A 60948-nucleotide genomic window follows, 5' to 3' on the forward strand; every position below is an offset into this window, starting at 1 on the left:
AGTTCCATTAAAATATTTTAACTAATAAAGTTAAAAAAAAATTAAAAGTAGAAACCTTTTGACAATTAAAATATAAATTTCAGATAAACTTATTAAATTTGAGAAACTAATTTTTTTTTTACTTATTAATTATACGAACTAAAAGGAATAAATTTAAAAGCTGCAAAAATTATATGAATAATTAAACCAAAATACAATAAATTATTAATTTTTCACTCACTTTAACTATCTTTTTAATGTCATTAATTTTTATATATTAGAAACTGTTGAGATGATTCACTGTTATTAATTAGAAAAGTGGGAAAACATATAGGAAATTGTAGAGTAATTAAATATGATGTAACTATAGATTAAGAGTGGATTTGAAAAAACATATAGATTTATAAATTGACTTTATATAAAAGAACAACAAAACTTACAAAGAGGAATAATTATTTACTCACTTACATAATCTTATTATTCAATATTCTAAAATTAAGTTATATAAATGACTAGTTTTTTTGGAAGAGAGATCGGTTTGCACATCTTCTTACACATTTTTTTTACTTATATTAAAATATGTTTTATATTTATCTAAACATTCAATATTATAATAATGTACTGTCTAGTTATATTGTTTATGTAGAATCTAATAACAAGAATAAAATCAAACTATTATTATTTTAATATACTTTTAAATGTATGTATACTATATTAATCTTAATAACGTATATGAATGAAATTAAAAAGAAACATTCAGCAAAAAATATGAATGAAGTATTAAATAGTTTTAGTTTAATGTGTTATATATATATTAAGATTTTTTTGTGCAACGTTAAGACAGATTCAAGAAAAGAATTGTAAAATAGTATAAAACTGTTTTCTTCCACAAATTTTGGAGGTTGGTCCCAAATAGATTGATTCTGCAAACTTACATCATAAATATTAGTATATTTTAAAATCTTCAAATATATGATTAAATACACCATACAGGAAGAGTATACATACACACATGAAGGAAATAAACTGAAACACCAACACTTGACATTAGACTGATCATGATGATTACAGTGATGGGCAGTAAATGACTGCAATTTAAACACGTCTCAATACTGCAAACCAAAATAATTAATAACATTAATATATAATTAATATTTTTGTACAATAATAATAATAATCATAGCTAGTATCATATTTTTCTGAGAACCAGAACAAAAGAGATTGGTCTAATATCCTCCTTAGCCATTTCTTCATCTACCAATCTCGCATAATTCTCAAACAAACTTTCCAAGATCCCTTCTCCAAAGTGGTGTGAGATCATTGATTCTTGAATGGCCCTAACTGCCACAGCAACCTGTGTGCCATAGCTCTCACTACTTTCTTGCTCATTATTACTCTTGTCCATCTCAAACATCTCTAGCCTCTCCATCTTCAATGACCCTTCTTTCCTCACCTCTTCTTCTATCTCTTCCCTTGATGGTGCATAGAAATGTGCATCATATGAATCAAACTTCTCTTGCTCTATTTCTCCCTAAAAGACAAAACAAAACCAAGAATGAAGAAAAAGAAAAAGAAGAAGGAGGCTAAGAAAAGGTGACAAAAGAATTAATTCATAGTTATCCATACAGCTTTTAGGAGTACCAGGTCTGAATTTGAAGCAGAAAAGAAAGAGTAAAGGTGCATTCATAGTTATCCATTTAGTCTTGTTTTGTCAAAAGCAAAATCCTTGATTGTGTACCTCCAAAAAACATAAATCCTATATATTATCCTAGGTGTATATAGAGTTAATAATATACATAATTTGATTCTTAAAATCGACAATTTATGTTGCTTTTATATTTAAAAGTATATCTTTATGTATGGGTCAAAGTAGTAATTTGTTTACTGAATTATCTTATTAGGTTGGTAGCTCATAAACAATTCTATCTTGCAGGATTAATTCGTATAAAAATGAAATAACACAGATTACCACTTTCAAGACTGAACATCAACTTCAGTTTTATACTATATTCCATGGACTTTTAACTTTCTTCTTCTTTAATTAACATCAAAATGACACGAGAGCTTCGATTAAATTAAGAAACTGACAACTTGATAATGCGAGTTCACCAATAAAAATCCAACCAAAATCCTTACATTGATTTTAATGTCAAGCTAGCTAACTCTGATTAGCTGAAGTTAAGTATTTATTACAAAATATAATAATCAAGAAATGATTGAAAGATCATGTCAATTGTCAAAGACGCTGCTAAAATTAGCAAGGGTAAACATTACAGAACTTCCACATAAGTAGTATCTAAATCATTTTTCACCTATAGAAACTGTAGTCTTGTTCCAGTAATTAAGAAGGAAGTTACATATTTTCAATTTTATCTTGTCCTTGTAAATATGTTGAATTTCAACTTGTCAGTTATAACACAACAACAATAATGATAATGGTGATGGTGTGTCCTCTAATAAGTGTACCTGTGAGACTAGAATAGCAAATGAACGGGAAAGAATCTCCCAGAAGAAAGAGTTGCCTCTGTCAACATGTTCTGGGCCCCTTCTCCCCAAAAATATCAGCACCATTCTTCCACCTACTACTAGTTCTTCTGACCTTGACCTAAGGAATAAGGAAAAATCTTCCTGGAATTGGTGATAGTATGCTTGAGACACCACTTCAGGGCTTGATTCACAAATGTAAACACACCCTTTGTTCAAAGGCCTTTTGTGCTCATCATAGAGTGCTGGAGGAACCTGCATGACACAAACCACCAGTAAACTACACCTAAACTTGTTTCTAGACACAACTCTGATATATGGACACCCCAACAGTGCAGGTATCTCTTTTTTCTCATCTCACCATATCACTTATTATGTTATCAGACACTAGTACTTGGTACTACTAGTGTCTAGAAAACATTATTCTTCTTCTAGATAAGGCTAAAACAGGAGGAAGATGATGATGAGCATGACAAGAAAGGGGGAAAGTGTGTTATACCCTTGAAAGCCAGTGAAGACTGTAGGAGGAGTGGACAAAGTGCAAGTAACTGTTTGGGAACAGTCTTCCATAAAATGAGCCAGGGTAGCCTCCCATGAAAATGGAAGGGAACCCATTTTTCCTGTCTTGCCTAAGCAAATTTTGGAACTCTGGGATGGCCTTGAAGATTGAATTGAAGTCATTTGTTGGAAGATCATTGAAGTACACCCTGAACTCTGTGGAGTGGTGCATGATCCTGTGGCTTATGCCTTGGATGGCCTGAAAGATATCTTTGATGATTGATAGGGTGTTTGGTCCAGAGGAGCAGCCCAAATCAGCAATGCCTATGCTCTTTGGAGTGGTTGCAAGGTAGAGCTCCTCAACTGTTTGTATGATTATGTGCTTCACTTTATCAGATTCCTTCTTCTGTTGGAATAATAAGATTAAAGCAGGTATATAAGCATATCACAAAGAATTGTAGACCAGAACAAGAAAATGATGGGGGAAGATATGGTAGATTGAGAAAGAATGAATGAAAGAAAGAAAGAGAGAGAGAACCTGTAGTGAGGAATTCTTGGCATAGCTAGTTTTGCCAACTCCTCCAGTCATGTGGAAGGCTTTCTCTACATCCATTTTTTTTTCTCAGCTGGATTAGGCTTTTCTAGCTTGTTAGTGAAGTTGTGGCCATCTTTTAAAGGGAGATTTCAATGATGTGGCCATTTACTTTTCTTTTCTTTTCTTTTTTCCTTTTAATTTTTGTTTTGCCCCTATCTCTTCCAAAAATATGGCACATTAATAGTCATGGGAGTTCAGAATTAACCACCTTTAGAGTGTCACTCCTCACAAAACTCACCTCACAAGTGACAATAATTGTTGCTGTTGATGATGCTCCTTGAGAAACAAGCCTAACCAAACAATGTGGTCTAAGGGAGAATTAACTTAACTTATATTAAATCCTTGTGAAATGAATTTGATTAAATTTAAAGTCCAAAAATCTTGTCTATGGGAGAGTACTCAGAGAGCAGGACTTGATGTGTATTTGGTGATTGATCCCCATCTCCTTACCTAGCTTAAAGGGCTTAACGTATGAGGGGTTTTGCTTTTTTTCTTTGTTGACACTAATGATTCAAGCTGTCAAAAAGTTTGATGTTAGGCATCATTCAAGTGAAAGTCCTATAGTGGATATTCACTATTTTGTCCCCGCTAAAGTTTGATCATTTGGTTAGAAGGGCTTGCGATGGAGTAGGAGTTGGACCAACTTGTGATGGTGCTAGTCACTGCCACTTTGTCTGGATCAACAACTTTGAGTCCATCAAATCAGCATAGCTTTAGATGGGTAATTAGATATTATATTTTATTGCACACGATCCCTTAATTAGAAATCATTTATCTAATTTTGTCTACCATCCAATGCATCGATAAACTAATACAACATTATTTTATCTTAGTTGGTATAACTGTGTCAATACTACAAAAGAGAATTTTATTCTCAACAATAGTACTAGCTATCTGACTTGAGCCGAATTGTCTTATAGAAAAAATACATGTAATTTCTAAAAATTGGTTTATTCAATTTGTTGAAAGAAGCCATGCACGATCGACACGTGTAGGCAATGGGGTTGACACATGACCCGGTAATTGATCAAGTTGTGGCAAAATGTGGTGCTTAGTGGAGGCTGTGCTGCCATGGACATATTAATTCATTCCCACATGCAGTGCCAAGACACAAGAATTTTTCAAACAGGACCATAATTTGTCCCACGCCAGTGGAAGAAGCATGAAAGGAAGGTACAGTTTTGGAGGCACTCGTTACCAATTGAGCACTCTGGGAATGGGGGGGAGGGGTGCATGTTGTTGTTTAGATTAGACTGACCGCAAATTGACGAAACCAACGGTTGTTGTCAAGTACAAAGTGGCAAAATTATGTGTGTGCTCAACCTGAACAAGGAAAATCTACCATAAAAAGGTGCCCAAGCGTGATTTGGGTTGAAAACTTTGGGAATGAGGAGGGGCCCATCATTATTATTCTTAACACTCAGTTTGGTTCGGCCGACTTTGGACCCAAGGAATTAATGTTTATTTATTTTTTCTTTAACACCCTTCAAACCAACTTTTAAAGAGAAGTAGTAATTTATTGCTTCTCACAAATTGGTGTTTTAGAACACATGCCCACGCCGTAAAACAATCATAGTCTTAGTTAACAAAGAAAACACTACTACCAAGTGTTTTCGAAAACAAAATCTTTTTTTTTTTTTGGAAAAATGTAAATTATATTAAACCCAAAAAGATACAACAATAAACGGGGCATACCCCGCAGCTAGAGAAAATAAAAAATCTTCATAATACAAGAAGACCTATATCAAGATGTTAAAACAAATGCAACAGGTGCACTTGTCTATACATAAGAAACTTAATCTTGCTAATAACCTCTATTACAGAAAATTGATAATCTTCAAAAATCAGCTTGTTCATAGACAGCTAGATGCAGTAGACTGTAATTGCTATAGCCAGACAACGTAACTTTCCTTGAACACCTGATGTGGATCTGGCCCTAATTAAAGAGTCAGTAATGCGCTGTAAAGAAGTGAAACGCCTGCGGAAAGGAGCCAAATCACGAATGTGAGCCCAAACTTAGAGAGATTTCCTGCAAGAAAAGAACAAATGAGCATTTGACTCAGCCTCATTTAAACATAAAGGGTAGAGGGAACCCTTGTTCAAAAAAACAACTTTGTCAAGAGTAAGCAGCCGGTTCCTTTTAGCAAGCCACAAAATGAAAGACATCTTAGGCGGGATTGCTGGGTTCCATATAACAGAACACCAACTAACAATAGGCTTGACACCTCTAATGTATTCATAGACTTTGCCAACAAGCAATTGTTCATTGGTGCTCCAAGATTGAATCCTCTTTTTGGCCTCTTCTGTACTTAGCTCTTTGGAGATAATAAAGTCCCTTATTTGAATGACTTTCTTTATCAAAACTGAATCTGATGAAGAAGTATTGTAATTCCACACATCGCTCCCTCTGAAATAGTAATGGTGAATCCACCGAACCCATAGAGAATCTTTCTTACAATGAAAGTCCCACAGGATATGGGAAAGAAGCGAAAGGTTCCAGTCCTTGAGATTAAAAAGGCCTAAACCCCCTTCTTTTTTCGGAGAACAAACTACTGACCAAGCAACCAAGGGCTTATTTTTGTCAATATCCGCTTTGCCCCACAGAAAATTACGGCACGAAGCGTTGATCCGGTCCATAACAGATTGCGGCAAAGGAAAAATCCCTATCCAGAAATTCACAATTCCTTGAATAACTGCTCTGATCAACTCTAACTTACCTGCATAAGATAAAGACTTCTTGCTCCATCCCTGAATCAGGCCAGTAATCTTGAAAAGCAAAGGAGCATAATGACATACATTTAATCTAGATGATAAAAGGGGAACACCCAAGTATCTAAAAGGAAAGTTACCCAAGCTAAATCCAGTAAGTTGCTAAATATGAGAAAGCTCATGAGGCCTAATACCGGCTAAGTATATGGCAGATTTATCAGAGCTGATGGAAAGCCCTGAAACCCTACACAAGTGTTGAAGCTTGGCAAACATAGTTGACACAGAAAGGATATCTCCTCTAGATAGAAGCATAATATCATCTGCAAAAGCCAAATGAGATAGTTGAATACCTGCACAGTTGGGATGAAATTTAAAATTGGCATCATCCTTGAGGCTACTCATATCTCTGGAAAAGTACTCCAAACAGAGCACAAACAGATAAGGGGAGAGAGGATCCCCTTGTCTAAGACCCCGCTGCCCTTTGAAGTGACCATAAATGGATCCATTAACTGTCACACTAAAGGAAGTGGAAGAAACACATTCCATGATCCAAGTACAGAACTGGGCTGGGAAGCCAATGGACTTAAGCATCCAATCCAAGAATTCCCAGGAAATGGAATGATAAGCTTTATGCAAGTCAATTTTCAGGAGGCATCTCGGAGAAGATCTTTTACGAGCATATTTGCGCAAAATCTCTTGAACTAGGAAGATGTTGTCCATCATCTTTCTGTTCTTAATGAAAGCAGTTTGAGTTTCCCCAATAATAGTCTTAAGCACTAGGGCTATGCGGTTGGCCAGAATTTTAGACACAATCTTGTATAACAAATTACAGCAAGATATGGGTCTAAAATGGTTAACCTGGGAGGCCTGGTCATGCTTAGGAATAAGCGCAATAATAGCATGGTTTAGCTGCTTTAGAATTTTTCCAGTTGTAAAGAATTCATTAACCGCTACAAAGATATCATCACCAATGATATTCTAAGCCTTCTTGAAGAATAAAACATTGAAACCATCTGGCACAGGAGCTTTATTGTTATCCATCACAGAAATAACGTTCCAAACCTCTTGCTTAGAAGTAGGACAAAGTAAGGCCACAAAGCAATCGGTGGGAACCTTAGGACCCCTGTTGCAGATCGAAATGGAAGGAGTTTGGGTCAGCTCATGAGCACTAAAGAAATTCCTAAAGTGATTCACAAAAGCAAGGGCAATTTCATCTTGGGAGGAAGTGTTATGCCCATCCTCTAGCCTTATGGCAGCAATAAACCGGCTGTGTCTGTTGCGCTTGATTAAAGCATGAAAAAATTTGGAGCATTTATCAGCCTGCAGGATATGTTTGTTTTTTATGAGCTGAGCAAATTTCATAGACTCCGCTTTTCTAAGCATAATGATCTGCCCTCTAGTGCGGTTTGCCAGAGCAAGAATGGAAGGATCCTGAGGATTTTGCTTTAGAGAATTAAGCACACTGTTATATTCAGCCCCAACTAGCTCCACTCGGTTGGAGATGTTGTTGAACTCCTGCTTAAAAAGATTCCTCAAGGGAGCTTTAAGAGCTTTCAATTTCTTACAGACCTTGAACATGCTACAGCCATGAATATTTTGCTTCCAGCCATCTGCAACAATTCTTAAGAAATTTGGATGATCCACAATAGCATTGTTGAATTTAAATGGAGAATTACCTCTAGACACTACCAACTCAGTGGTGACAACTAGAGGAGTATGGTCTGAAATAGAAATAAACTCCATAACTTCACAAGCAGAATTTCCAAAGGAAATGAACCAGACCTAGTTACATAAAGCTTTATCCAGTTTGCTCCACACCCTGCCATTAGTCCATGTGTACAAGGGGCCATGAGTGTTGATGCTCCCCAACCCCAGGTCAGAATAGCAATCAACAAAATCTTGCAACTCATAAGCATTGGGCTCAGCTCCATTGAAACGGTCGGTGGGAGACAGAATGGAGTTGAAGTCACCAATGAGGAGCCAGGGACAATTCATATTAGCATTGATACTATTCAGATTTATCCAAAGAGATTTTCTTGCCATAATGGAGTGAAGACCATAGATGAATGAAACTTGAAAGCGCTTGGCAGTGGTAAAGAAAATCTCTTTTTGATTGTATAAGAAGATGAAGAGCAAGGAGAATCACATCAGATTCGCCATAATTTTAGTTTCTCCAGTTTCAAGATATTGATGAGAGCGAAAAGAATTTTTATGATGATGATTAGAATACTTTTACTTTGATGTTTTTATAATATTATAACTAGAGTGGCAACAGGATTTATATTTCTAAATATTTATATGTAAAATTCATTATAGATACATAGTTAAATGTTAAAATATAATATTGATTTTTTTATTTTGTTCTATTCATATTTTCGGTCTCCTATTTTAAAATAAATATTTAATCTTTCAATTTTTGAAAATTGATAAGTTTTGTTTAATTCTTAATTTTCTATATTTTATTTTTTGGCAAATGTTAATCAGTAATCAGTGTCCTAAGTAATGAAACTTAAAGTAATTTATTTTATTAAAATACGTAAAATTGATTTGTTTATAACCAACTTAAAAAATAATTTTGTTAGTTAACAAGTACTTTTATTTTTTGGAATTATTTAAATATCTTTAATTATATATAAAATAAATTACTCTAATTAAGTGACTACTTTAATTATATATCTTTAATTATTTAAAGTTACTTTGGAAGTGATCGAAAGCAGAAATAAGATGAATATGTGTGGATTCTACAAAGTAACTTCTTTCTCTCGAGTGAAACAACAAACACGTGACTACTATAATGTTTTTATTTGACTTAATTATTTAGTTGATTCCTAATTAAAAATTTAATTGAATTGTTCAGTTATTACACAATTTAATCAGGTCATCTAATTATTAAAATATTACAATGATATCCTTTTCACCAGTTATGTTAATTTGATTAATAAAAATAAATGTTTTTAGATTAATTATCAATACAACTTATATAAGATAAGAAATTTTTTACATCAGTTAATAACATCTTTGTTAAGATTTGAGGCCGATGAAGATAAATATTTTTATATCGGTCGCCAAAAAGTAAATATAAAAATTTCTATTTATAAAACTTTCCTTAATCAAACTAACAAAACTGATAAAAAGATATAATTATAGTATTTTAAATAATCAAAGGATATAATTAGACTTTTTAATAATTGAAGAATATAATTAAACTTTTAATTATAATTAAGAGACTAATTATATAATTAAGTCTTTTATTTTACAGCTTTTTTACCGCCTTTGCAGAAAACGACAAAAATGTCCCTATGAAAGTAATTTTAGGTAATAGGCAATGCTTGCTTGCAAGGGTATTTTTATTGATTTGTTAACTTCTCTCATCTCATTTCATTTAAAAGAAACAATTTTATCATTTTTTTATTATATATCTCACCTATTTTTCTTAAATCAAACAACTCAACATTAAATTTTATTTTCATTTTATTTTTTAAAAATTATCTCTATTTTATTTTTATATATTCTATTTCTCTCCTCACAACGAAATAAAACAATAGAGTTGGTGGTGGTGTTGTTTTTGTTTGTTGATAAGAGATAGTTTGGATACTTATAAAAGTACTCTAACCCTAAGTTAGTCTATGAATAAGTAAGATAAAAGTATTGATAGAGCATACTTGATTGGTATAATGAGTGGGCTGTACACGACATTTTTGTTCTCACCTCCATTCATCAGTGGCAGCAGAACTCTTGAGTTGTAAAGGCTTTAGTAGCAACAAAACTTTAGAAGGAATATTCATGTAGGGGAGGGTTTTTTTTTTTTGGATTTGGATGGATGGATTCATTAGGATCTGATCTTCATTTATGCATTATCTGGTGTATACATAAAGATTCAGTTTCTATTGGCCCAACCATTTTTGGTAGGGAAGTCTTTCATATCTCTTTCTCATGTAACTGCACTGTTTGTGCCTTTTCTTAATAAAATCTTTTGTTTGCTGATCTTAAAAAAAAGGATAATGATTTGTGAAAATAATATATACTTGTTAATGTTGAAAATTTTTATGAAAAATGCAAAGAACTTATTACCTAATGCACTCTTCCATACACGTACATATTTTATGATCAGTTAAAATTGATTGAAAATCATAATTTTATTTGTAGGTTTTACTATTTTTTTTATAAGTTTGTCTCTTTAATAAATCATAATTAATAGTAGAGTGTGTTAAAAAATATTACTTTTATTTTTATTTATAAATTTCAATTATTATTTATCATGATTCATGTCATATAATATATCTTGGTATCTCTCTCTAAATATTTATCAATATAATGTTTTTTATTTTGATTAAGAATATTTTAATTTAAAAATAATTAATACACGAAACCTCGTGGATTGAGTAATATCAAAAATAAATATTATTTTTTTAATTTAAATCTTATAAATAAAAATAAAGATAATATAATAGAGAGAATGTTCCTCTTGGCTCTTCAAAGTTTATTTATGTCACTGAAGCGTGGATTATTTTCAACCATAAGTAAACCCAACAACGGAAGGCAAGCTCTTTTAATAGTTGAATATTTTAGTACCCTTGATAGGAGGCGTATATATAAGACAACTAATGAGGATCTTTTAATTTAGGCTAGGGAAACATCACATCATATAGACTTATATGGTATAACGAGTCATTGATAAATGATGGATCTAAAAATCATATTAGTCAATTTAAACTTTTCATAAACTTGATCAATGTATTGACCTATAATTCATTAATAAATAGTTTTTATATATATTATGTTTGTCCGAATCGAGATATTAAGTTCTTATTTTGTGTATTGAAAAACGTAATTGAAAGGATAAATATACTACAGGTGGTTAGTCTTAAATATAAATTATTCAACAATAAAATAAAATAAAAAATTTTATATTATCATTTAATTATAAATTATTATATCATAGCAAATTTGTTAAATTTTATAACAATTACCTTCAACATTCTTATCAATCATCTAATTATTTTAAATTTTATACTCAAAGTATATACAAATTAAACTCAAAAGTATAATTTCTTAAAAAAAGTATTTCTCAAATTGGAAACAATTGCTGGGATAAAAGTTTGTTGTTTTTAAGCTTTTGCTTAAAAGTAACTAAAATCCAATTACATTGGATGTAGTTTTGGTTAACAATTCACTTCCAAGAGTGTCAATGTGCACCTTATCGTGAATAACCTTTGTGCATGTTTTTCAGAAAGTTCCACAAAAGTAATCGATGTGGCGTGGCATGGCATGGCAGAATCAAAGGATAGGCGACGCAGGCGTGATTTATTAACAGAAAAAAAAAAAAAAGAGAAAAGATAGTGAGAAGGAAATTCAGATACGTAACGTGATGCAATTGCAGAGTCTTTCTTTCACTGCTGTTTCTGTTGGTTTTTCTGTCAGGGAATATTCCCTCCTTTGACCAGGAAAGTGTATAGGATTGTTTATTTTTTAGGTTAAATTTTAGTTTTCTTTTTAAATAATTTTAAATCTATGATTTTGATTTTATATTTTAAAATAAAGATGTTTAAATTTTTTATTTTTTTTAAATAAATGATTTTAATCAACCAGTCAGTTGGTCTTTCAAAAAGATTACATAAAATAAAAAATTAAACTCATAATATTTTATTTAAAGGTAAAATAATAAATTACAGAAACACTTACTTTAATTAATGTTATAAATATTATTTTACGTCAGAGAGTTATTTATTTATTTTTTAATTACAAAATTTATAAATTAAAATAAAATATTTAATATTTAATTTTATATGTATTTATTTTTATTATAAATATATTTTAGTATAAATTAATAAATTATTATATATAAATTATTTTATTTTATGATAATTTTAAAAAATTACGTAAACTAATATATAGATTATTTTTAAAAAATTATTTTTTGTAATTTATACCAATTACGTAAATTTAAAATAATATTTAAATAAAATTAAAAATTAAAAATTTATTAATTTCAATAATTAAAATAAAAATTTGTATTATTTATATAAAAAATAAATTTTCATAACTTTATAAATTACATAAAATAATTTATATAAATTATTTTCATATTAATTTATGTAATTTTCTTGATTTATATAATTAGTATTAAAAAACTTATTTACTAGATAATTTATATAGTTAAAACAAAAATATTAAACATGAATGTTTCTTAAAAAATTAAATGTTAAAATTTTTTAAATTTATAAAATTAGAATAAAAATAATTTACATATTAAAATAAATTTAATTAATTTTTATAATTTATATATTAATTTATGAAATTTAATTATAAATTGATAAAATTAAAATGATATAAAATAAAAATAAAATGATTTTTATATTAATTTTTTTAATATATAAGTTTTTATAACTCGAAAAAAATTAATAAAGTAATGATACATTGAAAATAATGTTTATAAAATTAAATAAATAAAATAAGTGTTTAAGTGTTCAATTCCTACTACAATCATTCTTTTAATTTTTATTTTACTTTATATGATTTATTATCACATAAGCATCATGTTAACCGCCTACCTAAGTGTCACATTAACACTAGTATGTCACATCAAAGTTAATATTTGACTTTACACAGTTAATTTATGGAATAACCAAAATTACTTAGTTAGCATGAGGACTAGATTCAAGAATCAAAATCATAAATTTGAAATTATAGAGAATCATAATTATAATTTAACCCTTTTTTTTATTACTAGTATGGAGTATTCACTTTTAGTGAGATTCTTTTCTCTCATTCACATTTTTATCCACATATAAGATTTCAACTTGAAAATTTATTTAAGAGTACTAAATTTAATATCACTCAACAATTTATTCATACATGAGTTTATTTATGGTACGTGCTGAATATCATGGCTAATAAAATAATTAGTTAAGAAAAATAATTTTATTATGACTCATATAATTTTAGCTTGTTTAACTAATATTTATTTAGTGTATTTTTTGAGAATGTTTACTTTATATAATAATAATGATTTTAAATATATAAATTGTATTATAATTAAAACTCATAACAAATAAATGTCTATGCATATATAAATTACATTTTGAATTAGAATGAATAATTTAAATTGTAATGCAGGATTAGTTTTAATTATTCACAATTTATTTTAAAAAATTATTTCAATTATTTGGTGATCGGAAAAAAAATTGAGTGAAATAGATAGGTGAATAAGATGGTCGAGAGAGAAGAACATAAAAAAATGGAAATAATTAATGACAAGAATGTTCAATTAAAAGAGTAAGAAGAGTGAATATTCTAATTTGAGTCTCATTCTCTAAATGGTGTATTAATCTAATGTCTAATATATGAATACACAATCTATTCTAAGTAACTATGTATTGATTTTGTTAGTGACTCATTTCCGGAATACTTCATTTGTTATCTTTTGTGGAATCTTTTTTTCTATTTTTATCCACTCACAATTTTCAAATTCGAGATATTCCTAAAAAAAATTATTTCAATTTTACTTAAATCACCATGTTGATATAGAATTGAGAATCTATTCGTAATTTTATTTTCACATAAATAACTAATAATAAAAATATCTTATTAAAAATTATTTAACCAACATTCATCTTTTATTACACCAAAAAACATTCATCTTTTATATAATTAATTATTCCACACCTTTCAATCATAAATAAATGATAAAAAATTAAAGGTCATTTAATTCCAATCATAAATAAATGATAAATATTAATCCAACCATAAAAATTGAAGGTAGGTACTTGGTACCTCCATAAAGAGCTGCAACACTCAAGACAATGCCTATTTTATCAAGGCAATGACATATAATAAATGTTTACCCTCGCTTTAGTGATATTGATTAATTTAAATTTATTAATATTTTCGATCTCATATATAATAAACAAATGATAACATTTTTTTATCTTAATTATAAGAAATATAGGACTTTTTATTGCTAAATATTCTTTTTTACCCTTAATGATTATTTTCTTTTTTATGAAAGTGAGTGTATTTATTAAATTATTAACAAAAAGATATATTTATTGGTTAAAAAATTATCTTTTAAAAAATAATCATATCTTAAATCATTTAATGTCATAAATAATTTTAAAATAAAATTAAAATTTATAACAAACTAATTAACCAAACTATTTTTTTATTAATTTTGATGAATTAAATAGTTATTTCTTATATATAAAATTAGAGATAGTATAATTTAACATGGGTTAGGTTCTATAGCAAGTAGCCTCATGCTTCTTAAGGACAATATTACTTTGTCCTAGAGTAATTTTATACCAGACCGATATTTAATTTATTATTCACAAATACATCATAATTCTGCATTTTGACTTCCATTGTGTGATTACTCTAAAGTTTTTGTCCACTTATACAAATATCTTTCGATTATGAATTTAGTTTTTATTTATATGCGTTCTCAATGTTAAATTAAAAATTATGATTAATATAAGTTTAAAGATAATTAATGTAAAAAACAACTAATTTATTATACACAACGATTTAAAATCAAATAGTTGTGTAATAACTCTTTACATATGTAAACTATTTTATTTTATTATTTCATCTACTAACAGAATTAGTTAATGTGACAAAGTGAACATGACATGCCAATGAGTCGATATATTTAAACTGAAAAATATAAAATATTTGGACTACAATTAAGTAAAATGTGTTCTGATTGTATTGACTTAATTGTCCATGTTAACGTTCTTTGTGAGTAAATTATTTATTTTATAACAACAATCAACGATAAAAAAATATATTTTATATTTTAAATAACAGAAATGCTTATTACTACGAAAACATTTTCTTCAAATAGGCACGAATGACACGACTCCGTGATTTCAGTTCAAAACAAGTTTTATCTTTTATTAATTTTTAATAACTATTTATTTTGTGCTAGGTGCTTTTGCCTATTTCATGCTAAAAATTACGAGCTAAACTGAAAAAGTTATATTTATTTCACTGAATATATAATAGGCTTGTAATTTTGAATAGTAAAAATCAATTACTATATTAAGATTGATAGAAGTATTAATTACTTAAATCATACAAGATCGATCTCGTTAAGTTTTTGTTGTTGTGAATATCTCGTTTAGTAAACTGTTTATGTACTATAGTTCAAAAGAAATATGTGATAGCAATATAAAAAAATGATACTAACGTGGTTCGTGTATTTCGTGCAGTGTTTTTTTTTACTAAATAACACTCCTTTTTAAATAAACTAATGACTTAAATATTAGATAAAACTATACTAAAGGATTTGATTGTAAATGTGAGTAAATATGATAAATTTAGTTCACGTAATATTAAAATTGTACAATTTTAATATATATATATATATATATATATATATATATATATATATATATATATATATATATATAACAATTACGTCCATTTTATATTTCCTTTTTTTTATTATTATATTGCAGTTCACATTTATATTATTTCTAACAAGTGTCTACATTTCTTTGGATGACAAAGAATCTTTATCCTATTAATTATACTTTTCTATGGATCTAAACATTGTTCATATTATGAATAAATAGACCTAACAAAAAGCAACAAATTCATTAAAGAGGAGGCAAAAGCAGTAATACAAAATGATGGCAAATGAGAACCGTCACCGTTTTCCCCGTCTTTGCTTTCGTACCTTTATCTTTTTTTCCATGCATTGCCTTTATCGTGTTTCTGATCATGTCCGTTTGTTCTGTCATATCTGTCTCTAATTTATCCACGCATGTTAGCTTAACTAATTGTTTTGATGGAGAAATTAAACTAGGTAAGTATTTCAACAGGAAAATTAAAATATCTTTTTATAATATAATATATTTGGATAAGATATTTTAAAAATAATTAAAATATATCATTTTGATAAAGCATTTTAATTTATTAACTTTACATCATTTTAAATTCTCAAAAAAAAAAGAAATTAAAATTCCTCCTTTCCTAGAAACACACCACTAGCTCTCTTTCCGTAGCCGCTTTCTCTCCCTCTCAGCACACCAACCAGCTCTCTCCCTCCCAACGCACACGTGTGACTCTCTCTTTCCCTCTCAGCAACGTCACTATAGGTTTCTCTCCCCCTCGCTCATCTTTATTTTTTTCTTTTTTCAAGTTTATGTTTGTTTGTTTTTTATTTTATTTTTGTAGCTACAAGGGTTGCTTGATTTTATTGATTTATGTTTCGTTTTGTATTTCATTTATTTTGTTTCAATGATTTTGATATGTTGGTGGGTGTGGAATTGGATGAGTTTGGAGTTGAGATAGGTTGTGAGCACCATATGTTTGTGAATATGCATCAAAGAGAAATAGAGAAACAAATCTGTTTGAATTTCTCGAATTGCATGATTTTTTTGGGGGGGTTCAAAGGAATTGGTTGAGAAACAAGAGCTTAGCGTTGGATGGCCCCAGAGGTGTTATATATTCCTTGAGCATGATGCTATTGTTTCAACTACTACTATAAACTGTGCACCAGTAACTCCAATAAAGCTGGCACATTTTGGTGTTTATTAATTGAAAATGATGATTTATTGCACTGACATATTGATATGATATAAGATGAATGAGAGACTGAACATAATACTAAAGGCCAGTAGTGATACACTTTATATTTAGATGTACTAGTTTTGCTAGAATGGTGAACAAAATAATTTATCAGTATCAGACTGATATGCGTCAAGCATTTCTTGCTTGATTTTGTGTAACCACTGCATTACTTCTGAGTGGATATTTGCAGTAGCATAGTTGTTTTGCTTCTTCAGTTGATTGAGTGCACTTCTGATGTTATTATCCCATAAGCACTATATATATAAGACCACTCAATCTCTAAATTTCTACCTATGAAAAGACCTAGTATTCGTATATCAAGTGGGCTTTAACTTTGTTCTGAGCAGATAAAAGTCATTTAGCAAATTCCCATATAGTATCCTGTAATTTATTTAGTACAGTAGTGCACACATTTAGGACCCTTTAGTGCACACATTTAGTATCCTGTAATTTTTTTTCTGAGTAGATAAAAATCATTTAGCAAATTCCCATATAGTATCCTGGAACATATAGCAAAGGAGTTCTTACCCTACTATTGCTTTAGACCCGAGTGCAGCATGTAATCTTGTAACATGACAACACATTTTATGGGAGAAGCCACTGCAAGGGAGTGAGATTTTGCATTTACCAGGGACTTGTCAGCTGTATCAAGATTGTGTATTCTTTGTTAATCCTCTCTTCACATTAAAAGGGTTTGAGTCTACATTAAGATACACTATGGATTACTAAGAATCCCATTGGCAACCTGCAATGCAACATTAAAATCAAATAGCCGCAAAAAGGATTGTTCTTTTTTGATTTTTTACCGTTTAATAATGGTTAAGTGTGTTTTGATGAGGTAGAATGTGGCTTTTGGCCCATCACATTTCTAGTTTAAATAGAACATCATAGGTCTTATGAGTTTATTGTCATCATTCATCAAAATTATCCTTGTTAGTAGAGCACAGGGAAAGTGATTTAAGTGCATTGTTATATAGTCAAGAATCTTAGTTTGGCCCTGTGAGTCTATCCATCATTTTCTAGGTAAAATCTTGAAGTACCATGTCTCTTAAGGTAAGAAAAGGAATCAAATCTTTAAATCCGTGGAGAGGATAAGAGCAAATGGATTGGTTGTGGGTTCAACTAGTGTGAGCATGATCAGAATTTAAAATTGATATATACTTTAAATATGTATTTGAAATTGATAATGATAGGTCTTGCAGGCTAATTACTTCTATGTGAATTATTGATTCAGTTTTTTTGAAAGTTTTGATTGACAAAGATTAATTTGGATCATGTCATTTCCTCAATCTTATAATCTTTTTCAACCCCCCAGAAATTTGAAATCTCAAATCTATTACTATATGTGTTGTGGATGAGATTTTTATTTTTTATTTTTATTTCTGTTGTAAGAAAGAGAAATATTAATTTGATAGTAGTAATGTTGGTAATAATAATGAAATAATACTGATTACTTACAATTATTTAGAAATAACTATATACTGTATCTCATAAGAAAATACTTTTGCTATATGTATAAAGTGAAACTTTTTCTAGGTCTCTTAAAAGAACATTCTATTCTTTATTATATTCACTTTTTATTCTTTATATTCGTGTATATATCCATTCCTCTACTAATACTAGGAAGTACTTTGTAGTATATTTTACCAAAAGATATTTATACTAAATACCAAAAGTATAACAAGAATCATATGCTACATATATTTCTCCTACAGTAACTAAAGATAATATAAGATAGAGTTTTATATATACAACCACATTATTTTAGTTAATAATAGAATATGAAATATAGTATATTGCTCCTAAATAGATTAACCTATATAAAATTAATAATAATGGATTGGTTGTTTCTATGCCTTTCAGCTTTGGGAGTAAGGTTGAACCTAGTCAAATGTTACCCATGTTGTCATTGTTTTGTGATCAGGTTACACATTTGTATTTGTAGGCCCAAAATAGTTTTTTGGTACCAACGTTAACTTGGCCTGGTCTAATATCAGGATATACATAGGGAGAGAAAAGAACAAGACATGTGTGGTAATCAAATAGATTAGTTGACTTAGGCCCTTAATTGATCCAGGATTTTTCATCAAGTCCTGCTGCCACTTGTCATTGGGACCATACCGGAGAGGGAAAGGGCACTTTGTAAGTTCAAAGTTTGGGTTTAAAGTTTTCTACTTTGTGTGAGCTTTGTCACAAAGTTTTCAATCCCTAATAAGATAATTGGCATAAAATAGCTCGACAAAAACATGATTTAATAGTATCATTGTTTCTAGTTGATCATCTTTGTATTGCACTAGTATCATTGTTTTAAATCTCCAAATAATATATGCACATATTATCTTATATCATTATCATGCAGTTTGATTGAGAAGAAATGGATTCTAGCATAGTTGACACTGCAATTACTTCAAGAAAACGTAAAAGAGAAGAGTATAAGAAGATAATCTTATTAGCTGCTGCTTGTGTTGTTCATATGGTCATTGGTGTAGTGACATGATATCATAATAATTATTTTGTTAAGGAACCAAGCCATAATTGGGAACTAGAACGTCGCATCTTCCTTAATCGTCTTTATAGAGGGACAGAGAAAGATTGCATTGAACAATTGAGGCTTAGTAAAAATGCATTTTTTAACCTTTGTAGAATTTTACAAGAAAAGGGTGGATTAGTAAGAACAAGAAATGTTCCAACAACTGAAGCAGTAGCAATGTTTTTACATATCCTTGCTCACAACCTAAAGTATAGGGTAGTGCAATTTAGTTATTGTAGATCTAAAGAAATCATAAGTAGGCAATTCAACGATGTCTTGAAAGTGGTAATGAAAGTGAGCAAAGACTATTCGAATTTTCAACCCTGTGCTTTAGAAGGTGCGGAAGCAAACAAGTGGAGATGGTTTGAGGTAAGTTTATCAATTGTTAGGAGAGATTAGTTAATTATAAAATTTTCTTAGAATCTAAAAAAATTGTCTTGTTTGTAGAGATGTATTGGAGCACTTGATAGGACTCATATTCCAGTTACAGTTTCTCCTGATGAGAGACCTAGATATCGTAATAGAAAGAGTGATATTTCTACAAATGTGTTAGCCGCTTGTGGTCCAGATTTAAGGTTTATTTATGTGTTACCTGGGTGGGAAGAGTCTATAGGAGATTCTCGAGTATTACGAGATGCATTACGTTGTCAAAACAAACTTGAAATTCCAATGGGTAATATTTCTTGGAAATATTTTTTTTTCTTTTTTTTGTATAGTTTAAGCCTATGACTTTTATTTTAAACATTGTAGGTAAGTACTTTCTTGTGGATGCGAGATATACCAATGGTCCGGGATTTTTAGCACCATATCGAGGGACTAGATATCATCTCAATGAGTGGATTGGAAACACCCATCAAAGTTACAAGGAGTTATTTAATCTTCGTCATGCAAGTGCCCAAAATGCAATAGAAAGGTCATTTGGGATCTTGAAAAAAAGATGGAGTATATTAAGAACTCCTTCATTTTTTGATATAAAGACACAAATAAGAATTATCAATGCTTGTTTTGTGTTACACAATTTCATAAGAGACGAACAATAAACTGATCAACTTTTAGAAGTTCAAGACTTAGAATCCTTATCTGTTGTTGATGAAGAGTTAGTCCATCAATCAAGGGAAGGAGTTAAAAATAACGTCATAGATGATATCACAACTATTCAAGCGACTGAGGAATGGACAAGATTTCGAGATACATTAGCTATGAATATGTTTGCTAACTATCAAGTTAGAAGAAACTTTGCTTAGGGATAGTTCTTTTTTAAATGTAATTTGCTATTGTAGACAAATTTTGTGTGCTTTGTTACCATTGTACTTTGCTATTGAAGATAGACTTTTATATACTTTGTTATTGCATAAAAAGTAGGTTGTATCTAATATTTGTTATGTGCAGGTTAAATAAGTGACATTAACTTCAATGGACTCATCTAATGAAAAGATGTCAGGCAAAAGAAAAGTTTTAGGAAAAAATAATGAGGAAACAAGAAGTTATTTTACATGGGATTTGGAGATGGAACGTATATTGGCTGATGTACTGAGAGATCAAAGGAATTTGGGTAACAAGGGCGACGGAGAATGGAAAAGGTCAACATTGAATGCTGTAGCGGTAGTGTTGTCTACAAGCTTCATTGTTAATGTCACATTAGATAATGTCAAAAATCGTATCAAATTATAGAGATCGTGGTATGGTATTGTAAGTGACATCCTTGGCCAGAGTGGGTTTGATTGGGATGGCACTAAGCACATGATCACAGTTGAAAATGAAAATGTTTGGAATGAATATTACACTGTAAGTATTCTTTAATATATTGCTATTTGTTACTCAAAGTAGATTGGATTTGACTTTTTTTTCCAGTGGCATAAATCGGCTAAATCGTTCCGATTCAAGGTGCTTCAAAATTGGGATGATATAGTCGATTTGTGTGCTAAAGATAGAGCCACTAGTCATGGAGCTGAAACTGCTATGGATGCTGATGAAGCGATGAGTAGAGAAACAAATGAAGTGGAATTCATGGGTTTAGGTGCCAATGCTACTATAGACAGAAGAACCAAGCTCTAATACAAAAGTAAAACTTGACACACATTCTCACAAGAGAAAAATTGGAGAAAATGAAGGAATAACAGCTTTTTTGGATAGAATGACCAACTCTTTTGATCGAATGGTAGAAAGAATGGATGATAAAGATATTCAAGAAGTGTTATGTGAGACAGCTTTGATACCAGATCTTAGTAGACAATAATGGGTTAAAGCTGTTAAATGGTTAGCTGACGACCCGAAGCAGTTAGCTATTGTGAAAGCCCTTCCAATCCACGAAAAGACAGATTATGTTTTAACACATCTTGCAGAATGAAACTTGGTGAATATTTTTTTATCTACATTTTCTATTTGAACTTTCAAATTATAAAATTGTCTTTTTTATGCCTAGTTGAAGTGATATTTTCACTATAATTATTTGTCTTTCCTATTGTGACTTATATTAATTTGTTTCTTCTATGTCAGGTTTTGTGAACAAGGAATAGAGAGGAGGAATTGCATTCTTACAAAACAAGAAAAAAGTTGATTATTCTAAAATTGTTTGATTATATTCTTTGTTTTGGACCATTTAATTTGTAAAATAATTCGTGAATTATTGAGTATTATAAGTGAAGTGACATTAATGTTGATGATATTTGATTTTAGGTATTGATATGAATTGAAGTATTTTCTTCTCCTAATGTTTTTTAAAATTATTGCAAGATTAGGTAATTAGATTTTTTTTAACAAGAACAAGGAATTACATATCATTCATCTTTAATATTTTACATAGTATTGTTTAATCCAAGTTTTTTTGTGTGTTACTACAAGAATATTGTGTAAGATTCAAAATTGTTTAGCATTAAAATTATTTTGATTATTTACTTATTAAATATTAAAAAATTTGATTATTAAATATTGTAGAACAGTAAATTTATTTTGAATATTTAACTATTTAAAAAATGATTCATATTTATTTTCATTCAATATTGAAATTTTAATTTTTAAATAAATATTTAAAAATGAAAATTTAAATTTCATTGAAATTGAGTTACTTTATCCAAACAAGGAAATTAAAAGACAAGCAATGGAATTGCCTCATCCAAACAAAATATTTACAAAATGAAAAGAATTTAAATCATGACAATTAAAATGTTGTGCATTTGAATTTCCAAGAAATTTCTAAATCCCCCATCCAAACACATTAATGTCATTGGGATTTAAGGTTAGACCAATGTTGTAAAAGTCGGTTTGGTCTTTAATATGATTGAGATAATAAGTCAATAATTTAATTAGTGGGTCAGTAATTTATCTAATTTAATTTGGTATATATTGAAAATTTAAAATTATATATGTATTCATTATATATAAGTATATAATTAATATTATTTGATTAAGAAAAATCCATCCATACTTCAAAATTCAAAATAACAATTGATAATAATAAAATATCAAAATGACGTCATAGAGGTGATCCTTTTTTTTTGCGTGCTTATGTTATGAAACCAGGTTCGATCGGCTGGGTCAGATCGGTCCAATCGGGACTGGTGACCTAACCTGTTGGGTTTGTTCAGATCATTTGCATGATCGATCCAATAGTGAAATCGATTCAGTTAGGTCATCAAGTTTCGGTTGGACAGGTCCAACTAATCGGACTAAACTGGGTTTCATAACATTGGGTTAGACTTAGATGCTTTGCTTCATACATTCTCTTCTTTGTCCACATTTTATTAGGTTAAATCATAATTGCTTGTCTTTTTCTTATAAAATTGAATAAAAAACAATTTCTCTTTTTTAGCTATAGTAATTAGAGTCTTTGACTTTTGAGTGAGATGTCAATATATTCTTACAAATTTTAGTCTTTTGAGTCAACCAAGACTAATAATAGATATAGGATTTAGTTACATTTAAGATTCATTATCCTTTTTTTAAGGATATGCTTTTTTTTATAAAAAAATAAAGGTTAAATGTCACTTTTGATCCATTATAATTTAATAGTTTTTTAATACATAAATTTCAAAAGTTTCATTTAAGTTTTCGAATGTTTTATTTTAGTCATTTATTTAATTTTTTGTTAACAAAATTTATATTTTAAATTTTGAAATAATTAAATTATTGGTTATAAATTGCCACTATGTTTAATAATATTTTCACAAAAAATAATTCATTTAAAAAAATTGGTTTAAACATTCAAACAATTATTATAGTATAATAAAAAAATACACAAAACTAAACTAATAAAGAGAACTTATATGCAAGAAGATATTCTGATCAAATAGAAAACAATATAGAAGAGGATTTGAGAAAATAAAAGAGTTCTTGGTTGGCTTGGAAACAGATCTTTGCCGAGTACGATCTCTTGCCCTCGAGACTAGAGTTGGAACTCGTCGTCATCATAGGGTAATGACCTTGCTAGCGTTGCCGGTTGCCAGAGCGTCACACTGGTGACAAAGGTGGTGCAATGCACTCTGCTATGTCGATTCTGCAGCTGATTTGGAGGATGTGGTTGCAAAACGCGTTGTGGCTCTCCTTCGCTATCACCGTTGAGCCTTTGACTTGTTCTTTGAACCCGACGGCTTACCACGTGGTCATCGGCCACTACTAAGGTTCTGCTTGTCGGTGTCACACTCGTTGGTGTTGGCATCGTCCTCATCAACTGCATGAGAACTTTGTCGAGGTCACTAGGTCATCACTTCACCTCTAATCAACATGCATTTCATTTGTGATTTGGGGAAATGATTGAAGTTTGTAGGCCAAGTGTTTGAATTTATATCCGAGCGAGAAGGAAGGTTGATATGATTATGGAATCGTTAGTGTTAGGAGTGTGAAGGAAGGTTCAAGATTACAAAGAGGATGAGGGACGAAACGTACTTCACTAAAATAACAACTCATACTAAAAAGAATATAAAATCTTAAAATTATATTAATATGAAAATACCTCGTGTCTTATAAATAAAGTCAAATAAATAATTCTTTACATAAGTAAAAATATTACTCTCAAATATGGACATATAAAAATAACCAACACTAAAAGTATAACAACATATTATTTTGAGTACCAACAAAGCTAAAAGTGTATCTAAAGGTAACTAAGTCTTTATATAATATAATATATTATTATACTAATATCTTTTCAAAAAATATAACAATCTAATATATTAAAACAATTTAATTTATCTTTTCCTTTACTAAAAGATATATTTAGATAATCTTTATTTAATAATTATTGGATTATTTTTGGGATGTTACAAGGGATCCCAATGTTTTTTTAGAAGATTATAATTTTTAAAAATAAAATAAAGATAGGATCGATATTTAGTCACAATTGGAAAAATACTTTTCTACGAAGGTTATTTTGGACATTCTACATCGGCTATTAACCATTGTTGTAGCCAATGTCGTAGAAAGTCTTTACTTTCTATAATGGTTCCCTAAATAACCATCTTAGAAAAAGATACTCTTCTAAAACGGTTCTTAGTTAAAAACCTTCTTAGAATAGTAGACTTTCTAAGACGATTTTTCAGAGAACCGTCTTAGAATGTATTTTTTGTATAAAAGAAATCAATAAAATATATTGAGGATTCTAAGATGATTTTTTAGAAAATCATCTTAGAATGTAGACATTCTAAGACGGGTTTTTAGAGAACCGTCTTAAAATGTATTTTTTTAAAAATAAAAATAAAAATAAAATATATTGTTGATTCTAAGATGATTTTTCGAAAAAATCGTCTTAAAATGTAGAGATTCTAAGACAATTTTTCAGAGAACCGTCTTTGAAAATAAAAGTACAAAAGAAGGTAGGGGGGAAGTTGCAACCCGCGGAAAGAAAATGACCACCAAATCTTAAAAATTCACATGTGTGTGCATAATCAACTTGGTTACCTAACAAATTTGTAAATTTCTGTTAATCACCAATTATATTAAGAATAATTGTTTCTTTCAATTATATATGCATGAGAAATTCAATTATCAAATGTAGGAATCAACGTAAATTAAGGTAAAACTTTTATTTGATATCAAATGATTCTCTTAATAATATTTTTGTTTCTTAGTATGTGTGAGTAAATTATATTTGTAGATAAACTGTTTGAGATTTAAAAAAAATAAAAAATAATATAACTATTTAATTAGCTATAATGAGAATGTGAGACAAGTTTAATTAAGAACATTATATATTCAAACTAAAACAGTACTATAGGGATATTAATTAGTAATTAATTACTAGTCTACTGTTAGTTGCGTAACCTATATATCACAACAACACGAAGAAGGATACAAATGTAAGTATTATTTTATTTTTCTTTTGTTAAAATAAAAATGTAAGTATATGTTTTGATGTTTTGATGGAAAGAACCTTAACTGTATACGTTTTTTCTTGAGTGGGTATATATATATATATATATATATATATATATAAACACTACTAGAAAAGAGGCATTTTACGATACTGGTTTTACGACGATTATACAAAGACCGATGTAGTAAGTAAAACAGTGGCATTTTTGTAAATAATTGTAACTTTTAAAGGCAGTTTCCTCAAAAACAACTTTAAAAATGCTTTACAACATTGTTTTTTTAAAACTCGTCTTTGAAAACATTGTTTTCCCACTTTCTATTGTTGATGTGGCACATTTTAATTGGGCTAGCTTGGGCAACCCTAAATGAATAAAATTTTCTTCTACCCACAGTGCCATTCACTCTTCCATTCTTGTTGTCGTTCAGTCTTCCATTCTCATTGCCATTCATTCTTCTACCCTCATTTTGCGGTCTCTTCAGTCTTCAGTTCCACTTACCTCATAGAGCTGAGTGAGAGCACCCACTTCACTCTCTCTTTCATATCTCATTCTCTCATTAAGAAATCATTCAACATTGTTGCACACTTCATTCTCCTTCAACACCGTTGTAGCTCTCATTCACTTTGCATCTCTGTCATTCTCATAGATTCAAAGTGGTTCTCATAGGTTTCTCACAAGTTTGAACACGTTTTGAACTTGATTTGAATCGCCCTAGGTTTCTAAACTCATTTTCTCTAAAATCCACAGGTTCTCTCCTACGTTGGAGTCTGGCAGCACGACTGCGTTGAAATCATCACCAACGATCAGGGCAACCGTACCACACCCTTTTATGTCGCCTTCATCAATACCGAAAGACTCATCGAAGATGCCACTAAGAACCAGGTCGCCATGAACCCCATCAACACCGTATTCGGTAATTCTTCCAGCCCTCATTATCTGCTCAATAATATTTTTACCTACATTTTTCTAACAAGCTTTTTACATTTTATCATACTGTTTTATTGTTTTCATTATTTTTTTTATCCGCAAATATTATTTTTAGTTTTGTTAGAAATTGACCCAGTGTTTGATGAAAGGTACGAGGAGAAGTCGCGTGTAAGTTGAGTTCATGTTTGGTTCATTTCAATTACGATTATTCAAGCCTTTTTTTTTTTATAAAAAAAATAGAATGACAATTTTCAAGTTTTCAAGGTTCTTGATATTGCGGGTTACAATTGTGGAAGCCTCTTAAAACTTGTGGACCGTTTTTTAAAACCTTCGTTATTAGTTTATTAAAATGAGTTTAATCCAAAATTACATGTTGGGAAGCAGATGTGGTCCTCTTTGGGTTGTTTATAGGGTTTGAATTGAGATCAATATATATATATATATATATATATATATATATATATATATATATATATATATATATATTATAAAATAGGAATTCTCTTAATCTACCCCAATTTAAGAATTGTTTTTTATTCTCCCGATATACTTGTTTCAATATTCTATATATGTACAATGTGGAAGGTTTTCATTCTATTGTGGTGTAATTTGTGAGTTGATGATGCTTGGTGTGATTGTTGATAACTGGGGGTTGTCACTTTGTGGGTATCATTACCTTGCTTCTCATCAATTCAACTATCAGTTTCATTGAGGAGAACAATGCTGGTAATGCCACAACAACTCTCATGACTTGGCTCGCTCCAAAAGCAAAGGTATCAAACTCAACGTCTTTTTTTTTGTTCTATCTCAATACTGTGTGGATTCCTTATTCTTGTTGGTGCAGTTTGCATTTGGAAGGAATCTTTTCTTTCTTTTTGCCTTTATAGTTTCATTTCTCATGAGTGTGTTTGTGAAGGTTCTTCGAGATGGTAGGTGGAATGATTAAGATGCCTCGATCTTGGTTCCCGGTGACATAATCAACATCAAACTTGGAGATATTATTCCTACAGATGCTCGACTTCTTGAAGGGGATCCTTTGAAAATTGATCAAGTGGGTTATTTGTTTATTTATTTATTTTTATATATCTATCATATAATATTTGCTCTTTGAATCCTCCACATGCCTAATTGGCCAATTATCCTCTTTTTCCTTGGCACTTCGTACTTTTCAGTCTGTACTTACCGGTGAGTCACTGCCAGTGAAAAAGGGTCCTGATGATGGAGTATATTCTAGTTCTACCTGCAAACAAGGAGAGATTGAAGTTGTGGTCATTGCTACTGGTGTTCATACCTTCTTTGGGAAAGCTGCTCATCTTGTGGATACTACTAATCAAGTGGGACACTTTCAAAAGGTAACTCCCCGCCCCCCGCAGTCTTATTGATATTCATACTTCAGAATTTTAGATTTCATTTTTGTTGTATTTTTTTGTCGTCTTTTTCAGGTCTTGACTGCAATTGGGAACTTCTGCATATGTTCAATTGCATTAGGGATGGTTGTTGAAATTATTGTTATGTATCCCATCCAAGATTGACCCTATCGTTCTGGAATTGATAACTTGCTTGTACTTCTCATTGGAGGAATTCCAATTGCCATGCCCACAGTTTTGTCTGTGACCATGGCCATTGGTTCGCATAGGCTATCTCAACAGGTCAGTTAGGTTCTTTTGGTTGAGAGCACCTTGGATTTGGGTGGACACATAAGAACTAATGGTTGTGATTTTGTAGGGGGCTATCACAAAGAGGATGACATCCATTGAAGAGATGGCAGGCATGGATGTGCTTTGCAATGATAAAACTGGGACTCTGACATTAAATAAGCTTACTGTTGACAAAAATCTTGTTGAGGTTGGATGCTGAATTATTGAATGGTGTTGTTGGCTTGTTTTCTTTGTGTTTTATATGCACTTGTTCTAATATTTTTTTTAACCGTTAAGGTTTTTGCAAAATGAGTGGATCCAGATACTGTTATTTTGATGGCGGCCCGAGCTTCAAGGCTTGAGAATCAAGATGCAATTGATACAGCCATAGTTGGGATATTGGCTGATCCAAAGGAGGTTAGTCATAGTCATAGATTTATTGTTCGCTGGTATTCTTCTTGGAGCATATTTTTTAGCATCAAGCCAACAACTATAATCTGCACATTTATATACATTTTTCTAAATTAAAGTTGATCTAGCTTTTTTCTTTTTAACTTACTGCTACTGAAGGCACGTGCTGGCATACAAGAAGTACATTTTCTTCCTTTCAATCCTAGTGATAAGTGGACGACATTGACTTATCTTGATCAAGATGGCAAAATGCATAGAGTAAGCAAAGGTGTACCAGAACAGGTAATTTGACAACATCATTTGCATAATTTTATATTAATATTTGGTCTTGTGTATTGTCATTGTGATGTGATTTGTATCATGATTGTTAGATCCTGAATCTTGCACACAATAAGGAAAACATTGAACGTAGAGTTCATTCAGTGATAAAGTTTGCAGAGCGTGGTTTACGATCTCTTGTTGTAGCATACCAAGTAATTAATTTATTGCTCAATCAATTGGTGCATTTGTATGCCTATGCTTTAAGCTGGAAATGTTAATTGAGGCGACTCCTTTCTATACAGGAAGTTCCAGATGGAAGGAAAGAGAGTGCTGGAGGCCCGTGGCAATTTATTGGCCTTTTGTCTCTCTTTGACCCACCTAGGCATGATCGTGCAGAAACAATACGAAGGGCACTAAACCTTGGAGTAAATGTCAAAATGATTATAGGTTTATTACATAAGGTAGTGAACACCTTTCCTTTGCTTGTATTATGATAATGAAATCATTGCTCTTATAGTTAATGACTTTAACAAGGATTATAAGTAAGCGGTTGTACTATATAAGCAACTGATGTGATTGGAGTCCTGTGAATGTTGGTATAGCTGTTGCACCTGCCCTCAAGAAGGCAGACATTGGTATAGCTGTTGTTGATGCTACTGATGCAGCCCGAAGTGCATCTGATATTGTTCTAACAGAACCTGGACTTAGTGTTATTATTAGTGTTGTTTTGACAAGCCGAGCTATCTTCCAGAGAATGAAAAATTATATAGTAAGCTAATGAATTATTGTTAACATCTTCTCAACAATTTTCCCCACTTAATCATCTATATCGTTGTTACTTCAGCTGTTATGATACTCCATACGAGACTTCAGTTTTTGGGAAATTTTTGTTTTGTCCTGGCGATCTCCACTTGGGATGAGTATTTATTTTAATCTGATTAATAAATTTCCTCTTTCATGCAAATTTATGCAGTATCAATTACAATTCGTATTGTGGTAAGTGAATTGTTTCGCAACTCTGGATTTATTTTATGTCTGACATGGTATTTTGGACATTGTAATTATTAGATGGGCCTAATTTTTTTGTTGTGTTTGTTGGATCAAGTGGCCTCAGAATAATTAAGAAGGGGGGTTGAATTAATTATTAATGAACCTTTACTAATTAAAATTTACCCTTCTTAGGCTTTTACTATGTTGTTAAGAAAGTAAAGAACAAAAATATAAACTTAACCAAAAGTAAAAGCAGTAATTAAAGTGCAGAGTGGAAATTAAAAGAGTAGGGAAGAAGAAGACAAACACACAAGAGTTTTATACTGATTCGGCAACAACCCGTGCCTACATCCAGTCCCCAAGCGACCTGTGGTCCTTGACATTTCTTTTCAAGCTTGTAAATTCCTTTACAAGCAAAGATCCACAAGGGATGTACCCTCCCTTGTTCTCTTTGAACAACCTAGTGGATGTACTCTCCACTAGAACTGATCCACATGAGATGTACCCTCTCTTGTTCTCAGTCACAACAACCCAAGTAGATGTAACCTCTACTTGTACGACAAAGGATGTACCCTCCAATGTGTTAAGACAAAGTTCTCAGGCGGTTAGTCCTTTGAAACTTTGTGAATGGGGAAACAAAAGAATTCTCAGGCGGTTAGTCCTTTGAAATCTTTTGTTTATGGAAAAGGAAAGAATTAAAAGAATTCTCAGACTGTGTCATTTTGAATTCTTTGACAAGGGAGAAGGGAGACACAAAAGAATTCAGGCAGTTAGTCCTTTGTTCTTTAGGAAAAAGGAGAAGAGAGACACAAAAAAAATTCAGGCGGTTAGTCCTTGGCAAATTCTTTTTGGCAAAGGGAGAAGGGAATGAAAAAAGATGAATAAGACACTTTTGTTTTCAAAGTTTGGAAAACCAGAAAACTTTAGAAAGCTTTTGGCAAAGGAAGAAGAAGAAGAAGATGTTCAAAGAGATTCAAAGATTGTAAAGGATTGTAATAATTGTTATGAATTTAAATCTAAAATGCAAGTCAAGGTCTTGCTTTTATAGATTCTTCATGTCTGGTCAAGAAAACCATTAGAAGAGTTATAACCTTTAGAAAAACTTGAAAACCATTGGAAGAGTTACATCTTTTGATTTTTATTCAAAACTTATCACTGGTAATCGATTACCAAATCATTGTAATCGATTACACAAAGCATTTTTGTGAAAGGATGTGACTCTTCACAATTGAATTTCAATTTCAACGTTCAAACATATTGGTAATCGATTACCAAATCATTGTAATAGATTACACCATTTTGAAATCAATTGGAACGTGATAAATTCAGTTGAAAGCTTTTTGAAAACAATCTTTGCTACTAGTAATTGATTACAATAAAATGGTAATCAATTACCAGAGACTAAAAACTCTTTGGTAAAAGGTTTTGTGAAAAATTCATGTGCTACTCAATGTTTTGAAAAAAACTTTTTAGTACTTATCTTGATTGAGTCTTTTCTTGATTCTTGAATTCTCAACTTGATTATTCTTGATTCTTTATTCTTGAAAGTTGAATCTTGAAACTTGATTCTTGAATCTTGAAATCAAATTTCTCTTGATTCTTGAATTGTTCTTGACTCAATCTTGAACTCATTCTCTTGGGCTTTTTATCATCATCTTTGTTATCATTAAAACTCCTTGAATCAATCTTGATTCATCATCATGAAGCTTGCTTCTACAGTGTTCTACATGTTTGACATGCTTACAACTTGGTTTTATGTTGTTGGCTCTCATTTGGGAGTTTGACTATCCACCCTTTATGGTGCTTATTAATGCTATCCTAAATGATGGTTCGTTGTTTCTTTTGTGTCATTGTTTCCTCATGCTTGTATTATGCAGCATGCTTCCATGTGATCCTGAGCTTATTGGTGGCTAATATTCTTTGGCATTGTAAATACTATTATGACAATTTCAAAAGATCATGTAAAACCATCACCTCTGCCAGATAGCTAGAAGCTAGCAGAGATATTTACTAGTGGAGTTGTGCTTGGAAGTTGGCAATGATGACAATTATATTCTTTTGGTTTTCTAGTTTGAATATGTTTTAAGTATTAAAATTGTTTGATAAAAAACTTATTAAGAGTTTATATGATAACTTCATATCAGATAAACATTTATTTTATAAATTTATTGTAATAAATTTACAAAATAATTTTTGTAAATCATATAAGAAAGTTTTAAAATAAATTAAAAAAACTTATGAGAACAATAAGTTGTTTTCATAATTTTTTTAAAACACTACCTAAATAAAACATAAGCTTAAGCAAGGATTCTAATATTGAAAATAACAATATATGCACATTTAGATTTTGAATGATTAGGATGTTGAATTTTTCTTTTATTCTTGTCACAATTAATAATGATTATGGACACACTTGATCTTGATTGGTATTGGGTATCTCTTTTTTATCTCTTCATTATTTGTTCTTGAAGGTAGAAATGGCTTAAGAGTGTTTAAAACACGCAATGGATTGAGTGGGTTATTGCTACTATATTCCTCTTTAGGAGATGCTGAAGGAATATCAAAACTTGCAACTCTTGCTAAAGAGGAAGGGAAGAATAATGTTGCATTCCTTTGCTTATTCATGTTGGGTAAACTTGAGGACTGCCTTCAACTTTTGGTAGAAAGGTATTATTCTATTGTTGTGATCTTTTATTAATGATATCATTGTACAAAGAGAGAGTGTTGATTAGAATGCAGTTTGATGTAGCTGAGTTATGCTTTTGGCAACAATCGGATTCCAGAGGCTGCTTTAATGGCTTGATCCTATCTCCCAAGTAAGGTCTCAGAGATAGTGGCAATTTGGAGAAAAGATCTCAGTAAGCTAATGTTATATATATACACACACACACATGCATAATTTTCCAAATTAATAGTTGTTTTATTTTTTTATATTTGTTTATATAAAAAATAATATTTAATATTCTAATTATTTTCATTGTTTTGTCTTTTCATCTTGCTTTTAAACCATATGAGTTTTTATTTATTTATTTTTAGTATTAATTATCATTATCTTAATTCCTTCCATTCGTGTCAACAATTGATTTTATTTTCATTTAGAAAATGAAGGGTACATTTGGACTATATTTGAATTTTTTTTACTGGTTTGTACTATTTTTTATAAAATTAACTGAAATAATAATTAAAAAGAGAAATGATACTTATAAAATAAAATGTACAATAAATTATTAATTGAAATGATAATTAAAAAGAGAAATGATACTGAATTTTTTTTCTCTTCCTTTATTAATATTCGTCTCTTCCAGTAAACACCCAAAAAAATATATGACATAGCACATCTACTACTTTTATTATTTTTAGTTACAAGATAAGCACTCCATTAGTGTATTCTAGTTCTTTAAGTCTGTCTGAAAACACCCAAGCTAGATAAAATGTTTCAACTTTTCCTTCCATTATTAATGTGATCAATCAATAAGTGTTATTGACTATTTTCTTCATTTTTTTATTGGTTTCAATGGATAACTTCTTACTATGTGTAACCATGACTGATAATAGTAATTTTTACATTTAGTGCTTGTTATGATACCTTCAAAGTACCAAAGCTCAAAAAGCATAGGTACATTCATATCTTTTCAATCGACTAAAAAAAATAATGCTATTGCTATCCTACAGTGGGGAGTTCTAAGTACTGGCGGATTTAGTCCATAATCTTCATGGTCTAAAATTCCTCTACTAGCTACATTTCACACTTGCATGCATCATGATTGTAAATTTTTCAATTATATATATATATATATATATATATATATATATATATATATATATATATATATATATATAAAATTAGAAACATGCATTGTGATTGTAAATTTTTTAATTTTATAACTTCTAGAAATTATTTAATATTAACTATTTGGATTGTATCATCCGTTAATTCTCTCATCATTTTAAGTTGATTATTTTTTTCCTTTGTGAGAAACATTTTTCTAATAGGTTGGAGAGACATGTTCTCGAGACATTAATGATTGTGACTTGGGATCACAATGCCTGGAGTGTGACTTGGGAATCATAGGCTAGTTGTGTTCACTTCAAATGCTACTAAGGAGGCTCGTGAAGGAATTGCATACGTGTGGAATTATGCTGTAGAAAATCATTGTGAGTCCCATACCATTCCTTCAAGATCAAGTTATATATTAATGGATAAAATATGTTTTAGGTGTATCATAAATTAACAAATTTTATTTTGAATTCCTAATAAAAAAATTGTATGGTGTCACTGATCAAACAAAAATTTTATTTTTAATCTTTGATATTTAATTAGTCCTTAAGAAATTGATGAATTTTGTTTTTGAACCTTAATAAATTTTATTCATTTTTTTTTTATTAAAAACGAACAAAATTTATTAAGAACCAAAAATAAAATTTATTAATTTATCAAGGATTAAAATAAAATATCAAGAATCAAAAATAAAATTTTTGTATTATTAAAAATTCAACTTAATTCATGTAGCAAAATGTTGTCCACATCTTTTGTTGTGTTTTTTTTTTTTAGTTTTTGAAAGAGTATTTCAAAAGGCAAAGTTTCACAAGCTTTGTCTTACATGTTTATATATCAACTTGTGATATGTACTATCAAAATAGTTAGTTAGGAGTAAAAGTCTTGTGTGCATGAGCTTGCTTCTAGTACCCTTGATGGAATGTAATGTGCCATGCAATCTTTTTACGTATTATTTATTCAAATTTTTTTTTGAGAATTAATTATTTTGAAATTCAAGAGCTTATAAAAAAAATCCAATTTTTAATGTGACAAATTTTGATGAGACTTGATCACAAAAATCATGAGATTTCCTTCTTATTTATTTAATTTTCTCTTTTGTCTTTAAATGCTTTTATTACCTTATCAAATTATCAATTATTTTAATTTCCTTTTAATTCCTTCTTATTTATTTAATTTTCCCTTTTGTCTTTAAGCATATTATCCCCTGGTTCCTAATTTTGTTTAATGATCCCATTAGCTCTCTTGGTATGGTTTCAAAATGTTATTAAAACTTTGGATCACCATTTATAATGCAAATGCTACTGAGTTGCTTAATACAAACTTGGCCTCCCCACTCTAGAAAATGCAAACTTTCTTGCCTCTACTTGGCCAGACAGTAAACTTTTATGGAGCAACAAACTTTATTTTTCTCAGAAAAAAGTGTTTTGAAGCAACACTTGAACAATGGTTGTGCTTGTTGTGATTACAAACCTTTGACAAATGATTTAGACTCAAAGGCCGATTTTATATTTTTTGCCCTACAAATTAGTTAATACTAGTAAGTGGCAACATATATTTTTTACTAAATGCTATATAGGCCAACACATTTGCAATAGAATGGGTTTTTGTAACTTCCTAGAGTAGAGTAAGGGTGTTACAAGATTGGTAGTAAATCATCTATTGTGTTGAACATTATTTCGTACATTTTGTAACATTTATGCATCTGTGCTGTTTTAATTCACCGCCCATGGTATACATATAGGTTGGCTGCTTTCACAATACTCAGAATATAAGAGCTGTCATAGTCTTCCAAGAGGAAAGGTGATGAATTGCATGCTGATTTCTACTTAAGCTTTGATTGGCGAAAGTGTTGCTCCCCTGTTTACGGTGATTAAATGTAAGTATTTTTTTTTATTCAAGTTATAATAAGTAGATTGAAGATTGTAATTGAAGGTTATAATAAATAATTTTTTTAATATATATATATATATATATATATGCTTTTCTTGCTCCCCAATTAGTGTTTCCTGGTTCATATTCTTGACTTTTCTTAATGATTACGATGTTGGTGGTTGAGTTGTCATTGTAGAGTTTATAAACCTTGTCTCGTCAGAATCCAGTGAAATTTGTAATAGAGAGGATGTTGAGAGATAGTATACGTTGAAATTTTTGGGTTTTAGGCCTTGAATTAATGATAGGTTTCTTATTCTTAGACATTTCATATAATATTCTTAGACATTTCAACTAAATTTGTGTTGGTGTGTAGCATACCATGCTTTAAGGTTTTTAATTTGTTTGGCTTGTACAATTAATATTGACATTTAATTTGTTTGACATGTAGAATTAATATTGGCATTTAATTTGTGCATACCATCTTTGGATATATAAAAATGTTTTCTAAGACGGTTATTTCAATTCTAAGACGGTTATTTGTAAAAACCGTCTTAGAATATATAATTTCTAAGACGGTCATTTTTTAATAATCATCTTAGAATGTACACTTTCTAAGATGATTATTTCAAATATTCGTTTTAGAAGGTGATGTCTGACAATGCTTTCTAAGATGGTTGTGAGTTAATAACCGTTTTAAAAACCTCAACTTGTCTATGACGATTATTATAAGAACCATCGTGAAACAGATTTAGGTTTTAACAACGTTATATACAACAATGGTTCAAAATCGTCTTAGAAAGTCTTTTATTGTATACATTCTAAGACGGTCATTTCTTAATAACCATATTAGAATGTATACTTTCTAAGACAGTTATTTAAAATAAACGTCCTAGAAAGTGATGTCTGACAATGCTTTCTAAGACGGTTTTGAGTTAATAATCTTCTTAAAAACCTTAATTTTCTTACGGCGGATATTATAAGAACCATCGTGAAACAAATTTAGGTTTTAACAACATTATATACAATGATGCTTCAAAACCGTCGTGAAAAGACTTTTTTAACTGTCGTTAAAAACCTTTTTTTAGTAATGTAAAAAACAAAAATTAGTGGGAGTACATGTATTTTTCATATGTATGATGGGTATGAGAGTGAGAGAGAGAATCTTGAGGAGCATGCACATGGAGGCATAGAAGAAGACATGATATGATATGATAAAGAGTAAACAACAAAGAAAGTTGGATTTAATTTAATTTAGTTTAATTAAGACACCATGCTTAATTAATTTTTTAGTCTAATTTCCTTTTGAGTACTTGATTTGCATACTACATACTAACACAAAAATGATTCATTCCAAAAATATTATGTTGCACCATGCTGAATTTTCTTTCATTGATGATTTGAATTGAGGTCAGAAGGAATAACACCATACACATAATAGTTTACAATGTTAGCATACTATGGGCAAGTAGTTTGTATGACCCACATACAACAGTGAATAATTTTAGAATGTATGACCCACGTATCAAAAATAATATTTTGAATTAAAGTCAAATGACTGTTAAAATATGAGTGAATAGGCAATTTAGTCCCTGAGATTGTAACTAGTTTGCATATTAGTCCTTAACTTAAATTTTAATTCAAAATAGTCCCTATCTTTACATCCGTTATGCAAATAAGTCCTTGCTGTTAAAATCTAATTTATTCCGTTAGTCAAATGTCTATTTGGCACACCTCAGTCCACGTAAGCAACCCAATGTGGCAAGTTTGAGTCCATGTCAGCAATCCCATGTGGCAAGCACTAAATTGAAAAATCTAAAGAAACACAAATTTTCTTTCTTTTGAAGCCATAGTTCTCTCTCTGTGCTTCTCGATCTTCGTTCGCGCTCGACCCTTCTTCTGACTTGCTCAACTAGGGACCTTGGGGTGTGAGCTGGAGAATGGAGAGTTTGTGCCGCCGGAGAAGCCGGTGATGATGTCACGGAGGAGTGAAATTGAGAATGGGGAGATTGCCGGTGAGAGATGGAAGAAAGGGGAGGCGGAGAGGGGGGGAGTTTGTTTCTGGAAAATGGAGAAAGGAGGAGCTACTGTAAGGTTTTACAAAAAGGTCTCAAGGCATGCTAATTTTTTATTGATTATGCTAAAGAGTAATGTATTGGGTGACAAAAATTATGATGATAGACGAGGACTGAGGTGTTTATGACAGGTTGGTTTCAAACTTCTTAATATTACAAGACAGGTTAGTAGCAAAAATCCGGCAAAGTGCTACTGAGTCTCCTAATCCAAAACCTAAGGTTGGAGAGATTGACACTAGCCCACCTTTTCAGTCTGTTAAAGATGCTGTCTCTCTATTTGGTGAAGGTGCTTTCTCTGGTGAAAAACCTATCTTTAAGAAGGCAAAACCTTATTCTGCTGAGGTAATTGTCATTTTTATATTTGCACTTGTTCTTAATCACAAATCCCATGGTGCAAGACAACATTGAAAGTTGCATGGTATAACATAATGATTTTCAAGGTAGTCTATTTAATCCTTTAACATAAAAGTAAAATAAAAACCTTAATGAAGGATTAATAATATGCATCGGATGGAGCAGATAGTTACGCAATTTACTTAATAAAGTTTTACATTATTATATTGTCCTGAGTTTCTTTCATCATGCAAGGAGACACTTGACTCTGTTAACAGTGCATACTTGTTGTCCTTGTCATAGGAATTGAAAATGCAGATTGAATTTTATTAAATAACTCTGGAAATTTTCTCTGTACTGATTAAAATATGGTATCAGTTCTCGAAGAAGGCTCTGTATACAAGTGCATCCTACTATCCTCCCTCTTTCTATAGAAAAACTTCAACATAATAAGTCAAAAGTCAGAAACCTATAAAAAACCTCTATGACCAAATGACCCAAAACTTGTATGTCCAAAGAAGGTTCTTCCCCTTACACACTCACACACACATCCTGGAACACTTCATTTCCTCTTCTTCTCACTGCCACGTCAAAATTCTATTATGCTGCAGCCTGATAGCATAAACATTCTTCAACATTTTCCATGGTGTCATCCTTGCACTCATGGGTCTAACATTTTACTTTTAAAATCAAGAATATAATTGGAAGGATCTTTTAGGATCATAGCAATATCCTAATGAGCAAAATAATAGTGGGAATCGCCTTGCTTTGCATACCATGTTCCTTTTCTGAGGTATACTGTGATGAATGCAGCAACACAGGCTTACATGACCTTTCCATCTTTTCATATTAGCTTGCACCATCATACAATAACATCTGCCCCTTTATCACATCTTGACAAAGTAAAGAGGTACACCTCAATTTCCACTCCTACAATTTTATATATTAATGAAAGGTACTCGAAGACAGGCTCATCTCTTTTTCTCTCAATAATTTAAACTTTCTAAAAATGCGCTTTATATTTGGCCTGTTATCTTTCCCTTTTGTCATGTCACTTAATTATCTTGTCATCATAACAATTAGAATTTTTTTTTCTTCCTTAATTATTAATTTATGATTTTCAAGTGGTACATATCTGATCACTCACATATTCTCTACAAGCACTAACATGTTTCTATTTTCTCTCATTATTCTTTTAACTATAATTTGATTGCTAATTATTCTTTTAAGATTTACTTTTACCAAGTTGAATGTATTCTTGTGTTCAATCTCTCGCATATAATTTCATTATAACCTCTCTACACCTATATTCAAGCATATAATATGTACTTATCATATCTGATACACAAATATTTTTAAAATTGCTGAAAGACAAATATTTTAAAATTAGTGACATATTTATTTCACACCTACGAGTGTCGTCTGTCTCTATATCAAAAGTTGGATATTTTAAAATAAAAAGGATTCAGCTCTGAAGTATCTGCTTCCACCTTTCGGTTCTCTTTTCCCCCTATGCTCGCGGGTATATGACAATTTCTCCAATCTGATTATATGTATATGTATCTGTTAAAGTCGCACACCATGGTTAAATTCCCTTACATTCCTCAACCATAACGTTGCATTTATATGACCTTCTAGTACCTACAGTCCTTTTATATTAAATTAGGTGTCCAAGTAGCACAGAAAAAGCCAGGAGCTTGTATTGTAGCCTTTCATTGATTCTCATCCATGTAGGATAAATCAGGTTCCTAAAATGGTCTTTTTTAAACACAAAATAGTATGCAGATATATATCATATGGGAATCAGAAACAAGATTTTCAGGGTGTCTCAACTCTCAACAATGTTCATTGTTGAAGGATATTAAAACTACATTGTTATACTTTGTTTTGTTTAGATATTTTTAAAATACAAGATGATGTGATGTTCATAATTTAAGAGGGAATATCTTGTGCATGTATGAATAGGTACAGGTTTCAATGTACTTAAGAGTTAAGGTAACATCACAATTTCCATGTAACATTATGTAAATCTCTATCCACCATTTTAGATAATGAATTGCCATAGATAGGAATATCTATTTTAATTGGACACCACTTAAGTTGTTCTAGTAACACAATCTGTTCTAACTTCTGACCACTAAATTGAGTTATCTGATAATTATTTTCTATTTCCTTCTTTCAAGATTAGCTTTGATTGTACTGATAATTGAGTTATCTGTTTCAAGGTTCGCTAAGCCATAAAGTTGAGGAGTCTGATAAATTAGCAGATATGAAAGTGGCTGCTGCCAAGGCACAGGTTGAAGCTGTGAAGGCTAGTGAAAATGAGGCTCTCAAAAGGTTGGAGACAACTCAAAAGGAGATTGAGGATATAAAGACTGCAACACAGGAGGCTTTGAAAAAGGCTGAAATGGCTGAAGCAGCGAAAAGGGCAGTGGAGAGTGAGCTTCGAAGATGGCGCGAGAGGGTGCAAAAGAGGGCCGCAGAAGCTGCATCTCGAATTCTGGCTGAAACACAGGTGTCAACAAAATCATCTCCTCAGCACTATAGGATTCAAAAGCAGAATCCTCCTCGTACAATGGTGGAGGTGAAAAAGTTTGAAAAGGAGAAGGTTTCAGTTTCAAAGAAAACCCTCTTGCCAAATATTAGTGGCATCTTCCAAAGGAAAAAGAACCAGGTTAAGGGTGGTTCTCCTTCTTATCTGCCTGGTGAGAACCCTGTATGAGATTTGAAATGTGTAGCAGTTTGTGCAGCTCTTGAATGTGAGAGGAACATTTATTTGTGTGTAGTTGAGGAATTTATTTCATCAGATTTTGTCATTGTAGTCTGTTTGAAGGATTGTGTAGTGTTTGTAGTTTGGTGACAAATTTGGGCATGTATCATGTAAATGGAACCAGAAGTAAGATTAAAATCTACTGGTATTTTTCTGTTGATACTAAGATTTCATGTCTGGTGACTGGTAGTTTGAACTATATCAAAGGAAAGGATTGTGTAATGTGAATAGTTTGGATACACTTCTAGGAAATGCATCATGCAAATTGAACCAGTAGAAAGATTAAAATCTCTTATCTTTTTTTTCTTTTTGTTGGTACTAATTAAGCTTTCTGTTGGATCAAGAGCCAGAGTTCACACATAACCAAAATTGCAGCAGAACCACATAAAATCTGAAGCCTTAAACAAATTGCTGAGCAAACTTCATCTATTTCTAAGGTCAGCAGTTTTGGTATTAGGGATGATTTTGGTGAGCTGAAGGACTATTTTGATAATGTGGATAAGAGAGACACATCGAAGCAAGCAATTATATGATGCTCGGAAGTCCTCGTCTATTCTCTCTAGAGATGCTCGAACAAGACGATGGTCAATTAAGAAATCTGAAAGTGATTACAACAGGATGGAACAATTTCTTGCTTCAAGATTGAGGGAAATTATGAAGGCAAACTCCTGCGACTTTTTTATGCCCAAGGTACACCAATAGGTTCTGCAAAAGGGTTTGGGTTGGGGTTTTGGTTTGCAATTCCACTGGAGGAGGGCAGAGGGGGGTTTGGGTTTTTTGGGGGTTAGGGTTTTGGAGGGGAAGAGGGGAGAATGGGGGTGGAGGAGGAATGCGGAGTTGAGGGTGGTGGTGGCACCGGGAAAAAGATGAAGAGATGACATTAGGAAGGGGAGAGAGGGAGAGGGAGAGGGAGAAGAAGAAGATGAAGGATGACGAAGAAGAAGCACAGTGGTTGAGTGAAGGATGACGAAGAAGAAGCACAGTGAAGAAGAAGGACTATTTTGCAATACTACCAATAATAGTGCCACGTTGGTTAGCCTACGTGGCACTGTAATTGCCAACAATACATCTCATTAACGACGTTACCTTCGAATGTAACGGTAAGGACTTATTTGCATAACGAATGTAAAGATAGGGACTATTTTGAATTAAAATTTAAGTTAAGGACTAATATGCAAACTAGTTACAATCTCAGGGACTAAATTGCCTATTCACTCGTTAAAATATAAGTAAATGTCCTTAATGGAGGATAACCATCACAAAAAAAATCATTAGATGAAAGGGAAAGGATGTCTGGTTTTACCTATATAATAGTTTGTGCCTATAAGACTAGAGGACTCTATTTTTGTCTCATATTTTCTATTTTATTCTAATTTAATAAAGTTCTTGGTAACTTTAGAAGGAGTGATAGAGGTGTGTACTTGATATTCTATTCTTCTCTCATTTCTTTTCTCATAACTTCTCTATTTCATTTTAAGGGACTAATAACTAATGTTGAAGTTTGTACTTATAACAACAATTATTACTGGATGAATTGCTTAATGCATGTCATTTTATAACAAGTAATTGCTCATTAGCAAGTATTTCCTAAATGTGCAAAGGTTCATCTTTAGTGCTTTGTTTTCAAGGCAAGACATGTGGTCTGCAACTTGTTTCTTAATCCCATTTTTTATGTCAAATTTCCAAATCAAATTCTTTCTGCAAATTCTTTTAGCCATATCTTAACTTCAAAATAATGCACTCCATAAGTTAAATTTGTTTAAAGAGATACCATCTCCAAATCCAAAGTAGGGGATCAAGTTATCCTTATCGAATGCTGCCAAGCTTTTCCCAATAATTGATATTGCTTGCTCATAAGGATTCAGACCACTCCCAATGTGATGCAAGCTTTGCCTATTGAACGAATTCTTGCCTAAAATATCAAACACTAAGTTTAGTATATTAATTACACCAGAATACTCTTCATAAATCCAAACTTTAGTTAAGATATATGAATAAAGCCTAACCTGTCCACTCATTACTCTTGGTGAAATCAACACCAACAATAAGATTAGAAGACTCAAGGCCTGCACATGCAAGAGCCTCAGTAACCTGTAATCAACCATAAGTGTTGCAAATGATAGAAATGCTTAGAAATAAAATAATTTCAAAGTGTTGATTCTTTTCCAGTAATGCAAGATAGGCAAGAGCATCATCAATGAGAAAGGAATTTGAAAATTACAAGAACAATATTAACACCAACCTAAGCCATTCCAAAATGCACTATGAATCATAATGGCTATATGCAAATTGTGTAGTTCTAAACTTATTGCAAATAACTAAAGACACGAAGCATTTATCTTTCTTTTCAGCAAATTCAATTTAGCATAGTTCAACAAGCACATATCAAAGCAAGATGAACATGCTGCCATCTACACTCTGAATCTGAAATCTAGTTCATAGTGCATCTACATCTGAGAAAGAAGTACCTTGTCACTCCTTTGTACATTGAGGCACCCCTTGAAAACCCACTACTTTTTCTGCAAAGCAATCACCAACATCATCAACATACACAATGTATTAAACAATTAATTCACACACTATGATGAGAAGATCGCAAGAATCAGAGCACCCAATATCATGAATATTGGCATAATCCATGATCCCTAAGAAACATACAGTGAAAACTATATGAATTTTGTACATACACAACACAAATTGCATATTCTACAAAAAAAAAAGGAAACCATGATGAACCTCGCATAATATATGCTCATAATTTAATTCAATTCTAACTTCGTCTAACACATAGAGAACCTTCTCCTTTTGGGCTTGGTCAAATCCACGCTACCATCTTCCAAATAGGTCGTATCCTTCGACCCGTTTCTAAACGGGTTCAACTTCCCCAAACACGTTGCACACCTTTTCTCTCTCTATCTCATCCAGCTTCGGATGTGCTTGTAGAAAACAAACCAAATACGGTAAACCGTTAAACGCCGTCGTTTTCTCCATAAGCAATTTTCCTTTAGTAGAAGTTAGCTGAATGATGATAATACTGTTGGAATTTTGCAATGGCCCATGTTCTGTTTCAACTATTTTTTTTTGTTTTTTCCCCTTGCAATTTTTCAGGAATTTATTTTCTGAATCTGGTCCATTTTCCTTCCATGGTCAACACTTATCTCTACAACATTCAGTAACAAACTCACGTCCCTATTCTCAAGCCCACGTTCTGATAACAAATTGGTTAAACTCTGTGATAGGCAGACACTATAAATAGGATGGGGTGCTCTCAGTTTTGTATCACCAAACCTACTTCTCTATTCAGAAAAATACATCATTTATTTTAGAGTGAGTAATGGTATGGAAAAACAAAGCTACCTTCGGGTTCGTGCTTGCACCGCTTCGTGTTTCATCTGCAATGGTTGGAGGTACGCTTGTACTCCTTTTGCTTCCGCTATTTGATCTGAATATGACATTTAAATTGATTTGCATGTTTAGATCAATATGCACACCTTTTTACATTTGGTATCAGAGCTTGTTTGTTGCCTCTGTCATGCTTCTGTTTTGGAATTATAGGAGTAACGTTGTTCTATTTTGTTCAATATGAAAAGAAAAGTAGAGAAGAAAGATGAACAGTGTAATGGTGCTTTAGAATAAGGTACAATACGACACAAAGCGTAAAATGAAAGTTTGAAAGCGTAAAATGAAAGTTTGAAAGCGTAAAATTTTATATATTAAAAAAAAGGGAAAGAAGATTCTGGATCCTCTCATTCTTGAGAGCTGAGTTTAATATTCTAAATATTAAAAGCCTAGACTTCTTATCCTTGAAAGCTGAGTTTAATATTCCAAATATTAAATGCCTAAACCTTTTGAAAGTGTAGACTTCTCATTCTTGAAAGCTGAGTTTAATATTCTAAATATTAAAAGCATAAACCTTTTGAAAGTGTAAACTTTTTGAAAGCCTAAACTTACATATTAGTGTGTTTGAATTATTTATTAAGATTAATTGTATGTTTATTTTGGTATTTAAGAATGCAATATTAAGCTAAATAATTTATGCACATTAAATTTAATGGTTAAGAGCTTATATGTTTTAAATATTGGATAATCATATGCATATATTATTTATTTACTTTTGAAGTTTTGTGTGTATGATTCTATGATTTTATACATGCGAAATTATCTTGAATATTTTTATGCAATGTTATTCAATTTGTTTACATTATTTAGAATATTATGTAAATATTTGGCTCTTATTAAGAGTTAATGTTAAGTGATTAATATAATTTAATTAATTAAAGAATAGCCACAACATCTTTAATTGATTAGGTTTATATATTAAGTATAAAAAAAATCACATTTAAAAACATTGGTTGTGATTAATCATATTTAATGTGATAAAATATACCCACATGAATTTTGTTATGTTTCTATGATTAATTAGGATAAAATATTAGGTTATATTTCTTAATTTACCCACAGGAATCGAGAAAAAGGAGCATAATTTGATAGTTTTATCATAAGTATGAATCTAATTGAGTAGGACTTTGACCCACAGGCAAGTTGTATGTCATTAGGTTCATGAACTAATACATATTTTACATTGGTAAAACATGACAATTTATTGAGTCTCAAATTATGAATAATGAGAATGTATTCTTGAACTTTACAGTTAATCAATTTGCAAACATTCCTGATATTAAGTGTGATATTCCCGAACTGAAAAGGGGCAATTATAAGGTTTGGAGGAAGAGAATTCTCCTTCATTTAGGCTGGATGGATATTGACTATGCTATTAGGAAAGATGAGCCACCAGGCATTACTGAAACTAGCACTCCAGATGTTGTTGATCTTTATGAAAAGTGGGAGAGATCTAATCGTTTGTCTGTAATGTTTATAAAGACTAATATATCTGCTAGTATTCGTAGTTCCGTCGATCAGCATGAAAAGGTCAAGGATCTTTTGAAGGCCATTGATGATCAGTTTATTACATCTGATAAGGCCTTTGCCAACACCCTTATAATGTAGTTCTCATCCTTAAAGCTCCAAGGGATAAGGGGTGTACGTGATCACATCATGCGCATGAGGGATATAGAGACTCAACTAAAAGCCTTGGAGGTTACCATGTTTGATTCTTTCCTAGTACACTATATTTTGTGTACTCTACCCTTGCAATATGCTCATTTCAAAATCTCTTATAACACACATAAAGACAAATGGTCAATTAATGAGTTGATGATCATATGTGTTCAAGAAGAGGAAAGGTTAATTATGGAAGAGAGCGAAAAGGTGAACTTTACTGTTCATGGAAAGAAGAAAGGGGATCAACCCAAAAACAAGGGCAAGATTCCTGCTCAGCCAGTCATAAAGAAAGAGTCCAAGTGTTTCTTTTGCAAGAAGAAAGGGCACATGAAGAAAGATTGCTTAAAGTTTAAGAGCTAGATGGACAAGACAGGTACTCCATTTTCTTTTATTTGTTATGAATCTAATATGGTTAGTACTAATCATAACACATGGTGGATTGATTCTGGTTCTACAATCCATGTTTCTAATACCTTGTAGGGTATGGAAAACCTAAGGAGGTCAGTGGGAAGTGAGCAACACATCTATTCAGGAGGCAAGATGAGCTCATATGTGGAGTCCATTGGGACGTGCAATTTGGTTTTAAGCAGTGATTTCATTTTAATTTTTCAAATTCTACTTTTACTTTAATTAATAAATCTAGAATTATTGGTTCTGGTGCATTACTCGATGGTCTTTACTATATTGAATTGCAAAATGATGCTGCTTATAATTCTATGCATGTTACCGCCGGGGTTAAACGATGTGATGTGAATGAGGAATCCTTTATGTTGTGGCACTGTAGATTAGGACACATCTCTATCGAGAGAATTAAGAGATTGGTAAATGAAGGAGTACTTAGTACTTTGGATTTTGCTAATTTCGAGACTTGTGTGGATTGCATAAAGGGTAAGCAAACTAACAAGTCTAAAAAGGGTGCAAAGAGGAGCTCAAACCTATTAGAAATCATACGTACAGATATTTGTTGTCCAGATATGGATGCAAGTAGTCCAAAATACTTTATCACCTTTATATTCACGAGATATGTATCTCTACTTACTTCGTACTAAGGATGAAACTTTGGATGCCTTTAAAATTTTTAAGGCTGAAGTCAAGAAACAATGTGGAAAGCAAATTAAAATCGTGAGATCTGATCGAGGTGGAGAGTACTATGGTAGATACACAGAGAATGGACAAGCACCTGGTCTGTTTGTAAAGTTTCTTTAGGAACATGGGATTGTTGCCCGGTACACTATGCCTGGTTCTTCGGATCAGAATGGTGTGACAGAAAGAAGTAACCGAACTTTAATGGACATGGTAAGAAGTATGAGAAGCAATAGAAAACTTCCTCAATTCTTGTAGATTGAAGCATTAAAGACGTCTGTGTATATATTAAACCGAGTTCCAACCAAGACTGTCTTAAAGACACCTTTCGAGTTATTTAAAGGTTGGAAACCGAGTTTGTGACATATACGCGTTTGGGGATGCCCATCTGAAGTGAGAGTTTATAACCCACAAGAGAAGAAACTAGACCCAAGGACTATTAGTGGGTATTTCATTGGATATGCTGAAAAGTCCAAAGGGTATAGATTCTATTGTCCATCACATAGCACTAGGATTGTGGAATCAAGAAACACAAAATTTCTTGACAATGACTTGATTAGTGGGAGTGATCAATTTCAGGACATTGCTTTTGAAAAGGATCACTATGAAACTCAACCCTCTAGCTCAACTGATAGATTGATTGGAGTTTTGGGAAGATATCAGAGTAATCCAGGTATTGACCACTGGAAAGCTGCAAAGAAAGTGATGAGATATCTTCAAGGGACAAAGGTTTACATGCTCATGTACAGACGAACTGATTGTCTAGAAGTGATTGGCTACTCCGATTCAGACTTTGTTGGTTGCGTTGATTCACAAAAATCAACATCTGGTTATATTTTTATGTTAGCCGGTAGAGCTATATCTTGGAGAAGTGTCAAGCAAACCTTAACTGCTACTTCCACTATGGAGGTTGAGTTCGTTTCCTGTTTTGAGGCTACCTCGCATGGTGTATGGTTGAAGAGTTTCACGTCTGGCCTTAGAGTTGTGGACTCTAATTCCAGGCCATTAAAGTTGTATCGTGACAACTCTGCTGCGGTGTTTATGGCTAAAAACAACAAAAGTGAAAGTCGAAGTAAGCACATCGACATCAAGTACTTAGCCATAAGAGAACGTGTTAAAAAAAAGAAAGTGGTCATTGAACACGTCAGCACTAAGTTAATGATTGCTGATCCTTTAACTAAAGGCACACCACCAAAGAATTTTAAGGATCATGTAGTATGAATGGGACTTGGTTCCATGATGTAATTCCATTGTATGTACATTTGTTATATTCAATGAAACTCTTATTCAGTTAGATATTTTCTCATATGGTTTTGTGCACATATTTATTTATTTCGAGAAAAATCATTCGGTTTAGATCTAGAATAAACATATGGTTTATTCATTAAGTTAAGAGCTAGTGTTGAGAGACTTGATATATTGTGGTACATGGAAGATATTACTTATCATTAGAGGACCTATCACCATGACTCATATATTATGTTTCTTATTACGGTTAAGTGGGAGAATGATGGAATTTTTGGATGGCCCACATTCTTTTTCAACTGTTTTTTTGTTTTTTCCCATTGCAATTTTTCGGGAATTTGTTTTCTGAATCTGGTCCATTTTCCTTCCATGTTCAACCCTTATCTCTGCAACGTTCAGTAACAAACTCACGTCCCTATTCTCAAGCCCACGTTCTGATAATGAATTGGTTGAGCTCTGTGATGGGCAGACTCTATAAATAGGATGGGGTGCTCTCAGTTTTGTATCACCAAGCCTATTTCTCTATTCAGAAAAATACACCATCTATTTTAGAGTGAGTAAGGGTCTGGAAAAACAAAGCTGCCTTTCGGGTTCGTGCTTGCACCGCTTCGTGTTTCATCTGCAATGGCTGGAGGTACGCTTGTGCTCCTTTAGCTTTCGCTGTTTGATCTGAATATGAAATTTAAATTGATTTGCATGTTTAGATCAGTATGCACACCTTTTTACAAATACTATATTACGTAATGTACCTTGAGATAGATATCAATGACACGGTAGAGATTGTCGTCGACCTTACACGCATTCTTAGGAACCAGAATAGCGATGCTGTTGAACTTTGAGATGCTGAGATCGCCTTAGGCGGCAATCTCAGAGAGGTAGGCGTCGACGGTCTTCACGCATTGCATCGTGGCAGAGCAAGGCTCTTTGAACTCGGTGGTCATGAAAATTGCGTTGCCTTTTTCTTTTTCTACGAATTATGATATTGTTCTTCTCACACTTTTGAGATCGAAGATTCTCTCGCCGTCGTATGTGAAGGAGAGGACGAGGAGGTTGTCGATGGTGAAGTGCTCGAGAATCGTCGAGATCCGCTTCTCGAGCTCGGTTTTGCAAGTGGCAAAGGCGTGGAGGTAGATCGCGTAGCAGAGGAGGCAGCAGAGGAAGTGAATCAGAAACACGACTTTCTCCGAGGGGAATAAATCCATGATTGCTTCCAGAAGCTTCTGTTGTTTGGATCTGGAATCAGAATCGCCAGGATCTGTGGATCGGATTGCATTACCGGTGTGGTCATGGACGAGATCACGTAGAGCGTGCTTAGTGTAGGTGATGATCGCAACCTAGGGTTCTTCTTAGGGAGTCCCACAGGAGAAAGAAAAATATAATATATATATATATATATAGGTGCAAAATATTCTAAGACGGTTTTTTAAAAATCGTCTTAGAATGACAACTTTCTAAGGCGATTTTTTGTAAAACTGTCGTAAAGCTATTGCATTTAATTTCAAAAATGCCACCATGTTCTTTCTAAGTTGGTTTTTTATCAACCGACGTAAAAGCAATGTCGTAAAAAATGTTTTTATAGTAGTGAGTCGTCACTATTTTAAGTTAATTATTTTGAAATTTAAAATACTAACGGTGTTAACAAAATGTAGACAATGCTAACCAAACCCAAAGAAAAGACTAAAATAATACCTTTCGAAAACATGAAGGACTAAAATGGAACTTTCAAAACTTGATGTAATAAAATATAATGGACTAAAAATGACATTTAGCAAAAATTAAACTTATTTTTTTGTCACAAATTTAATGTGTGTTCTTATTTAAACTACATTTATTTAGTTCATATATTTAAGTTAGAAATGACTCATCTTATCTTTAATCTAATTAAGTTCAAAATTAATCACTACTAGGAAAATGCAATTTAGCGACTAAAATTCGCGACCGAAGTAGCCGCCGAAAAGCTTCTCTCGCTAATGAGAATGAATTTGCGACTGAAGTTTATAGTGGTGGCAAAGTTTCATGAGCGATCGAGTTAGCGACCGAACTAAAAGGTCACTGAAATACTAGGTAGCTATTTTGGTCGCTATATAACTAAATACAAGTATTATAGTAATTGAATTAGTGACCGAAGAGCTACTTTAATTAGCGATTGAGTGGTATTTGTTCGCTGTTATGATAGCCACCAAAACTTTTTCAGTCGGTACTAGATTAAATAATATCTTGATTTTAGTGACTGAATTAGCGACCAAAGTTTTTTCTAAAATATTTAAAAGCTAAATTTTAATTAATTATAAATATTAATAAATATATAATATACTTAAATAAATTTTACACTTGAAAAGCATAGAAATTAGTATATTAATAATATTTTTAATTAAATTAACAAACCAATATGTATAATATGTTATAAATCATAATAAATATATAATATTTTAATTATACTATGATAATTTTTAATAAAATTAACAAACCAATGTATATGTTTTTTGATTAATATAAATAAATCATGCTTATCATTAGTCTTTTAATTTTTGTTTTGTACAAAATAATTGTTTATTTTATATAGTTATTTAAAAATATAATAAATAAATACCCTTCATATTATGAAAATGTCATAATCAAATTTTGTAAAATTAAGTATTTTAAAATATAAGGCATAAATTTAACACTAATGATTCATTAAGGTTCAATATGGTGTAAGTGAAATTTACAATTTAACCTTAGTGCAATATGGAACTAAGCAAGGGCCAATAAGATGCAATGTGTAATTTATGCATTCACTAAAAGCTTAAATTAACTTTAATTTAAGACTTAATTGCAAAATATATCCTCTTATTTTGCATATTTTACCAAATCGGTCCCACTATTTTTTAATTCAATATCCGAGTTACCTTATATTTCAAAATTTATTATCTGAGTCCCCAAAATAATTGATTGTTAAATTTTAAACGTTAAATAGACTAGAAAGTTGATCAATATTTTCTTAAAAAATACGAACTTTAAAAATATTTGAGGAAAGACTAGAACCATGAAGCAAAATATAGTTTTAATATAAGTTTTATACGAAAATAATTTAAAATTATTTTTTTTCTTTTTTAATTTATGATATTTCTATAATATTATATATTATGTTTTAAAATATAATATATAAGATTAAATTCTATTTTTACGTAAATTAGAATATGTATATTTATATAAGTTTTATTTATATTTTATATATTGTATTTATATTTTAAAATAATACTTGTGATTTAGTGACAATATTTATTTTATCTGTATTAAGATATTCATGTTATCTATTGTAATATATATAAAAAATACTTTCAATAAAATACATACATAAATATTTTACAAAATAGAAAATATTATTGTTATATTTAGTTATGTGTATTTACTATATAATTTAATTCTTTAAGAAAATTACATACATGATTAAATAAAGTTAAATATAAACAAAAAAATACTATTATAATAAATAAAAAAATATCTTAATATATAGGTAACAAATATTATCATTAAATCACATATATAAATATTTAAAAGATAATAAAATACTATAATTTTATGAAATTATAATTTATATAAAAAATATGCATTAAAGATAAAATTTATATTATATCTTTACTATATAAAATAAGTTTTGCATAATGTAATAAAAATACATAAGATTTTAAAAATATAATATATAAAATAAAGGTAAAGCTTATATAAGTATAAATATTCTAATTTATGTGAAAATTTAATTTAATCATATATATTATATTTTAAAATATAATATATAAGATTATAAAAATATAATAAATTAAAAAAATAAAGTTTGAATTTTAAAATATTTTCATATAAAATTTATATTAATATTATGTTTTACACAAAATATTCAAATGATCATCTAATTGTAGTGGTTAAGGAGTGTCACTTACTCTAAGGACCATGGTTTTAATCCTTCCTCAAACATTTTTTTTCACAACGATTTTAAGTTTACTAAGAATATTAGTAGATGCATGGTAGATTTGATGCTCTCTTTTGTCAAATGTAGGTTCAACTAGTAGGTTCTATGGCTAGTATTGATGCTATGCAAACTTTGAATTTACACTTTATCAATCTTTACATTAGAACTTTATTATTAGATATATTTATACATTATGAATGTCTACTTTTATTTATAAGTTTAATTAAGAATTATATTTATAGTCAATAATTTTTAAGCATGTTTAAATGTAATAAATGAAAAGACAAAAACATATACCATATTTTGGTTTAATGATCGAATATAGCAATTGAATTTTATTTTAAATTTATTTTATATTTAAAAATTAAATATTAGACAGAGACAAAATTAGCGACCGAAATACATTTATTTATTTAACATTTAAAATTAATTATCACATAGAGACTAAAATAGCGACCAAAATAATTTTAAATTCATTTTATATTATAACATTAGTGATTGAGTACATTTTTTTAATTTTATTTAAAAATGAATTATTTAGTAGAGTCCGATTTAGCAACCGACTTTTATTTTAATTTATTTTATGTCTTAGGTGTAATTGTTTAGTAGCGACCTAATTTTGATTTACTTTATTTTATATTTAAAATTTTTATTGTTTATTAGCGACCGAATGAATAGTTAATTCTTCGGTCGTTGATTTGGTTCCAAGCAAAATAGGAATCAAATATGTAGTCACAAAATTATGTGTACTTGCGACCGAACATTTTGGTCGCTAAATAGTCACCGATATTCAATCATTGTCTTAGCGACTAGGGTTTTGGCAACGAATCTAATATCATCGCTATTTCGGTCGTTATATATTTTAGTGACCAAATTTAGGGATTTAGCGACTGATTCAGTTGCTAAAGCATACTTTTTTTTGGTAGTGAATTTTAACAAGTTGAAATTTTAGAAGTTAAAAATATTTTTTAAAATTAGATGGACCATTGAATTAGTCAAAACAATTGTTCAAGGTTCAATAATTTAAATGTAATTGAATTATGGTCATAATAATAATAATAATAATATAACTTTATAATATTGAAAACTAAAAATAAAATAAATTTATAAATTCTTAATTTCAAAGTACACATAAAAATTCTAATAAAGTATATCATAATATACTTAAGTTTAAGGTTCAATAATACACAACAATGTCCACGAATAATAGGAAGTTTATAACTAATAAAAGAAAAGAAAGTGAAAAATATTTTAGGTTGATTTTAAATGATTTAAGGAAAAAAAGAAAATGATATAGTACTACATATTTTTTATTGATCACTCATTGTGACTTTTGTTTATCAGGGTGCATGTGACCAATATTTACCATTTTTTTTCGGATTGGTTCTATGATTTATTTGGACCAGAAATTTGATCGATTTACTATTTTTTCGGTTGGAACAGTTCAATTTTCAAAACACTGAAAATTAAAGACCATGTGTATTTGAGTACAAATTCATTTTACTCTGAGTCAACTTAACTCCCTCAATTTTCTTATATATTCTTTTAAAAAGTATATAATTTTTTCAAAAATTATGTATTAAATAAAGCTTACTGACTTAATGAATAATATTTTGTGTAGCATGATACTATAGTATTATATTTAGATTAAATAATATTATTTGTGTTGAAATCTATATTATGAAATATAATTTAATTAAAATTTAATAATTTAACTAAATTTAAATATTATATCAATAAATAGGATTAATATTATTATCAAAATTTAATCGGGCGGTGAGTTTTGAATAAAAAAATTAGACACGAATCCTATTTTATATCTTTTTTAACTATTTATATAACACTGCTTTACAATGTAATTCAACTTATAATGAGTGTTTCCTCCACTCATAAATCAAACTGCATTTGAAATGTTAGTTTAGATATGGAATCGTTATGCTATATGTTTAAGGTATATATAATTTTGTCAGTAGAAATGATTGAATTTGTGATTTTTTTTCTCCTTTCTTCCTTTTAACCATCTGACTCACATTTATCTTCATATTTAGAATGAGTTAATATTCATTTTCTAAACTTGAAGTTAAAAATAATCATAACTCAACCAAACAAGGCTAATTTGCTTAAACTTTTTTTAGAACTCATGATTCTTCGATTTTTGTCACTTTTAAATAACTTGTCATGATACTGTAAAGATTTGGCCTCAACCACATAGAGTCGAATGTACCACATGCCATTTTTCAAAAAGTAGTTCATATAGAATTTTCCTGCAAGAACACCAAATCACATGAGCTATAGTACTGCTAACACTATTCATAGTTCAGCTTAGATTGATTTTGTGATGGGTGAGTGGGCATTTAATATGACGCCAATATGTATAAAATACATATATCACCTGCATATGCATTCATGCTCTAACTATGGGGGAATTGGTGTCCGTAGTATCCCACTACTTGGAGGGTTTCTAGGACCCACAGTTATTCGGCAAGTGCTCTCTTGACTTTCCTTCAATAATTATTTTATTTAATTTTTTGAAGAAAAAAAAACAAAAATTTTAACTGTGGGTTTTTTAATCCGTTCTTTAAACATATTTTAGATTTTGACTTCGATGAACTACAAGAAAGGCACTAGTTTCATGTTTAAAATATTAGGTCATGGATTTATTTATACTTTTATAGCAGAACATTCCAAGGGTATAATAATATTGAATATCAAGTGAGTGTTGACAAAATAGTGTTAGTGGGGACTATAAACTTAGCCAAATAACTTGAATGGGGGGCATGCGTACTTAATTGGCTGCCCCAATCGTTCTTGATCTTGATGAGCACACTGAGGCTCACACAAATTCCATCACGTCGCCGCCGTTACTTGTGCTTCCACCACCAAGTCGTTGTCGCCCCGAGAAGAGGATGTTGTGGTTGATTCGAGAAGAGAATGTGAAGTGGGTTTGGGAATTTTGACAAGTGGATTTGAGATCTAACAAGAAGGAGAAAGAGGGATTTGAGAAGAAAATGTGAAACGGAGAAATTTGGGAGAGAGACCATATGATTTTACAATGTGAGTAGCGAATCTGAGATATGAGGAGAAAAAGAAGTTTAGGTTCATCGTTGTCAATGAAATAGAGAGGAACTAGTGAAGTGAGCAATAGACTGAGTGATAGTAGTAGGTTTTTAAAATGCATAACATTGGTTTTGCTAATAACCATTGTTAACATCAATTTTATCAAAATTGATGTTAACAAAATTTATTTATTTACAAAAATGTCATCATACATAATTTAAAATTAATTTTACAATGTTAAATTAATAATGTTGAATATATATTTTTTAGTATACAAATGGAAAAATATTTATTAAAGGAAATCAATTTTTTATTAGATTTTAGTATCTCGATAATTAGTCGTTAGTTCTTGATCAAGAAATATCTCAAAACTCAACTAATTTTGTTTTTGGGAAATCACATTAATTTGTGAGTCTAAGTCATGATTTTGTAATGAATATTTATATATTTAATTATTTATTTCTTACAATATCATTCTTTAAAGTTAATCTTGTTTGATATATAATCGTAATAAAAATTATTATATAATAACTCTTAAAATAAAAACTGGCGTGTCAATTTTTTATAAAGTCACATCAATAAAATTAAAACATTTAAATTTAAATGTAAAAGTTAAATTCATTAAAAAAAAAACTTTCAATGAGTACAGCATCCAATACCTTTTGAGGGGCTGAATTCAAATACGTTTGGTCGGTCATCTACTGAAAAGATAAGAAAGCGCGTTCATGCGGTTTATCTCAAGTGCACCGTACATGGTCCAAGGAACAGAGGGGATAAACTCTAGCAAATAAAACTTTTTTTTTTTTAATTTCTCCTTTTCTTCTAACTTTTTCAGCATCTTGCCATGATGAATGAAATGAAATAATATTTCCTCCCCTCAATGGATCCATTCTAAATAAATGAATAGAATTTAATTAAAAGGTATCGGCAATATTAAGTTTTCAATTATAGAAGGTATCGGCAATATTAAGTTTTCAATTATAGATTGTAATTATAATAAAATTCGGGGGAGGGGGGAGTTCCTTTATTAAAAAAATGCTGAAAAGTGTCTTTTTGCAGAATTGTACAATATAATTAGAATATAGGCAACATACTTTTTTTTTGCATTGTTGATTAATCCAGTAACACATATTTGAACTTGTACCTCCTTTGGTATGGCAACATTGAAACAATTAGACAATCAATTGCTTCCTAATTCTGTAGCCTTGATGCTCTAGCTGCCATAAGTACAACCATATTCCTTTCAACACGTTTTGCAAAAACCTGTCAAATATTGGTAGCTAGTTGTCAAGAAAAACGAAAAAAAGAGTTAACAATTTGGAACATTTCCATGCAAAATATATATAGACATGTACATGCATGCGTGCACATAGACATCTATTTTCATATGCAAAATTAAAAGATTCCATGTGAAATAGATATTTTCAAGACTTTATGATAAAAGGCAAGTTGCTTGTCAATTATTAATATTAGTCATCATTTTCCCATGATATGCCATTATTCATGAAAGTGAGATGTTTCTTTAAGAAAATGACTACTCTTATTTTAGAGATAGAGGTGATCAATTGAATGTGTTTAATTTGCGTATGAAGGAATCTCCCAATTGATGTACAAAGCACCTTTTACATTTCAAATTAATACCTATGACTAAACTTCATATCTAACTACTTGTTATGTTCAATGTATTGTAGGTATGTATAAGTACGACCCGAATCATGTCCTTGTCCACTATAAGTTTTTTAAGAGTTAATTAATGTGCTTGTTTTGTTAGTAAATAAGACGATCCGTTCCAACTATTATTCAATGGCAGTCACTCTCTTTATTATGGCACCTTGCACATCGGGGCGTGTAAGCCATTAGGCCATTGAGGCAATGATCTTGGATTTCCAATTTTTTTAGGACCTCGATATTTTGATATATTTTTTAATAAAATATATTTTTTTATTAATTTTAATTATTAAATGATAAATTATGTAATAGTATGGTATACTATTTAGTATTATTTTTATTAATAAAATCATAAATATTAAATATAGATGTAAGTATTATTATAAATAATTTAAGTGTAATTTTATTATTTATTTAAAAAAGTTAAGCAAATTATTTTATATCTATTTTGAATTTTACCTTTTTCCTCCCTATAAATATATTATTGAAATTAGTATAGAATGTAAATTTAATGATTGAATCTATAATTAATATATATGAAAAAAAATATTTGTTGCAAATGTCACCAATATCATACATTTAATTAAAATTCTATTTGCATAAACCATTATAAATTTAAATGTACATATTTAATTGGAAGTCAATCTAAATATATTTTTCAAATATGAAATCATGCTCAATTTTTTATTTGAATTCTAAAACTTAAAAAATTTATATGGGAATAAATTGAAAAACTCTTGATTCATTTTTAAAAATAAAGATATTACAAAAGTGTATACTAAAAAAATTATACTATAATTAAAGTATTACAACATTATATTAAAAGATTATTTTTTAAAACATGCATTGTTTCTAAAATATTATTAATAACACTTATAACAATAATTGTTATTGAAAAAAATAAAACTAAAATTATTTAAATCTTATATAACATTAACTATGTTAAAAATAGGTTAATTAAAATTTACATTTATATACTAAAATAAAATATTATAAATATTTACATATTAAACTTTGATAAATATAGAATAAATAAATAAAATAATGATAAATTAAAATTTATAAATTTCGCTTTAGGCCTAGTAACTGTTGGACACGGTCATGTCCACCATACCCATAAAAACTATTAAAAATACTATATTCTTATCTTATGAAAGACATTTGGAAATGTTGGAACCAATGTACTAAGCATATGCGTTGCATTGCAAATTAAACCTGCTGAGACAACTAGTGTGAAGTGTAAACAGAATGGAAAAACTATGCAACTTAAAGTAGAGAATGAATACAAAATAGCCAACAACCATTAAATTCAGCATGCATACCAGCTCAAAGAATTTTCTAAATATAATAACAACAGAATGGAAAATGATATATAGAGACAAAATCCAAGGAATTACATGTATAAAAGACATAAATAAAAAAAGGTTTGTGATCTCTTAATAAACAAATTTCAATGGAGAACAAAAATCAGAATAAACCCACGCCAGTCACTATTATAATTAACTTCCATTCTCATTCTTCCTCTTTTATGTGCATACATTATTTGAAGGTCTTCCACTTTCAATATCTATATTAGGATAGTCAAGTTAACTGACTACCCTAATAATCGAAGATACGTACACATATTTTATGAAAACTCAAATCACATGCAATTGATTTTTTTTTTTTTCATTTCTGATTTCACCTTTTAACCAACGCTTCTAATTAACACATTCCAACACTTAATAATTAAAATCAATTTGACCCTAATACAAAACAAACATATTACTAAAGCATAAACATAAGCTATCTCTGTAACTTCTGCACTCACCGGCAAAGTACTCTCCAATAAAGAGAATAGAGGACGAAGAAAGAAGGGATAGAGAGGTGTCAAAAGATGAGTAGTACTACATGCATTAGATATTCGGTCGTATAGTGTGGTTGGAGTAGAAAATAGAATTCACATATCGGTGGCTGGTCATTGATGGCCCCTAAGGCGTTTTTGGTGCAGAAATTGGTGGTAGGGGCTCTATCGCCAATGGCGCAGTTTCTATGCATCAGCCAATGGTGAACCTTCGGACCGGTATGAAGTGGGTCAGCCAAACCATGTTCATGGTGGTGCATAGTGTTGCATGCATTAGAAAAAGGATGAGGGTTTGTTGATGATGAACAATTGGTGGTGTGACTGTGAAGTTATGGGGGCATTGGTGGGTGTATATCACCACCTAGATTGTGAAGAAAAGATGAACAAAAATTTTAAAATTGTTTTTAATTATTAATTATAACAGTAAAAAAATTTTGAATCTAAGTTCTGATGCATATATTCCAACTCTACTATTAAGCTGAGCCTTATATATCAGTTCAATTTAATTAGAATGATGACACTGTAAAACACTTTTGAAGTGTCTTCCAATTAAAGATTCCCATGTATAATAGTAGTAATATGTATGGTATGTTGACTTTAAAATAACTATTTTAAATTTTAAAATATTCTCATGTATAATAGCAGTAATATGTAATTATGTATATATATAGTATGTTTCCTTTTAACATGCTCTCTCATATTTGTTAATTTCAAGTGAATTTTGCTCTTACATTCAGTTCAATACTATTGCTGTTAGAGTATTTAATAAGCATAAAATATTAATGTATTTGATTCAAAATATCCTTATGTAATTTAATATAGCTTGTAATTGTGATTTGTTAGTTGAAAAAAAATAATTAATGTATGGGACATTTATTTTTTTAGAATGATATGATAGTGAAAGAAATATAACTCCGGTTAATGTTTGTAAGTTTAGTTCACAAGAATAATTTTGGAAGAAAAAAAAATATGAATTTAGAAAAAATTTGACGTTCTAAATTAAATTAATTAAAAATTGAATTCTAGTTAATCAATTAATTAAACCTTATAATACATACTAGAGGAAGTGTATGATGTCTTAATCCAATTCTTTACCACATCTAGGTGTTTTTTTTTTATGGAGGGTGAGGCTCTTGAGTTAGAAGTAGAGTGTTGCTAGGTGCACCTAGCATTTTTGCTGGTGCACCCAGCAAACCTATTAAATGCCAAAATTGCTCCTACCATCTTTCTTCCTTAAAAATGTCATTTTTTTTTCGAAAAAGCTTCTTACCTCCATTTTCAAAAAGCTTTACTTCTCATTTTCTCTTTTTCGTGCGGCGTTGCCTCTGGTTCGTGGGGGTAGCAACGTTGAGCGCAGCGGTGAAGGTGAAGTTTCTGGCGTCAAGCTTTGCGGTGGTCGGTGGCAGCAAACGAGGTACGCAGATGGTGTTTGTTCGTCGCGGACGTACGGATGACTTCCGGATCAAGTTGATCCGTAAGTTCCGGATTAAGTTGATCCGTAAGTGTATTATTTTTTGTATTTGCTGTTTTTCATCTGTTTTTGTATTTTTGCATCTGTTTTTCCATTTATTTTCCTTTTTTCTTTTAAATTACTAATTTTTTTGTATGGCCATTTTTTGTTTGATTTGGTTAGATGGATGAAGATGAGTGAATGTATGAAATAATATCTGAACGAGCGGATATGGATTATGAAAATGCAGAATCATGGGTGCGAATGAATCACATGTTGATTGTTTGGATGCGTTCAAGACTTCTCAGGTTATAATGTTAATGTTTGTCACATATTTAATAAAATGAATACTGGTAGAAAACTTAAATTATGTGGATTTTGTAGGTGTTTGAGTGCCGAGAGGATGTTTTGCGATGGACTCGATCCGTGGCTCATGAAAACGGATTTATGGCGGTGATTTTAAGGTCGAACACAAACACAGGTAGTAGAGGAAGGAGTACGTTTGTGTTAATTGGCTGTGAAAGGAGTGGCGAGTATATGTGTAGGAAAAAAGAATTTATCAAAAAAGACACTGGGACTAGGAAATGTGGGTGTCCCTTCAAGCTTCGTTGCAAGCCAGTGGTTGGAGGAGAAGGCTGGATGGTGAAGTTGATTTGTGGAGTGCATAATCATGAATTGGTCAAGTCATTAGTTGGACATCCATATGCGGGGCGATTGACTAAAGCTGAAAAAACACTTATTGCTGATATGACGAAGTCCATGGTGAAGCCAAGAAACATTTTGCTAACTCTGAAGGAACACAATGCCAATAACTGTATGACTATTAAACAGATATACAATGCAAGAAGTGCATTTCGTTCTTCCATAAG

The 60948-nt window shown here is 30.7% G+C and overlaps 2 protein-coding genes and 2 pseudogenes across 2 annotated transcripts; 2 read left to right on the forward strand and 2 right to left on the reverse strand.

Annotated features, from left to right (window-relative positions):
- Positions 1–1001: 1001 nt before the first annotated feature.
- LOC114412285 (salicylate carboxymethyltransferase-like) lies at positions 1002–3877 on the reverse strand. The gene is made up of 4 exons (XM_028376116.1): positions 3500–3877; positions 2963–3367; positions 2446–2718; positions 1002–1510 (listed from the first exon to the last, which is right to left on the reverse strand). The coding sequence occupies exons 1-4, from the start codon at positions 3572–3574 to the stop codon at positions 1169–1171; spliced, it is 1095 nt and encodes a 364-aa protein (XP_028231917.1). The 5' UTR covers positions 3575–3877; the 3' UTR covers positions 1002–1168.
- A 23391-nt stretch (positions 3878–27268) lies between these two features.
- Positions 27269–29742, forward strand: LOC114412293 (annotated as a pseudogene).
- Positions 29743–33888: 4146 nt separating this feature from the next.
- On the forward strand, positions 33889–40892 carry LOC114412303 (WEB family protein At5g55860-like). The gene is made up of 3 exons (XM_028376129.1): positions 33889–34056; positions 35421–35555; positions 40182–40892. The coding sequence occupies exon 3, from the start codon at positions 40226–40228 to the stop codon at positions 40676–40678; it is 453 nt and encodes a 150-aa protein (XP_028231930.1). The 5' UTR covers positions 33889–34056; positions 35421–35555; positions 40182–40225; the 3' UTR covers positions 40679–40892.
- Positions 40893–48730: 7838 nt separating this feature from the next.
- LOC114395949 lies at positions 48731–59905 on the reverse strand (annotated as a pseudogene).
- Between the last annotated feature and the right edge of the window lie 1043 nt (positions 59906–60948).

Source organism: Glycine soja, chromosome 1 (assembly GCF_004193775.1).
Source record: "Glycine soja cultivar W05 chromosome 1, ASM419377v2, whole genome shotgun sequence".
Lineage (NCBI taxonomy): Eukaryota > Viridiplantae > Streptophyta > Magnoliopsida > Fabales > Fabaceae > Glycine > Glycine soja.

Excerpts from the sequence above, each read along its gene's own strand:
- LOC114412303 (XM_028376129.1), top strand. The coding sequence starts at position 40,226 with ATGAAAGTGGCTGCTGCCAAGGCACAGGTTGAAGCTGTGAAGGCTAGT.
- LOC114412285 (XM_028376116.1), bottom strand. The coding sequence starts at position 3,574 with ATGGATGTAGAGAAAGCCTTCCACATGACTGGAGGAGTTGGCAAAACT. Across the intron at positions 3,368-3,499 it reads CCAAGAATTCCTCACTACAG|AAGAAGGAATCTGATAAAGT; the intron begins GTTCTCTCTCTC and ends TTATTCCAACAG. Across the intron at positions 2,719-2,962 it reads GTCTTCACTGGCTTTCAAGG|GTTCCTCCAGCACTCTATGA; the intron begins GTATAACACACT and ends TGTGTCATGCAG.